This window comes from Neomonachus schauinslandi, chromosome 2 (assembly GCF_002201575.2).
Source record: "Neomonachus schauinslandi chromosome 2, ASM220157v2, whole genome shotgun sequence".
Lineage (NCBI taxonomy): Eukaryota > Metazoa > Chordata > Mammalia > Carnivora > Phocidae > Neomonachus > Neomonachus schauinslandi.
In genome coordinates, this window is record NC_058404.1 from 15,979,680 (window position 1) to 16,051,563 (window position 71,884).

Here is a 71,884-nt window from a genome sequence, read left to right on the forward strand (position 1 = left end):
ATTATTTTCTACTCCTCCTGTCCTCCAATTTGAAAAGTAACAGGTGCCAATTATAAAGAACTTCTCAATTTTGCAAAATACTTTGCCAAGCGATCTGTTATGTTGTAGGGGCCCACCACGTTCACAGTCGTTCCTGGGGGATCCCTCCCCACCTTGTGCATGCCGCGTGCGTGCCTTGTGGCCCTGCCGTTTAGCCAAGGCTGGCTAGACCAGGGTGGACACCTGCCATGAGGTTCAGCCAAACCGTGAGCTGGCCATCATCTCTGCGGTGGGTTCTTGAGAAAGTCTGACTCCAGTGATATCGTAGCTCACTGAGCCAACAAACAGATCTTCTCTCGTGGGGAACTTAAATGTGAGGCACGCAGCCTAAGGACATACAGTACAAAGGAAAGAAACAAAAGCTGGAAGATGCAGGAATCAGGCACACACAGGAGCCACAGAGGAGAACTAAGGGGAGGAGACGGAGTTCGGCTGGTGGTAGGAGAAGGGGGAAGGGACCACGTTTGTATTATACCTGGAGACCAACAGTACCTGGCATACGGAAGCTACCCTATGGGAGTGAGAAGACAGCACACTCAAGTATTTTGCAGAAGTGGGGTGAGCAGGGACTGTTGTTGCCTTTATATCTCTCCCCCCCACACACATACAGATTGGGTGACCACAGAACCAATCCACTCCCCTTCAGCTAAAGGGTCAGAAGGGGCTCCTGGGTGGCTCAGTCGGTTAAGCGTCTGCCTTCGGCTCAGGCCATGATCCCAGGGTCCTGGGACTGAGCCCAGCATGGGGCTCCCTGCTCCGCGGGGGAGTCTGCTTCTCCCTCTCCCTCTGCGGCTCCCCCTGCTCGTGTTCTCTCTCTCTCTCTCTGATAAATAAGTCAAACCTTTAAAAAAAATAGTGTCAGGAAACTCCTCGTCCACCAACTTCCATTCCTCCATCCCTAAAGCCAGAACGCAGCACCCCCAGCATCGTCCAGTTGTCGTGGGAACTGTTCTGTACATGAGTGTCCCCTCCACCAGCCACACTGAGCTGAGTTCTTGAAATGTGGCTAGTGCAAATGAGGGACTGCACTTCAAATTTTTCTTTAAATGTTCAGTCTAAAGTCGTAAGTTAAAACTTAAAACAGCCACACGAGGCTAGCGGCGAGCCTACTGGACAGCACAGCTCTAGAACAAATCTGGTGCCCGAGGACAGGAGACACAGAAGGGTCAGTAGCTTGGCGTCCCACGTCCGGTCAGGCCAGCTGTGGGGAGCACACCAGTGCTGCAGCCCAGGCTCTGCCCTCCAGTATCAGGACACGGCCCCTATGTCGGCCTTCCTGCTGCGGCACCTGCTCAAGTTCCCCTCCTGGTCCTCCGCCCTTGCCCCCACCCACCCCTCTTGCTCCCTTTAGCCCTCTGGAGACCCATCCTGTCCTTGGCCCCCTTCACAGGCTGGACACCAGTGCTCCAGACACCACATTCCACTCAGCTGGCATCGGCCTTCCCCTCCCTCCCTCCGAACCTTTCATCCCAAGCCTCAACGCTTATCTTTGAGAACTGACCTCACCCGTTGGGACTCCTCCTAAATGCCACATATGCCAGGTGTGTTGGAAAAGGCTGAGCGGACAGAGAGGAAGCATTCGGAGAAAGAGCAACTACCGATTCAACCTTCTCCATCCCAACTGAAGCCAGCTTGGCTGGTTGCTAGGAGGAAGCAAAGGGAAATACAACAGAGGGTTCTGGATGGTCTGGCTTCAAAGGTACGCCTGACTCCTCTCCAGCTGGAAGTCCCCACAAGCACCTCCCCAGCCCACTCCCAGCCTGCCTCCACACCACGGGGCCTTCGTTCCCCAGCCCCGGGGTGACACAACCACAGCCCTAGGGAGACGTTGGCAGAGGTCCCCTTTCTGGCCCATCCAAAGTCAACACCCACCTTCCAAGCTTCGGTTTCCCAGTAGAGGATGTGGGTCTTCCCAGAAAACTGGGACACATGTGGCATTCACTGGGATGTGGATATGAGTGGAGACTGTTTGCTCACACTGCCTCCAGTCTCCCACCCTGTCTCTCCAGACGTGGCGTTCCTGGTGAGCTGAGCGCTGGCAAGGATTCGGACAGGAGGCCTCTTGGTCCTTTGCGTCAAGGACATTTACGGCCTCTGAAGGGCAGGAAAGGAGATGACACGTTTGTTGTCCAGGAGCAGTCTCCCAAAATGACGAGATCTTGGCAATGATCATAGGGTTAACATAGGTCATTGCTACTATGGCTAATGAGGACAAAAAGCTGTTAGGGGAAGCCATATATTCGCAGTCCATATTTGGAACACAAGTGGTCAGGAGATACACGGCAACGTCATTGGGGGGGCGGGGGGCACTCTTGTCCGTGTTCATTGCCCCGCCGACCAGCGCGCAGCTCCCGCCCTCAGGACACCCCTGAGAGAACCACTGTGCCTCTCCTGTTGTGTCCAGAAGACTGAAGAATAATGGGGGTGGGGAGGGCAGTAGTCTGGAAATTCTAGTGCTCCATTAAAAGGGGTTTCTAAATTACAGCCACAAAAGTATTGTGTGAGTCTGTCATCTACCACCACCTTGTCCCTTGGCAACTCAGCATTTAGTGCCAGACCTCTGAAGCTAAAATGATTAGCTGAAATGTGGTTAAATATATAGGTGATACTTGTTTACATACTCTCCTGAGTCCCACTGCCGTCTGAAGACGTTTAATAATCAAACCGTATTTCTTTTGCCTGTAAAACGTGGCATCTTCTATTTGGGTACATAATATGTCATAAAACCCGACTGGAGAACAGAAGGCTCTGACTGAGTTCACAGCCCGGTTATAGGACCCATAGTGGTCATCAGACACAGGCTGTGACCAGGAAAACTGAGGCCTGGAAGGATTCTTAGAAAAGGTTACCGATCTTCCACAAGCTAGAAGGCAAGAGGTGATGGTTTTGTCAAGGTTTCCTGGGTGTTGTTCGGCCTTCCTCTGATGAGTCAGGTCTGTGACTTCCCGGGGGTGCCGCGGGGACACCCGAAGGGCATCAGTCCTGGGCTGCGAAGGCATGGGCGATTGTGCGGACCCCCCGCGGTCGGACTCTAGAAACCCTTTGCATCGATCGGTCTCTGTCCCGTGCAGGGGGAGCCTATTTTGTGCACAGTATTTGGTTCCTCGAGCTGAAAACTTGGGATTTTAGCTGAAATGTTAGAGATGAGTCAAATGGCATGTCATCAGCCCCACGAAGCAAACGGTTAACAATGAACGTGTGAGCGTTCATCGTACTTTGCCACGCTCTGCACAGAGGTGTTCAGATCTGGTGAGCAGTTCACACTTGAAATAGCTCATGTGTCTTTTAAAAGGTCTGAGAGATTTAACTGACTGGGCGCATCATGAGAGCTTCAACTAGGCTCCAGTGTCCAACAATCTCCGCATCTCTCACGGAGCCCCACTGAGCTCCGTCTCTCTGCCTCCCCAGGGCCCCGGACACCCCGCCTGTGTTGTCCACGTGCCTCTCCAGCTCACAGCCTCCCCCCGGGCCTCTTCTCTCCCCCAGAAGCCTCTGCGCCATCCCGTGAGCTGGGAAACTCAGAGTCAACCCTCTTTGCTCTCCTTCATCCCCAGCCAACTGATCCCCAAGCCCCATGGGTGCTGGGTCAGAAATACCAGTCAGGTGTTACCCCTGACCATTTCAGGCTTCCTCCTACTCACCCAGGTTCCTGCAACAATCTACCCACCAACCTCCTGCCTCCAGGCTCCACCTCTTCCGCCCTCCACTCTGCCCCAGAGTCCTCCTTGAGACCTGTTTAAAGGTTTTCAAAAGACGGAATTCAAGCTCTCCAGAGGAGGAGAGGACATCTTTGAGCATCTGGCCCCCAGGCTAACTTGGCTCCCCTTCTCCTACCAGCCCTCACGCTCTCGATGCGCCAGCCCAGCTGAGCTGTGCTTCAGGCCCCGGCCTCATGCACACTTCACCCCTAGCACTTACCCACTGCCCACCTGCTCAATTCACTCACCCCTTGAGGCCCTCCTGTAAAGCTCTCCCGACGCCCCCTAACAGCCACACCTCTCAGAGCCCTTGTATAATGTTTTGTGTACGTGTGTGTGTGTGTGTGTGTGTGTGTATGTATCTCCCACCAGACTCTGAGCTCCTGGGGGGTGGGCAGGGAGCTCATGCCCAGGGCACGCCATCGAGCATAGTGTGGAAGCCACACATGTGGCCTGGCCCGATAAATCTGTTCTGTCCGTGCGGATTTGACCAGTCGCGTTACGGTTGAGACAGGGGAGGAGAAGAGAGCCCCTGAATACAAGATGCCACTTAACTAAGCTTTTGTACCAGGAGTGAGACTCCGTGCCAGACACTTCCTATATCATCTCACTGGATCCTCACTACAAGTCTGTGAAGATAGGAGTCCTGTCACATCTTATAGGAAACCAGATCCTACAGCGTCCTGAGCCTCAGAGAAGCCAAGTCTCGTGCCCAAAGCCCAAAGCCTGGACTCTCAGCTACTGCACTGGCAAAGCAAGTGTTCTAGAATGCATCCTCTTATATCCAACGGTGGTGGTGCGGACTCGGCTCAAGGCTAAGTGTCCTTGGGGAACTTGTCATAGTTTAGAGGTATCGGGGGGGGGGTGGAGGGGGAGAAACATGCTGGCTGGGCAGGAACACTCAGGGAGTGGTCTTCACTTGAAACGGCATTCTGATTGCTTGAATGCAGTTTCTTCCCATCTAGGGTCTCATCTATTGATTACCAGGTGCCTTGTACGTGCCCACAAAGTCTACTTACGAAGCAGAGACATCTAGGACCCTGGTGATCCAGCCAACTGACCAATTCTTAAGTTTGGGTTGACAGTGGGGGTGTGCCCTGGGCTGTGGCTGCCAGAAACTTCCCTAGAGACTTGGCATTAAGTGATAAAAATGGCTTTGGATGGTTTAGGTAGGACCCATCCCAAAACACATACCATTCTGTTACTCTGCATCATCTGCAAAGGGCCCTCCCTTGATCTGGCCCAACGACGGACCCAAGTGTGGGGTTTGGGCAGCTTCTAGCTGGGTAGGCGCCAACTCGCCCTCTCTCCAGAGACCCCTCCTGCAGTTTAATCATGCTCCGGATCTATTCTGGGCCACACTCATTTCCCATGGTGGAAATTAGGTTTTGACAGTGTTCCTTTCACATGTAATCTGTACATTCTAATTACAGCCAGTTTCTTCAGCTCAGTGAGGACTCTTCCTGAATTAAACGGATGGTTCTGCCAGAACACAAGGCCCCTTCAGAAGCCTGTCCCTCACCCTCTTTTTGCACCTCCTCCTGAGGCAGGAAATCATGGGATTTGTAGCTGACCCTTGCCTTTTATCCACTGTCACTCCACAGAGGACGTGTAGGGAAGCCCCATTCTGGCTGCTATTTGCTAGCCAGGGGGACACCTTGTGGTGAAAGGGATGAAATACAACAACAAGGGGTTCAGAATATTCTTTTTTTTTTTTAAAAGCTTTATTGAAGTATGATGGATATACAACCACTTTATACGTTAAGGTATACATATACATTGTGAAACGATCACTGAATCAGGCTAATTAATATGTCCACTATCTCCACATAGCTACCTTTTCTTTTTGGGTTTCTGTGTGTGTGTGTGTGTGTGTGTGTGTGTGTGTGTGTGTGTGTGTGTGATGAGAAGACTTAATCCAAGATCCGCACTCTTAGCAAATCTCAAGTATACAAAAGAGTATTGTTAACGATAGTCACCTTGCTGTACATTAGATCCCCAGAACTATTTCATCCAGTGAAAGGAAAAATTTGTACCCTTGAGGTTAAGGATATTCTTTTGAGTCTCTCATTTGTCTTCATTTATTTTTCAAGGTTTGTAAATCATATCATTGAAGGTAGAATGCTGTATATTGGAACCTCGCTACATTTTTTAACCTGGCATTTCTAGGGGCATTGGCCTCACTCCCCCTTTCAACTGCATTGGGGCCACAAGTGTATATCTAAAAACAAAACTCTTACTTTCAAAGTTCTTTATCATCATCCCCAAAAGTAATTTCAAGCATCTCTTAATTGGAGGAGCAGGGTTAGCATTTGGCAAAATAGAGGCAAGAAGAGGTGGGGGAAAGGGCCTCAGCCAGCAGGTGTGGGACAAGATTCTGGTCCCTGCTCTGCCCCATGGACCACGTCCATCAGGCAAGTCACTGACCTCTGAGCCTCAGTCTCCTGAGCTGACCAATGAAGATGATGAACTACAGGATCTTGAAGCTGTAAAACTGTATAAATATATGAGGTGCAATGGACTATCATTTAGACCTCTTGGGGGCTCGAGAGGCTAAAGATGGAAAAAAATTAGAATCTGTCTGGGTAACCTTTCTGGTATGTGAGCACTAGTTATGTGGGGCACAGGGAAACTGGCCCAAAGGTCCTCCCATCCCATTTTGCAAGCTCATTTCTGAATTATTCATGTCTTACACGCAGCATGAAAAGGGGGAGGTGATTGCTGGTTTGACCTCTGAGAGGAGATAAGCCCGGGGAAGGAACGTTGTTTGCCAGAGAGTACAGAACATGGGCTTTTCAGACGAAAAGGGCCTTTACAGATGATCCAGTCTGCACCCACCCACTTCCAGACAAAGGAAACAGCACGTATACTGACTTCAGAGATGGTATCCAGATCACACAGCTCGCTTGTTGCAGAATCGGAACATCGCACCGCAAACAAACAAACTCGAGGTATTCATGACCCAGCCCATCCGGTGGTAGAGAGCCTGGCTTCCACATCAGTGTTCACAAAAGTCATAGACGACAACACAAAACTGTGATGAATGTTAAAAGTCATTGCTCTGCGCTCGCCCCAGTCACAAGCAGATCCCAGATGTCCTCGAGAGAGGAGAGAGAGCTGGTCCCCAGGAAAAGGAAAGGACAACTTTGGGGAGGCTATTGATTTCCCAGGTACAGAGCCTGACCAGCGACGAAGACCCCATCTTCCTGAATCTTGGGTCAAGTAATAAAACGTTCCATTTAAAAATTTTCTAATGGGGGACGCCTGGGTGCCTCAGTCGGTTAAGCGTCTGCCTTCGGCTCAGGTCATGATGCCAGGGTCCTGGGATCGAGTCCCACATCGGGCTCCCTGCTCAGCGGGGAGCCTGCTTCTCCCTCTGCCTCTGTCTCTCTCTCTCTCTCTCTCTCTGTCTCTCATGAATAAATAAATAAAATCTTGGGGAAAAAAATTTCTAATGGTGTTACTGAACACAAAGAATTACAATACCACTAAATTTTCTCCCCAAGTGTTGGCCTACTGAAGACAATTTTACCAGCTTCATATCTTTCTACTGTCCTGCTCCCTGAGCCCCCTCCAACCTCACTGCTGGTCCCCTTTCCGATCCCCGAACCTGGTGGTCCCCTTCCAGCCTCAGCACCTGCGCACGGGCAGCTCCTCAGCGCGGCATGCTTGTCTGCTGGGATCCACCTGACTCTCTCCCCCGCCTCCTTCAAGTCTGCTCAAATGTCATCTTTGCAGGAGGCCTTCCCTGACCACCCTGTAATCTAGGGGACCATCCCACTCCTGGCCCCCTCACTTGCTTGCTTTTTCAGTAGAGCTCACCACCTCCAACCCCCATACTGTCCCTGTCTCCCCTCTAGTATGCAAGCTGCGTGAGGGCAAGGACTTTGATCTGTTGTGTTCTCTGTGGGGTCCCGGGGCCCGAGTACAGTGTCTGGCCCATAGGAAGTGCTGCGTAAATACTTTCTTAGTGTGTGCAAGCTTTGACTTGCTCCCCGTTTTTTGTCTCTGCTTTCCTCTGCCTCCAAACTGTCACCTCTCTCCCAGACCTGCTCAAGCCCCACTCCCAACCAGAAGTGGTTCGTCTGCCAAGCTGACAGGATCATCTCCAGCTGTCTGCTTTTCATCTGAGGAAGCTGAAAAGTTAAGTGAATTGTCCAAAGTCAAAGAGCCAGGACTTGAACTTGGATCTTTTGTTGATTCCCCTCCCAGACTCTTCCCCATAGCCCCAAGTTTCTCGGGGGGACAGCTCCCATCCTCACCTGGATCTGGATTTCTCTGCTCGTGTGGAGCACGGCTCCCTCCAGCTCATTTGAGCAATACTGCATTCTGATTCTGCCACTAGTTAGACATGTGGCTTTGGCCAAGTTACTTGACTTCTCTCTGTCTTGGACTTCCCATTCCTTAAGGGAAATATTTGCCTTACAGGATGTTCCAAAAGATTAACCAAGATGGGAAAGCACAGACCCTCCCCTAGTGTGAGCGTAGTGCCTGGTTGTTTCCTTCCCTTTTGCTGGCTTCTGAGGAAAAAGTAATAAAAAAAAATTACATTTCTCAAAGTGTCCTTGTCTTCATCTCCACGGCTAAACTCCTAGCAGACACTAAAGAAATACTTAGGGAGTAAAAGCAAATTTAAAGCGGAGGTGAGGGGCGCCAGGGTGGCTCAGTCAGCTAAGCATCTGCCTTCAGCTCAGGTTATGAATCCTGGGGACCTGGGATTGAGGCGTCCTGGGATTGAGCCCTGAGGCCTCGGCATCAGCATCCCGCTCCCTGCTCAGCATGGAGCCCGCTTCTCCCTCTGCCCCTCCCCTCCACTCCAGCTAGCTAGAGATCCTGCTATTTCCACTCAAAGAAAGAAACCGGCATGGGTTGTAACGATTGAGGCAGACTTTCCAGAGACAAAGAATGAAAAATGCATGAGTGTGTATGTTGTAGGAGCGATGGCGACAGCACTGAGAGATGTACTCTTGCCCAAAGTGGATGAATAGTACCACCCCGCCCCCGGCCCCAGCCTTCTCCTGCCCTCACATGTTCTTGGGAATAGTTCATCACCAGCCGAGTCTGCGTCCACCACGGACCGCACACCTGGATTCACAGTGAGAGGCTAGACAATGGCCTCCAGAGATAACCCTGTTGCAATTCCCAGAACTTGTCGATGTCACTTCCTACAGCAAAGGGGACTTTGTAGGTGTTTAGGTGAAGGGTTTTGAGGTGGGGAGATTATCCTGGATTGTGGGGGGGCTACATGCAATCACAAGGATCCTTCCAAGAGGAAGACGGAGGGAAATTTGGCTCCAGAGGGGAGAAGGCTCTGTGCTAACGGAAGGTACAGGAAGAAGCCTCAAGTCACGGAGGACACGTGGCCACTAGAAGCTGGAAAAGCCAAGGAAACAGATTCTCCCTGGAGCATCCAGAAGGAACCAGGCCTGTCCGCATCTCACGTAGGCCGGGGAAACCGATTCTGGACTTCTGATCTCTAGAACTTGTGTTGTTTGAAGCCACTACATTTACGGTGATTTATTCCAGCAGCACTAAAAAATCAACACATCCACTTTGATGAGGACATCCCGGTTTGCTGTGGGAAGGCTGTGCCGCCCAGATTGAGGTGAGCGCTGAGGACGGCCCGCCGGGTGGTGTGACAGGTCAGGTGTGTGGCTCAGTCACCCCACACGGCTGGCAGCCACCCAGAGCTCTCCTCCGAGCATCGCCCCCTGACAAAGTTTCATGGTGAAGGCACTGAGCTTCCCTGTTCAGAGATAAGGACATCCTGGCCTCCTGCGGAGTCGGTAATTTGTCCCTCTTGCAAGAAGTAGCCCGTGATGGATCTGTGACACCACACCTTCCCCGTGCCACCTTCAGTGATGGTTTTCCTTGGCAGAATCACAGTTTAGCCACCGGGCAAAATTCAAGTCTAGCAAGTTAGGTCTGCCTGGAACGAGCTACACTTGCTTATGAAGTGTTTCAACATTTCCAGTCTGTATTTGCTCCCACATGCTCTGGGAACGCTTTTTGACATCCTGATCGCTCCCTCATGGCCAGCACAGGGGCTTCATCAGGGAGCAGCCCCCAGATCAAACCTGAGGCCTGGGAAGTTATCTCAGCTGGAACCATCGAAGCATGACGCGAGTCAGAACGAATTTCTTACAGGTCAAGGCCGCTGAAGCCTTAGCTGCTAGTTTGTTCACTGAAGAGCGGGTCTGGGGCAACATTTCACTAAGTGGCAGAAGTCCGCTCCGCCATACCATTGCTGTAGGCTGCTGGGCTTCACTGTGACTTCCCGAAGCGGGTGCTGGAGGGGACGGCACGGTGGCTGAGGGGACCCTCTGTGAGGCCACCCCGCTACCAAACCAACCGAGCCGCAGCTTGAGTGCTCCCGGCACCACACAAGCCCCCAGCGCTATAAACGGGTTCGAACGACATGTGAAAAGTCACCCGGACCCCCCAGCTTTAGTCCCCTCACCAGAAGGGAGACATGACAAAGGGTAAAGAATGTGGGATGGGATGCTGCCTCCATCGCCCACGGGACACCATTTCAGCCTGTTCTTTGCTCCTCTTTCAGGATGGACACATGCACAAGACCCGACAGGCTGTGCAGGGATAAGGGACCCAGCTGCCACAGTAACCGGCGCTGGGCCCCAAGGTTGCCTTGGGGCTTGTCTCCATTGGAGCCGCTCAAAGAGGGACATGGAAGGAGTAGCAGGGGCAGTTTTGTGGGCCAGGCCTACAGGTGGGACCTCTCAAGTGACCCACAGTCCTTTGGCCAGAACCCAGCCTATACAGCCACCTGCAAGGGAGGCTGGCCAGTTAACACCTAGCATTCCTTACCACCCCCCATCAAAAGACTTAATAGGGCAGGATGACATTGCCTTCAAAAAAATCGCACCTGAATTAGGTTTTGGTTTCTAGTTGAGTTTTAGTTTCTCCCTAGCCACGGCCCACTCAAAGTTCAATATATTCCAGGGATTTCTGGATATAGATATGCTCTGGGGAACGAGAATCCCCTATTTATCTCAAATTACAAATGTTCACGCTTTCTCAGGTGTCCAGGATTTTATAAACGACAAGCTGGATTTTCTCTCTTGCAATCACACATTTTAAGTTTAATCCACCACCTTTTGATATCCCCGGATTCACAGATTTGTTAAAATAGGTCATCAAATGAGTAGCTGGGTATTTTGTGCAAAATAAAAAGACTTTCAGAATCTAAAATGTGAAACACGCAAGAAATTGACATTCAGCCAGCAGGCTACATAGTGGCTGCTGTGGGACATCTACTTTTTAAATTACAGCAAAAGTTCTTAATTATCACCAGAACGATAAAACAGACTTAAAAGCTGGTAAAACTCTCAAAAGCACCACAATTCATTCTTGACTTTTCAAACCACTGTATTTTTTTGTATTTTTATTAATGCTTAAATTTTTAAAAATGCTAACGTTTTGGTTTCTAACGGAGCAATAAGGATATATAGATTTGGTCGTGGCTTGCAGAAAGCTTCCACGTGAATGGGTAAAACGTTTCAGAGTGGTAATGACCAAAGGTATTGCTACAAAAGACGGTCTGTCTGATGAATGCCTCAAATTTAATATATCCACACCATTAAGTACAAAAGTGTGAATGAAGAAGTAAAATGGTAAGATAATTTTTTTAGAAGTTGAAATATGGGTAGAATAAAAAATAAACCAAGAAGCAACAGGAAAAACTATATAATATACCAAAATTCGGCTATTACTGGCTAGAAACTAACAGTGAACTTTATAGAGTATTTAAGAAATTTGAAGAACAGCCTTAAAACTGCTTGAGAAAAGTTAGTCAAACCAAAATCTAACAGAAAAGTTTCCATATAAAACCCTGAAATCAGGGGTTCCTAGTGGTAAAATATGCTTTACCAGATCCTAAATATATTTATTCATAAGAGGGCTATAATGATCTATGATTGTTAGCTTTCTGGAAATTGAATCTTACTTCAATACTGTTAGGCTGAAAACCAGTTAACTAAATCTTTCCAGGAAACTGTTTGCTATTAAATAACAACTCTTTGCTATTAAAGTAATTCCCATTCAATACGAATGACAAATTTAGTAAATTAGCAAATGTGGTAAATTCAATGAATTCATCATTAGGCAAGTTTTATTTCCACAGAATCAAATTTTGGCAAATCAATTTTCAATGCATTTACCTAAAATCAACCAACATCTGCTCCATCCCTTCGCAAATGAAAGGTACCTGATTAGGGGGGGGGGGGGGGGGGGAGACCAGTCATATTTTGCATGAATTACCGTTGTCCCCGTTTCAGCCTTAAGCTCTGCTGCTTAGTTTACAAATGCCTCCTTTAAAGGAGGGGATGGTGGCTGAACCTACCAAAATGCAAACGGGACACTGATGCCAACGAGGTCAAAAATGAGCCCATGTGTCACCCTTATTAGAAGCAGCATGTAGCCTCAGACATTTCCTGCCTTCATTAGCTCCCAGGACTGCTGTAATGAATTACCATAACCTGGGTAAGACAACAGAAATGTGTTCTTTCATAGTTCTGGAGGCTAGAAGTCCAAAGTCAAGATGTCAGAAGGGCTGGGCTCTATAATCTGTCCTATGACTTTCTCTTGGCTTCTAGTCCTGCCGGCAGTCCTTGGCATGACTTGGCTCGAGGTTGCATAACTCCAATCTCTGCCTGTGTTACATGGTGTCCTCTCTGTGTCCTTACATCATCTTTTTTATATTATATATATATATTTTTTAGATTTATTTATATCAGAGAGAGCAGGGGGTAGCGACAGAGAGAGAATCCTCAAGCAGACTCCCAACTGAGCAGGGAGCCTGAGGAGGGGCTCAATCTCACAACCCTGAGATCATGACCTGAGCCGAAACCAAGGGTCAGATGCTTAATCAACTGAGCCACCCAGATGCCCCATCATCTTATAAGACAATAGTCATTGGATTAAGGGCCCTCATCTTAACTGATTATATCTGCAATGACCATATTTCCAAATAACGTTAGGACTTAGGGTTTAGGACTTCAACAAATCTTTTTGGAGGACACAATTCAACCCCTAACACCACCTTTGCCCTCGCTTCCCAAACACTGATGGTCAATGACCACTATTTTAAGCAATCGCTCTCATGCCCTTTGTCATTTCTCTTTTTTTAATTTGTTTGAACAATAATTTTAAATGATAAGTCATACATACCAGCACACTTGACTGATACAAAAACAGCTTTGGCTGAATTAAACTTTGTAAAATCTCTTGCCAAAACCCTGGCTAAAATAGAACATACAATTTTCTCCTTTTCTCATCTTATTTTTTCTGCAATAGCTTCACTTGACCTAGCAACTTGCAGTTCATATTTTCTAGAACAATTCCAATTTAGTGTCATTTTATCCTTTTTCGGTAAGATTAGTATCGAGATCACTTAAATGCACTATAACTGTCATGTTTCTTAAGGCTTTTTGAGCAAATAAATTCACAAGTAAAAAAATCTACGTCAAGAGTCCCGATTTGAAGATCAGAAAATCTGTCACTAACTGATGTTGATTAAAAAGTAAGAGTCTGGTAGTGACTGGGTGGCTCAGTCAGTTAAGCATCCGACTCTTGGTTTTGGCTTAGGTTGTGATCTCAGGGTCGTGAGATCAAGGTCTACGTCAGGCTCTGAGCTCAGCATCGAGTCTGCTTGGGATTCTTCCCCCTTCCCTTTGCTCCTCCTTCCCCCACTCACACGCTCTCTCTCTTAAATAAATAAATAAATAAATAAATAAATAAATAAATTATTCCAAAAAAATAAGATTCTGGTGAAACCTGGGGCAGGAGGGTATGTAGGAGGACACTGACTTCTAGAGAAAAGTCCAGGATGTGAGAGTGAAAGCCAGGATGGGCCCATGGAACATCTAACTTCTTTCCCTGTGGGTGTCATACCACTGACAGGAAGGACACCATGATTTTATAATTTAGTTCTTAGTGGAAAATGTCCCTTCTCCTATTCTTCCTGGTAATTAAGAATCTGAGGAAGGAACTTGAAACCAAGACTAGAACAGGAAATAGCACAAGAGTTAACACTGGCTAACAAAAGTCCTATCAGCTGAGAAGAAGCCAGCAAGAGGGGCAAAGCCAGGCCAGAAATTGTGCACAATCCTGGTGGCAGGTTCATCTTCTGACCCACCACAAGAGCTAGGGCCTGGCCAGAGGGCTTCAGAGTCTATTTTCACAGGACAAGCTAGGATACAGAATGAAGAAAAATTCAAGATACGCCATGAGAGAAGAGAAGCTCTCTCTCAACAGAAAGAATGGAGGAAAGAAACCTAAGTGACAAAGAAAGAAAAAGGGAGAAAAACAGATCTGTGACGTGAGACAGCCATTCTGGGTCCCTGTATTTGTAACAGAAAAAGAAGGAACAGCTACCAAGGAATTTAGGGGTCAAGATAATCCAAGCAAATATCTACTGAGCACTAGCGAGGTACCAGGAAATGTGTTGGAAACTCAGGATATGAATAGGAGCAGATGTAGTATCTGGAGTTTGTCAGACTTACAAACAAGTGATGATACTATAAGATAATTACTATATTGGAGGTATGATGAAAGGGAAGTGGGAGAGGTATGTCACATATCTCCTTGGTGTCTCTCAGGAGGCATGTCTGAGCAGTTTTTATGGAAGAAAAAGCATTTGCTAGAGGGACAGAGAAGGGAGGGGTGTTCTCAGTAGAGAGCATGACAACCAGGTCAGTGTTACTGGAGCACAGACTGCAAGATTGAGAGCAGCTCAGCAGGGCCTCTGTGAAGGCCTTGGGCACTATGGGAGGGATTTTAGGCTTTGTCCTAGAGCCAGCTGGGAGCCATCGGTAAATTCTGGTGAGGAAAGCAACATCACCTGATTTGTGGAACAGAAAGATCTTTCTGGGAAAACTTCCAAACTCATTCTCCAAGGGCAGCATTACTCTCATACCAAAACCAGACAAAGACACCACACACACACACAAAAACCCACAAAAAAACCTGCGGGCCAATATCACTGATGAATATAGATGCAAAAACCCTCAACAAATTACTAACAAACCAAATTCAGCAATACATTAAAAGGATCATTCACTAGGTACCTGGGGGGCTGTCAGTTAGGTGTCCGACTCTTGATTTCAGTTCAGGTCATGATCTCAGGGGTGTGAGATCGACTTCCATGCCAGGCTTCACACTGAGCATGGAGCCTGCTTAAGATTCTCTCTCCCTGCCCCTCTGCCCCTCATCCCTACCCACACACTTCCTCTCTATCACTGTCCCGCTCTCTAAAAAAAAAAGATCATTCACCATGATCAGGTGGGACTTATTCTAGGGATTCAAGGATGGTTCAATATTTGCAAATCAGTCAATATGATACATCACATTAGCAAGTAAAAATCATATGATCATCTCAATAGATGCAGAAAAAGCATTTGATGAAATACAACATCAATTCATGATAAACTCTCAACAAAGTGGGTTTAGAGGGAACATACCTCAACATAACAAAAAGGCCATATATGAAAAACCCACAGCTAACATCATACTCAATGGTGAAAAACTGAAAGCTTTTCCTCTAAAATCAGGAACAAGACAAAGATGTCCACTCTGACCACTTTTACTCAACATAGCACTAGAAGTCTTAGCCAGAGCAATCAGACAAGAAAAAGAAATAAAAGCCATCCAAATTGGCAAGGAAAAAGTAAAACTGTCTTTATTTGCAGATGACATGATATTACACATCTCCACCAAAAAACTATTAGAACTGATAAATGAATTCAGTAAAGTTGCAGGATACAAAATTAATACCCGGAAATTGGTAACACTTCTATATACCAATAATGAAGTAGCATAAAGACAAATTAGGAAAGTAATCCCATTTACAATTGCACCAAAAAGAATAAAATACCTAGGAATAAGTTTAGAGAAAGAGGTGAAAGACCTAGGCTCTGAAAGTTATAAAACACTGATGAAGGAAATTCAAGATGATACAAACAAATAGAAAGATATACCATGCTCATGGATTGGAAGAATTCATATTGTTAAAATATCCAAACTACCCAAAGCAATCTATAGATTCAATGCAGTTCCTATCAAAATATCAATAGCATTTTTCACAGAACTAGAAAGAATAATACTAAAATTTGTATAGAACCACAAAAGACCTCAAATAGCCAAATCTGTATGGTGACAGACGGTGACTACATTCATCAAGGTGAGCACTGAGTTATGTATAGAGTTGTCAATTCACTGTGATGTTCTTGAGAGAGAAGAACAAAGCTAGAAGTATCACAGTCCCAAATTTCAAGACATACTACAACACTGTATAATCAAAACAATATAGAACTGACACAAAAATAGATATAGCTCAAGGGATCAGGATAGAGAGCCCAGAAATAAACCTATGCATATATAGTCAATTAATCTATGAAAAAGGAGGCAAGAATATAAAATGGGGAAAATACAGTCTGTTCAATAAATGGTGCTGGGAAAACTGGACAGCTACATGCAAAAGAATGACCACTTTCTCACACCATCCACAAAAATAAACTCAAAATGGATTAAAGACCTAAATGTGAAACCTGAAACCATAAATTCCTAAAAGAAAACATAGGCAGTAATCTCTTGGACATTGGCCTTAGCAACATACTTATGGATAGGGTCTCCTTATACAAGGGAAACAAAAGCAAAAATAAACTGTTGGGACTACACCAAAATAAAAAGCTTCTGCACAGCAAAAGAAATTATCAACAAAACTGAAAGGCAGCTTACTGAATGGGAGAAGATACACACACAATGGAATATCAGTCATAAAAAATGAAGTCTTGCATTTGCAACAACCTGGATGAACCTGAAGGGTATTATGCTAAGTGAAATAAGACACTTATTGGAATCTAAAAAACAAACAAAAATAAACAGACTCTTAAATACAGAGAACAAACTGGTGGTTGCCAGAGGGGAAGCGGGTAAGAGGATGGGTGAAATAGGTGATGGAGATTAAGAGGTACAAACTTCCAGTTATAAAATAAAATCATGGAGATGAGAAGTACAGCATAGGGAATATAGTCATTAATACTATAATAACACAGTGTGGCGACAGACGGTGACTATGCTTATCGTGGTGAGCACTGAGTTATGTACAGAATTGCCAGATCACTATGTTGTACACCTGAAACTAGTATGTCATTTTATGTCAATTATACTTCAAGAATAATTTTTTTCAAAGATCTTTCTAGACCATTTTGGGGGGTTGGCATAGAGGGAGAGAGAATGGAAGCAGAAATGCTTAAAATAAGGCCATTTCATCTGAACAAGGTTTTGGCAGTGGGATGGGGGGATGCGGGGCGGAGGGGTGGTGAGGGCTGGTTAAAGGGCAGAGGTGAATAGATTTAAGAAAAATCACGAACAGTGCTTGGGAAGTGGGGAAAGGAAGCCCTGCAACAATGCTCCGAACTGTTTGGGCAGCTATGTGTGGTGACAGTTCCCTGACACAAGAAACAGAGGACAGGAATACTGGAATGCATTCATGCATGTTGAGGATGGGTCCAGTCCTGAAATGCCGAGTGTAACTGATCTGCCCAAGCGACATCTAGGTGGAGAGACACATCGGGGTACAGGAGAAAAGTCTCTAGAGAAAAGAGACAGAGATTTTAGCTTAATGAACCTGCGGGTACAGTTGAAAACATGGTTGTGAGTGAAATCACTCAAGCTGAGTAGGAAGGGTAAGGAAAAAACCTACATAGCAGGGGAGAGAATCCAGGGAACATTCATATTTAAAGGACTGGCAGAGGTAAAAAGAAAAATCCACAGAGGAGATTGAGGAGAGTTCAGAAATCATAGGAAGACCAGAGCAGTGTCACAAAAACCAAGTGAGGAAGGAGCTTCGAGAAGGAGGGTGTCACCTGCACCAAATGCCAAAAGAAGTTAAATGCCCATCGGATTTGAGCACAAAGACACATAGGACAGTCTGACTGGGGCAGTGAATAAGGAAGCTGAATTTTGGGGGATGGGGGCTGGTTGCAAGTGAAAAGGAAGAAGAGACAGTGATGAAGCCCATTCTTGTTAGATGCTTGGCTAAGAATTGGAGAGAAAGAGAGCTAGAAAGGAAAACAGAGGCAGGAGAGTTTTTATTGTTGCTGTTTGTTTCAGGACATGGACATTTTGAGTAGGTTTATATGCTAATGGGAAGGAGCTAGGAAATGGAGATGGATGACACGGAAAAAGAAGGGGTGGCCCATGGAGCAAGTTCCTAGAGGCAGGAAGTGGATGGGATCCAGAAAATAGGGGCCAGGTGAGAGGCAGGGGAGGAGAAGCTAGCCCCTGAGAGAAGGAGGGGCTCCTTCTTGCAGGGGTGGGGAGGGGTAAGAAGGAATGTAACCCAGGAGGGGTGTGGGTAGAGAGGAGGGACAGAGAGTTCACCTTAGCAGTAACTACTTTCTTTGTGAAGTAAGACACCAACACATCTCCACCTGATCTCGTCTGATCTCGGAAGCTAAGCAGGGTCGGGCCTGGTTGGTACTTGGGTGGGAGACCAAGATATCTCCAGAGAAGAGGGTTGAGCAAGTCTGGAATTATGACCCCGGAGACTAGGACATGGGTGTGAGCACAGCTAAGCAGTCCTCAGGGTGCATTTGGGGCTAGACGTCCTCAAAGTAGGGGGTGGGGGAGGACACCCATTCATGCTGCTTTGTGAGTATCCGCATTATTCAGGAGCCCAGCTTAACAGAAGAGAGATGTAAAGCTGAATTGACCCCATGCTTGTCGGTCTGCCAAAGGCAAGGGGCCAAGTGCTGGGAGAGCCGGTAAGAGAGGACTTGAATGATGTAGCATGGGAAACAAGTGGGGATAAGCAGGGGCTTGTCATGCCTGGAGAATGTAGGGGAGAACAGTGACGAGAATGGGATGGGTAGCAGGGCTTTTCTTCACAACATTTGCTGCAGTTAACAATGAAGTCCTTATTTGCTTGTTGTTCTCTTGCAGCCGGTACGGGTTCTAAGCGAGGAGGGACCATGTCTCTTTGGCCTGCCCTCCACCGCATCTCAGAGCCTTGCAGAGTCCCTAGAGCATAGCAGGTGCTGATTAAATCTTTGTGGAATGTGGAAGGAGAGAGCTGGAAGGTCTAGGAGAGACTGGATGAGGGTCAGAGAGGCACTTGGACTCTCTCGCAGGTGGAATATTCCCCAGGGATAACGGGACCCAAGGTGGAGCAGCTTCGGCTGCGGCTGAAGCAGAGTGGAGAGAGAGAACCGCGGAGGTAAAGAGGTGAACACACACACGCACTGAGCCTCTGGGTCACAGTTATGGTGGTCTGGAAGTGGAACTGTGGAGCTAAGAGAAGGTGGTCGCCTCGTGGCCCCGTGATATGGGAGTCGTGGGACAGAAGAGAATGAGCAGCTCAATAGGAGGTGGTCTCTTCAGACAAGAGCAAAAGTGTGACGTGCAGTGGAAAAGGGCAGCATGGAAAATGGTGGTGGGAAAGTCAACAGGGCCACAGTGACCTACCGGGAGGCACAGAGCAGAAGGGAGAAGGGAGAACGAAGGGGTGGAGGTGATGGGAGATGAAGGGGATGACAAGCCAAAATTAACTCGGCTCACATTGCTGACCAGAACTCTATCCAGAAGGGAGCGGAGTGTTGAGATTGACGGGGGAGGCTTGAACAGCTGCTTGCAACTGGCTCTCGTACTGGCTAAAACCAGGAGCAATCGATGGGAGTGGCCACCCAGGCCAATGGGATCACCATGAAGAGAAAGATTCTGTTCGTGGGCACATATCAATTTTGGGCAGAATTAACTGAAAATCAGTTAGGACACAACTGTTTCATCTTTTCAAAATTCCTCTGCAAATACTTTTCCTTCCACACGAGTGTTCTGCATCAGATCCACCTTTGCTATCAGCACATAAATAATCAAGGTTATGGTCTAACCAGTCCAATCACTGCAAACATCTGGGTAAAAAGGCGGGCGTCATAGCATTATTTTTATTAAGACTGTGACCCAATTGGTTGTAAGCATTTTATTCTCATGATTATTCCTTGATTCTCATTGCAGATTATTTTTATTTTTTCTAGATTGATTCTAAGGATTTGTTGTTGTTGTTTTTTTTACCAAAGAACCAAAGGTGGATTTGGCACCACCTTTTCCTGAATGAATTTCTGCTTTTTAACTGTGTTTCATTTCTTACTTCTGCTTTTCTTTGGCTTCTTTTCTTGTTCTCTACTGTTCAATTTTTTGAGATGAATATTTAATTCACTTCTTTCTCTTTTTTTGATTGATTTAGGTTCCCAGAAATTTTACAATTTTGATTTCTATATCTTCTTTATGCCAAGAACGTTTAATAAAGTACTTTTTCAATTCTTTTGTGGAAAATTCCAAACATACACAGAAGTAGAGAGAATAGTATAATGAATTCTTATGTACCCGTCACCCAGCTTCAACAATGGTCAATATCTGACCAATCTTGGCTCGTCCTAACCCCAACCCCAGACATCTTATCAACTCCTCTTTAAATATTTCAATACGTAAATAGAGAGATTTTTAATCTCCCAGTGGAAGAGACATTTTGTTTCTGACTTTATCATTAACGTCTGATTTCATTGCATGATGATCACTGAATATTTTCTGTATTGTTTAAAATCTTGGAATATCTGTAATTCACAAACATCACACAGGCACTTAGGAAGAAGGGATATTCTCTATTTCCAAGATAAGAGTTCAATCTCCAGGATAAAGAAGATGTGGTATATATATATACAATGGAATATTATGCAGCCATCAAAAAATGAAATCTTGCCATTTGCAACGACGTGGATGGAACTAGAGGGTATTATGCTAAGCGAAATAAGTCAATCAGAGAAAGACAAGTATCATGTGATCTCACTGATATGAGGAATTTGAGAAATAAGACAGGATCATAGGGGAAGGGAGGGAAAAATGAAACAAGATGAAATCAGAGAGGGAGACAAACCATAAGAGACTCTTAATCTCAGGAACAAACTGAGGGTTGCTGGAGTGGAGGGGGTGGGAGGGATGCGGTGGCTGGGTGATGGACACTGGGGAGGGTATGTGCTATGGTGAGTGCTGTGAATTGTGTAAGACTGATGAATCACAGACCTGTACCCCTGAAACAAATAATACATTATATGTTAATAAAAATTTAAATTAAATTAAATTAAATTAAAATTAAAATTAAAAAAAAGAGTTCAATCTCCATCAATCAGCTCTGCCTAACTCTATGTCATGGATTAGAAGTACTAAACGTAGACTTCTCTTGATATCACTTGTAATTCCTACTTTACAAATGGAGCTGCTAGAGTATTCAGTTTACAAATCCCCCTTGTTATTTTATCTTCTTATAATTACACCTATTAGTATGAGAAAGTGCCTTTTGGGAAGGGGGAGGGCCTGAATTCCATTCCATCTGATACTAAGACTGAGCTCTCTACTTTCTTTCTATTTGTATTTGCTTATTACATCGTAGCCTGTCCTTGGTTTTCAGTTTTGATCACACGGTTCTTCCAAACACCTTAGACCTTATCATATTAGACCTAAGCAGTCCCATCAGTCAAGGTTTTTAACTGCAAGCAACAGACTCCACTAGAGTGTTTAAACAGAAAATAAATTTGTCGGGCGCCTGGGTTTCTCAGTCGTTAAGCGGCTGCCTTCGGCTCAGGTCATGATCTCAGGGTCCTGGGATCGAGCCCCACATCGGGCTCCCTGCTCAGCGGGGAGTCTGCTTCTCCCTCTCCCACTCCCCCTGCCTGTGCTCTCTCTCTCTCAAATAAATAAATGAAGTCTTAAAAAAAAAATCTATAACCAGATATCCTCCTGATCCCACATTGGATGTAGTTGGGTTTTTTTTTTAATATTTTATTTATTTATTTGACAGAGACACAGCGAGAGAGGGAACACAAGCAGGTGCGAGGGTGCCTAATGCTCTGAGGACATGCTGCAGGTGCTTTAACACCAGATTGTAGGCTGCCTGAAATAACGCAGCAGGAGAAGACTGGTATCTTAGAGCAAGATAGGACACATTGAGGAGTTGGAATACTTTTTTTAAAGCCAATGGGAGGCAACTGAAGGCTTTTTGCATTTTAGAGAGATCGCCCTAGCAACAGTATACATAGAATGGACTGGAGGAGCTTGCTGGTGGCAAGCAGAAAGTCCGGAGGCTATCGCCAAAACCCGAGAGGGAACCCATGGGGCAGTAATGATGGTGTCTGCGGGGGTCCTGAGAGGGACAGCCAGGACAGGCGTCCAGATGGAACCAACAGAACTTAGCGGCTGTGGGAGCAAAGCTAGAGTCACAGATGTCCCCCCCCTTTTCCGTGTTCCTTGAGCGACGGAATTCTAAAGCGAGGTTATGAGAAGAGGTGCAAATTTAGGGAAAGAGGGTAGCGTGCTGTTTTGAGTATCCCAAGTTTGGGACAGCCGAGGAGTGATGGAACAAGAATCTGGAAGCTGGGAGATGCCTGATGAGCAGGACTTCTCAACCCTGGGCGCACACCACCAACACCTGGAAAGCTTTGAAAAATACTGATGCCTGGGCCCTGGGCCCAGAGCTTCTGATGTAGTAACAGCGCTGGGGCGCGATAAAGCAGCGCAGGTGATTCCGATGGGCAGCCAGGGTTGAGACCTTCTGGCACAGAGAGGAGGCTGCAGGGCCTGCAGGGTGGCCCTCCCCTCGCTACCCCTTATGAGCCAGGTGACCATGGGCAGGTCATTAGTCTTTCCCCTCCTGAGTTTCCTCCTCCAGAAAATGAAGACTGTCACACTTCCAAGAACTGAAACTATTAAATCAAATAATACGTGTAAAGTGCCTAACCCCGTTCCCGGGACATGCGACAGCCCAGACAGGGATTCACTGCAGGCCCGAGTCTGGGGAAGGGCAGAACTCTTGGCCAGTGCTCCTGAAGAGATTGGGGCTTTCTGTGTGCTGGGAAGGGAGAGGAGGAATCTCCCCAGCCTGTGACGGACGGACAGGAGGACACCCGCTGTGTGCTCACAATCTGGTGGCTCACACCACAGTCTTTGGGACTTACCGCAAGACACGGGAGGCAGCCGAAGGCCTCCCCACTCGAAGCAGGGCACCAGCAGCCAGGACCCCATTAGGGTACCACCCTGGAAGTGTGACACATCCATGCCCTCGCGTGGGCGCTGGGCAAATTTGCAGGAAGCACTGCTGTGTGCCAGGCAGGTGTTCAAGTTCATTCCGTAACCAACGTGACGGAGTCCCTACTGTGTGCCAGGGCCACGCTAAGTTCTGGGGAAATCATAAACCCGAAAGAGAGGTCTGGAGCCCTGCAGCCAACAGGCCCTTCTCGACACCTGTCTCGTCTGTCCCCGCTCCGGCATCCCCACAGCCACTGCCATCGACACCCCGTCATTTCTCTCCTGGGTTTCGGCAGGAGCCCCTCACTCTTAGGCCCATCACTGGTAGCAAGCTCCTCCAGTTCACTCGACACTCAGATTACAGGTTATTTATCAAATAATCACTCAACAACTGTTCAATAACTGTGCGATTACGTGTCACAACACGAGTACACAAGGCCGGGACGATATATTGGGGGCTTCCCTGAGGACGTGCCCTCCAAACTGAGAGAGGCGGGCCGAGGAGACCTCTCTGGCTTGCCCACCCTCCCCGGGGCTCCTCCGTGCCCTGCTTCACAGTCTCCCTCAGCCTCGACTGCCCGGTCGCCTGGGCCCCCACCTGCGCCACTCGACCCCCGCCAACCCCAACCCACGTCCTCCTCGGGGTCTCTCCTGCCCGCACCCTGCCCCCCAGCCCCCACTGTCCACCATCGCGGGGCTATCATCGGACCTCTGATTCCTCACTGCGAGGGACACTGCAGGGGGCCGAGCCTCCAGGTCTATTTCCCACTGTACCCAGCAGCTAACACGATTCTGAGAGTACGGGTCAGGGTTCAGAGAAACAGAACCAATAGGGGTGTGTGTGTGTGTGTGTGTGTGTGTGTGTGTGTGTGTGTGTGTGTACAAGGGAGGAGGAGAGACAGAGAAAGGTTTGTAAGGCTTTGGCACGTGCAATCATGGAGGCTGACAAGTCCCAGCCCAGCGAGGAGTGGAGAGCCAGAACCAGAGCCCCGGTCTCGTGGCAGGAGGGCTCTGCCAGGAGCCGTGCCCAAACACTGCAGGGAGGGCTGGCTGGGAAGTCATAAAAGGCCCCTTGCAGGACAACTTACTGCCCTGCAAGCTGCACTTCAGAGAAACCATGTCCCACTCCAGCAGGCAGAAGAAACCCCACTGATGCTGGAAGGCAAAGCATTCAGAAGGGTTCCAAGCCGCTGCTGTCAGGAGCCAGGTACTTGCTCCTCCTCCGGGCAGCGTGGGACCTACCGCAGCCGTGCCGTCACCTCTCGGTCATGTTTCCGATGGGAGCGGTGCGGTGCTAAACTCCACTTTGCAAGACTTAATCTTGACCTTCCACCTCTTGAGCAAAGAGAAGCAAGTTCACCAAGCTGCCTTTCTTCCTTTTGCCCTCCCTTCTTTCAATATTTATTTGAATACTTTCTCCATGCCAGACCTTAAGGACACAAAGACGACTAAGCCAGGGTCCCAAGCTCAGAGACCTCACATTTCAGCCTGGGGCATGGCGGGGCTGTGACAGCGTGCTCCGTGCAGGCGTACCTGCCCCCTTGCTTACACTTCACATGTGACCGGTCTCCCTGGGCAGCCCTTTGTAAGTGCAGACTGCTGTTCACTAATATCCTGTCCACCCCTTCCAATTTATACAGAAAAATACCGTAGCCAGAGATGAGGCACCCTGGGAAGACGTGGCTGGTATCCAAACAGCAAGTCCAAGGCAGACAGACAAGCCCACGTGGGTCAACACATCTGAGAAGTTGTTGCATCGTTCCAACCACTAGAGGGCACCAGCCAACCCCTGATCGGTCCAAACCTGCCCAGCCCCAGGTCATTGTGCTCCCAGATCCATAATACTAATTAATACTGTTTATCTTTTCTCAAAACGAGTCTTGCAAATCAAGCAAGCTTTAAACTGACCACACAGACTTTACTCTTGAGCCAATAAGAGGGCAAGGGGCGAGGGAATCAGCTGGCCTAAAACAAAGAAGAAAGGCCACAGATGAGGAATGGATCAGAACCAACGACAAGGCATTTTTTAAAAACCTATGCTCATTATCCCACCCATCTGCCAACAGGTAACCACAACATAACCTCACGTTACTGACAAGCCATTGTATAACAATGGTATCCAAATAAATGCCAGGTTAGGGACCACTGCATCAGAATCAAAGGTACAGATCCAAGGACCACACCATGGGAAATTTTTTTTTTTTTTTTAAGCAGGCTCACACCCACCACGGAGCCCAACACGGGGCTTGAACTCATGACCCTGAGATTAAGACTTGAGCTGAGATCGAGAATCACCCAGGCGCCCCAGATATTCCTCTTAATAAGCCTGGAATGGGACCCCCGGATGTGTATTGTCCAAAAGCCTCTGTATAAAAGAGCTTAGGAGCTATTGTTACATAACTGGAGTATTGGAAACATGGACATCAAGAGTGAGAGAGAAAACTGAATTCAAACATCTGAGGATTGTAGGTAACTTGCACCTTTGGGAGCTCTAAGAGGGAGAATAAATCTACAGGGTCACTGGGCATATTGAGAACTGCCTTCCTGCTTTGTGAAGTAGCAGCTACGTTTGGTTGTTGGAAGGTGGGTGTGAGTTATTAGCTGAGAAGTCTTCTTCCGTGACTTCTGATCTCAAAGGGATCAAGGCTACAAGCTGGAAAGGGGACTGGTGTTGGAGTTAGGTCGGCCTCATTTGTAATCAGCTCTACCATTTAATGGTTTTATGCCCTTGGGTCAAGTGTCCTTGAATTGCCCACACCTCTCGCAAAATAAACATGATACTCACCTCATTGTGGGGATTAAATGAGCAAAGATCTGTAAAGCACTTAGTGCAAGGGAAGGGAGGGCTCCTGGCTCTGTGCTGACCATTGTTATTATTAGCCCAGGAGAAAGAGCGGGACACCACCCACCACTGCCCTCTACAGGGCACCAGTGGCCTAGGCTCTGTGTAGGTCTGTGCAGCACACATACACCTCATGGCCCCGGCGGGGAGTTTACGGGGAGGAAGGTCTTTTCTGGCATGTGGTCTGAATTCATCACCTAATAGCCTCACAATGCTCCTTTTCTGAGTATCTCCTTCTGGAACCATCTGCACCCTGGCTCCTAGGAATCCTAGCAGCTTTGTGAGCTCTTCTCCTTCCCCTCCGATGACCCCCTTCCTTGTTGGTGGCCTTCTCCCTCTCTCTTTGCCCGTGGGCATCCCCCAGGATTCTGTCCTTGGCCCCCTCCCCTTCTCCTTGAAGCTCTTCTTAAGTGACTTCATCCACTGTCATGGTCGTGGGTCCCTGTACACGGACAATGACCTTTTTATCTCGGATCTGCAGTTTCATATCTTACCCGTCTTCCGGGCCCCCAGTCACAGGTGTTCATGAGCTTTAGCGTTTTCAGGCCCCAAATTAAATCAGTCATCTTCTCCTACACCTCCTGCGCCATATCCATGCCCCCCTTACATTTTCCTCTTATTGCTAATCTCAGTGGGGTCACCGTGTAGTCAATTGCCCAAACCGGAAATCCAGCAATGATCTTCCCCATTCTTCTCCTGCCACGTTGAATCCTTCCCCAGGTCCTGCTGATTTTCTCTCTCCATGATGTTCAGCCATCTCTAACTCTCATGCAGGACCTCGGCATCTTCACCTCAACCTGTGACAGAAGTTAAACTGCTTTGTGCCAAGCCTGCCCCCCGTCCATGACTCATTCCCTCCCTCCATCCTCCTCGCAATTCCTGGTCTAGTAAGACTACATTGTGGTTTCCCCAAAACCAGAAAGCCATTCCATGCCCTTGTGCCTCTCTGTGCCACCCCCTTCACTACTGAGAGCACTCCTCCCACCTGGCTTTGCTCGGCTACCTCTTACTCACTGTGGTGGGTTGAATGGTGGCTTCTCAGAAGTTATGTCCATCCAGACTTGAGGTTGTTCCATTATTTGGCAAAAGGGTCTTTGCACATGTAATTAAGTTAAGGATCTCGAGATGAGATCATCCTGGATTATCCAGGTGGGCTCTAAGTCCAATGACAAATACGACAAATGTCCTTATAATGTCACGCGGACAGCCATGTGAAGACAGAGGCAGAGACCGGAATTCTGCTGCCCCAAACAACGGACTGCCTGTGCCACACAGAGCTGGAAAAGCCAAGGAACCAAATCTCCCCCAGTCTTCAGAGGGCCCACGGCCCCGATGACACCTCCATTCTGGATTCTAGCTTCCAAAACTTAAGAAAATTCATTTCCATTGTTTGAAGTTACCACGTTTGTGGCAGCCCTAGGAAACGATACACTCAGTCACCGTTGAGAACTCAGTTCGCTCATCATCTCCTCCAGGAAGTCCTCCCTGAGCTCCTCTCACCACCTGCCTCCTGCTAGCTTGTGTCAGATTCCCTTCCCGGGTCTGCCTCGCTCAGTAAACTCCTGAAAGGCAGCGACGGGGTTCTGATCCCCATGGTCACATGAGGTGTCAGCACTGCTCCAGGAAGATAGCAGGTGCTCCCTACCAGGATTAACCCATGAGGAGGTCAGCCCCTGCACACCTCCCAGGGGCCAGGCGTTGTGGCAGGAACTTCACAAATGTGACCTCACTGAGTCATCTCGATAAGCCTAGGAAGTGGGTTATCAACTGCTTCATGGATGCAGAAATTGAGGTGCAGCGGCTTGCCCGGGACCTTCGCACAAGCAGAGTTAGGATTCACATCCAGATCTCCTTGAATCACAGGTCCTGGTGAGCGTGAGCACGGCATTGTCAAAAGACCTGTGGCCAATTAGAAGAAGGATGCTGGAGAAGGGTGGGGAAAAGAAAGACTGAGTCTTCGTTAGCTAGGTTTGAGACAGAGCCATTGCACGTGTGTGTGTGTGTGTGTGTGTGCACCATAACAAAGGCATGGGTTATAAACTAACTCACAATGCAGCATAAATATATCAGAGTATCTTTAATCCCGAGGCCTGGGAGCAAGGAGTCCTGTGATGGAAAAGGGATAAGAAAGGACGAAGAGGGAGAAGGGAAAAGGGAAGGAAGACAAGGAGGAGGGGTAGCTCTGCTAAGTTTGGAAACAGAGCATGCTTTTCTTTTCTCCACCAACCCACTCCCTCTGGCCCACCCCTTGGCCCCTTCTAGCCGCCTGGCTCTCAGGGCCTCAGTGCAGATGCTGTCTGAGCTCCCGCTATGGTACTTCACCAGGGACGGGAGGCTAAATAATGGCCCCCCAAAGACATCCATGTCCTAATTCCTGAAGCCGGTGAATGTTACAAATGTCACCCGCCTAAAAAAGGACTTTGCATATTTGATTAAGCTAAGAATCCTAAGGTAGGGAGACTGACCAGGTGGGTCTGAAATACAGCCACAAGTATCCTTCGGAGAGAGGGGCAGGTGGGGAAGAGAAGGTGGTCTGACCCTGGAGGCACAGATTGGGGTAATGCAAACACAAGCCCAGGAGTGTTGGAGCCATGAAGCTGGAAAGGCTTCTGATCCTAGAAGCAGATCCCGCTTTAGGCCCTCCAGAGGGAGCGTGGCCCTGCTGACACTGATTTCCGCCCCTGTGCTACTGATTTCAGACTTTTGGTCTCCAGGCTGCGAGAGAATAAATTTCTCTTGTTTTTTAAGTTTATGGTAATTTGTTTATGGTGATTTGTTACAGAAGCCACGGGAAGGGAATACACCAGGTCTTCCAAAATTATGCTCAATTTCAATCAAAACTTATTTTCTTGACAGCATCCTTTAATGTGGTGTTACAGAGGGCCAAAATCAAGTTGTACCAATTCACGCTAAGGAGAGTCCCTAATGCTCTAAGAGGTGATGAAATTTTTAAAGGAGGGGATTTAAAATTCCTCAAATTCTTTTTTTTTTTCTCATTAAACTTTTGTTTTAATGAGTCTCGAAATTCTGTGACAGATTTTTGGTCAAATCATTTCCATTAAAAAGGACTGATCTTTGGGGGCGCCTGGGTGGCTCAGTTGGTTAAGCGACTGCCTTCGGCTCAGGTCATGATCCTGGAGTCCCGGGATCGAGTCCCACATCGGGCTCCCTGCTCTGCAGGGAGTCTGCTACTCCCTCTGACCCTCCCCCCTCTCATGCTCTCTCTCTCACGTAAATAAATAAAATCCTAAAAAAAAAAAAAAAAAAAAGGACTGATTTTTAAAAACTAATAAAACTGCCACACACACAGAAACACAAATGGTCCACAAAACATTCTCCTTTCCTTCTGAAGGTTTTACAACGCATTGTTATCACTAACCAGTCTTTTACTATTCAACTTAAATGGCCAATGACGTTGGAGGGGCGTCTAGGTGGCTCAGTTGATGAGCGTCTGCCTTGGGCTCAGGTCATGATCCCAGGGTCCTGGGATTGAGCCTCACATCAGGTTCCCTGCTCGGCGGGAAGCCTGCTTCTCCCTCTCCCACTCCCCCTGCTTGTGTTCACTCTCTCACTGTGTCTCTCTCTGTCAAATAAATAAAATCTTAAAAAAAAAAAAAATGGCCAATTGACACAAACAGTTCTGAGACCGTTCTTCCACCACTCATTAAGAGTGGGTGGCAGGTATTGGGGCTAATATTCACTTAGCCTTCTGAGCTTTCTGGGCAGACTTGGTGACCTTGTCTGCTCCAGCTGACTTCTTGTCCACTGCTTTGACGACACCCACAGCAACCGTCTGTCTCATGTCACGAACAGCAATCCGGCCCAGAGCAGGAAAGTCAGGGAAGCTCTCAACACACACAGGCTTGCCAGGAACCACATCAATGATGGCAGCATCACCAGGTTTCAAGAACTTGGGACCATCTTGCAGCTTTTCTCCAGAATGATGATCTATCTTCTCCTTCGGCTCAGCAAACTTGCAAGCAATGTGAGCTGCATGACCATCCAGCCAAGGTGCATATCCAGCACTGATCTGGCCTGGATGGTTCAGGATAATCACCTGAGCTGGGAAGCCAGCTGCTTCCATGGGTGGGTGATTTTTGCTGTCACCAGCCACACTGCCACGACAAACATCTTTGACAGATACGTTCTTGACATTGAAGCCCACGCTGTCCCCAGGAAGAGCCTCCCTCAAAGTTTCATGGTGCATTTCCACAGACTTTACTTCAGTTGTAACATTGACTGGAGCAAAGGTGACCACCATGCCGGGTTTAAGAACACCAGTCTTCACTCGGTCCACAGGGACAGCACCAACACCACCCATTTTGTAGACGTCCTGGAGAGGCAGATGCCAGGGCTTGTCAGTTGGATGAGTTGGTGGCAGAAATGCAATCCAGAGCTTCGGGCAGTGTGGTTCCAGTGGCAACCCCATCTTTATGGGTGACTTTCCATCCCTCGAACCAAGACATGTTAGCATTTGGCTCCAGCATGTTGTCACCATTCCAATCAGAAATTGGCACAAATGCTAACTGTGTCAGGGTTGTAGCCAATTTTCTTAATGTAGGTGCTGACTTCCTTAACGATTTCCTCATGTCTCTTCTGGCTGTAGGATAACTCAGTGGAATCCCTTTTGTGAACACCAACAATTAGTTGTTTCACACCCAGTGTGGAAGCCAGAAGGGCTTGCTCACAGGTCTGCCCGTTCTTGGAGCTACCTGCTTCAAATTCACCAACACCAGCAGCAACAATCAGGACAGCACAGTCAGCCTGAGATGTGCCTGTAATCATGTTTTTGATAAAGTTTCTGTGTCCTGGGGCATCAATAATGGTCACATAGCACTTGCTGGTCTCGAACGTCCACAGGGAGATATCAATGGTGATACCACGTTCACATTCGGCCTTTAGTTTATCCGAGACCCAGGCATACTTGAAGGAGCCCTTGCCCATCTCAGCAGCCTCCTTCTCAAATTTTTCGATAGTTCTTTTGCTGATCCCACCACATTGATAGATCAGATGACCAACAGAGGTAGACTTGCCCAAATCTACGTGTCCAGTGACGACAATGTTGATGTGATTATTTTCCTTTCCCATTTTGGTTTAGGTTGAGCTATGGTTTTCATGACATCTGTGTTCTGGCTGCAAACCCACTGCGAAAAAGCTAAAATTCCTCAAATTCATGTCTCATTGGTAAGATTAATGTAAAGAAATAGAGTGGACTGAAACTGTAATCAGTGGGGTACAAACTGGGGGATGGGGGGCAACAAACAGGCAAATTATGAATGAGGGTCTGCCCTTAAGGGCTATCCCTTAGTAGGGTGCTTCTTTTAACACATGAGAACTTACAGATTCTTCAAACACCCTACATTTGTTCTCAGCGGCTGCGATGTCATCCCATCCAATGCTTGGCACACAGTGAATGCTGGATCTGGTGGTGAATGAGTGAAGGGGACAGGGAGGAAGGGGAGGAGCCGGGCTGTCACCTGCAGGCAAGGATGGGACCAGGTGACCCACCCTCAGACCTCAGGGTTACAGCCCATACAATGGAACTGTTATTAACATTCCTATAATGTACATTTCTCCCCAACCTGAATCTTTTCCCCAAGTTCTCAGTCATGTATTGTAATTTACAATAATCTTATTTTCAGTAGCATATACCTCTAGTTTTCTGTGTAAATTTACCCCATAGAGCACATGAAATCTTCATGCTATAGAAAGAGCCAACGCTATGAGCCAAAACTCTTCAGGGATAACTTCTGGATGGCCACCCAAGTTAACCAAGAGTGAAAAGCTAGGGCGCCTGGGTGGCTCAGTTGGTTAAGCGACTGCCTTCGGCTCAGGTCATGATCCTGGAGTCCCGGGATCGAGTCCCGCATCGGGCTCCCTGCTCGGCAGGGAGTCTGCTTCTCCCTCTGACCCTCCTCCCTCTCATGCTCTCTGTCTCTCATTCTCTCTCTCGCAAATAAATAAAATCTTTAAAAAAAAAAAATTAAAAAAAAAAAAAAGAGTGAAAAGCTATAATTATCAACCCAAAAGAAAGCCAGTTGCCTAGAATAATCAAAGTCCACCATTCACGGCATCTGCAACATACTTTCCTAAGCAATGTTAACATCAAAATATGGACAGCAACAGCCTCATCTCTCCTGCAATCTCCCTAAAATTACTATTTCTCAGTAGTTATATTTATACTCCCCCTAGTTCTTGGACTTCTTTTTAAAGTCCAAAAATAAATGGTAAAATAGGACAACATGGGGTCCTGTGAGAGACTGCCTATTGAATTAGCTCGAGCATGGATGCTAAAATAATCCTCAGGGCTCCACTTCCAGTTTTTGCTTCATTCAACAAAACAATGTTGAAAAACTACATTTGAGAGCATCTATTACTTTCAAGTACTACATAGACAAGTAGGAAATAAATCATTGCATATAGGAGACAGTACTTAAGGGAAGTACTGCAAATGCTCTATAGAATATTTGGACAAGCAGAGCTACAAAGCCCCCTTTGTTCGTGGGAAGCCTTTCAATCTATGCAATTAATTCGTACCACCTAGGATAGCCTGGAAGTCTCCTCTACCTTTGCTCTCCCGCTGTCGCCCGCCCGGGGTGGCCGTTCCTACCTGGGATTTGCCCATCAAATGGTGGCCTCCAACTTCAGCTAGAGCAGTGCTTCTGAACTCTGAAGGACACTGGAGTCCACAGAGGATCTTGTTCAAATGCAGATTCTGATTCAGTTAGGTCAGGGGCGGAGCCTGAGGTTCTGCATTCCTAATGAGCTCCCAGGTGGTGAGGACAGGGCCAGTCTGAGAAGTCCATTGGAGTAGCAAGGGATTAGAGCACTTTGTTTTTTCCTTAAAACAAAACAAACCAACTTCTGAAGGTGTCAGATTCTAGCAGCAGGCGTGATGTGTCAAGATTTCCATAAGGGTAGAGAAGCTGAAAAGCATTTGGATAAAGGGTGGTGCTAAGTAGCAAGTGTGGTTTCAGAGGGGCTGCCCGGTTCAGCAAAGACTGTCAGGTACTGTCCCTGCCACATACTTCTTGTTGATCCCATCACTGAGTTGAGAATACTACTGGTGATCAGAGGGGGGCGGTGAGGAATCGGGGATGCTGAGTAAGTAAGCTAAAGGCCAGAGAATTGGCCAGCCCAAGAGGATACCCAATGCACGTCTGCTAGAATAGGCATCGGGAGTGACCGTTGTGTTGAGGCTACTGGACTGGGGCCATCAATAGAATATTTTCTCCTTTCTTAGAGTACCAGCCCATGGGCCATGTCCTTTTCCGCTGGGTATTCCCAGCTTCTGGCTCCTATCAGGGCTCACAACATGCTGTCATTACAGGACTTGTGAGAAGTAGGAGCACGTAAAGGAGGCTCAAGGATGCAGCTGATGCCTCAGACAACAGTCACGCCAGCCAAAGGCAGCAGGATGTCCCCGACCAGACTCTCCTGCACAGTAACAGAGACGACACTGGAGCAGTCAGCCTGGAGGTTAGCAAATCCACCGACAGGGGAACACTTTGAGGAAGCAGCCTACCGGCAGTATCAGCTCTCCTGCTTGCCCCTCAGACTCTCCCTCAGTACAAGGGTGCGCTGGATGGGACGGTCTTTAGGCTTCTCTCACAGGAACGATCCCGCCGTCCCACATTCCGTGATGCCACTTGCTTCAGAAAGAGAGCCTAGGAATTTGACTCCCTTCAGCCCTTGTCTTGCTGGTACCTCACATTTTCTCACTTGATTAAATCCCCAGTCCCATTAATGAAACTAGAAAAACCTGCTCTGTGTATTCGAGGTGAGCGTTGGAGGGAGAGATTTGAAATCACCCAGAATACTTTGTCTTAGAGCAATTTGGCTGAAATTACCAAATACTCACTATATTTTCCTCGTTCTATTCATTTCCTCTTCCCCTTCCCAAATCCATAAATCCTCAGTTTCTAGAATTGGGGAGAAACCCAAAAGAATCCATCTTTTCAGTGTTTGGAAGCTACAGGTCAACTCTATAAAGAAAAAAAAAAGCAATATTCACAACCATAACATACATAGTCGGCTTGTGATTGCGGTATTCTCCAACAAATGTCTTCAGATACTAGGAGTCTTAAGTGCAGACTAATATTTAATTAGCATTGCCTAATTTCTAAGTAGTCTTCCTAGTTTTGCTTTGAGGCTAGTGTTTGAATCATTTGAAATGACTCTGATATAAAGAAGCTTCTGCATTTAGAGCCTTTTTCAGTCTCCCACACACAGAGAGGACCCCACTGGCCAGCAAGCCCCAGGTGATGTCACCTGCAAGAGGGGGCATCTACCGCCCCGATCATTTGTTCCAGTTTGGGTCAATTTAACAAACCTCAGGAGAAAGTACTGTGGCCTTTTCAGGAGAGGGAAGCTTTCTTAGAGATGAAAAAAAAAAAAAAAACATGAAATGAATGAAAATATCACACAAGGGTGCAGACCCCACAAAACACTACCACATGAGAGCCCCTGCAGAAGAGATTTCTGGGCAAAATGAAGCTATGAATTGAGTACTTCAATCTTATTTTAGGTGCCTTGCTTATATTTACTTAGTTCATTTCAGTGGCCACCTTGTGACCTAGTAAGTACACTCATTGTTTCCATTTTACAGAAGAGGACACTGAGGCCCAGCCCAAAGTCTGGCCCAGCTGGTGAGGGGCGGGGGGAGCTGGGATGTGAACGCCTGTTGGGCTCCAGCACCCACAGTTCATGACTCTGCTTGGTTCTGGGTGGGAACTAGGTCAAGATCAGGGAACGCTTTATCACCATCCTGCCGAGGAGGATTCAAGGGAAGATGGCCATGAGGGTCCTGGTGCCCCACTTTTGGGGATGTGCGATTGGAGCCTTCCGGCTGGGACTGAATACAGTCCTTGCCTCACTGGAACCAGGTGGGGCGTTCCCCCTCTCCCAGAAAGGGCTGCAGCCGCTGGAGGACATGGTGAGCAAGCCTGGGAGTTCATGGTGAGGAAGCAAGTGCCTGCCCCCCACCTCCACTCTCCACCCACCTACCTACTATGAACGCTGGCCAAGCCACACGTGGGTACTTACAGCCCTGGGCAGGCCCCGGAGCCCAGCTCGGGGAGCAAACACGAAAAATTCAACAGTTTGCACAGAATGAAATTTGGCCGGCGGAAGGTGCCTGCAGCTGGTGGTTAACACCAGCAGTAAGAGGATCAACGCCTAGTCCAGGGCTTAAAAGGGGAGGGTGGGGTGGGGTGAGAAGCGTGCGCACTCCCTTTTACCCATTCACGTTAGTTAATTTGGATGATAAGGGTTCGTGTTTAATCCCTTTGTGTGCGAGTGAATATACTGAAATGGACAACCCCTGAGAGGGCACCCGCGGCTGGCAGAGCGACCTGCGGGAGGGTGCAGGTCGTGTCCAATCTGGCGTGATGTAGAAAAGAAACGTCCTGACCAGACTGAAAGCAAGACGGAGAGGGACAGCCTAGGGGTGCGTGGTGCCCACCGAGCCGCACACCTCCCAGGCCACGGCGGGTGGGCTGCTCTCTTCCCCAAGGCCCAGCACCCCAGGCCCGCCTCTGCGCCCTAGGAGCCCCCTAGGTCCCACCAGCGAGCGGGGCTCCTCCTTAGCCACCTCTGCCGAGGACAAACGACACCCAAAGGGAGAGTCCGGGCCCTGCCATGGCCCATTACAGTAGAGAGAATTTAGGCGAGGTGGGGGGGGGGGCAGAAAAGGAGGGAAAGATATCTAAGGAGAGGTCTCGGTTGTTCTCAGATGGAACAGATCAGAAAAAGGTGAGAGCTCAGTGGTTCTAGAGCAGGTTGTAAAACAAAAACCATTTTTATAGTTTCCATCTGCAAGAAAGCTCACACTCCACCTATACCCCGCACGCCCGGAGCCCCCGGAGTGCGGGACCGAGGCAGCAAACGGGAGCGAGCCCTGCGGGTGGGGGAGGAGGCCCCCCGGCCGCTAGCCAGGCTGCCCGCAGGGGCGCAGGAGGCGGCGAGAGTTCCCAGCCGCCGCCGCCCCCCTCCTTCCCCTCGGGCCCGTCCAGCAAATTTCTTCCCTGGTTTCTGTTCGTGCCTTCCCTCCCTCCTCCTCCCCCGATATATTCGCTCTCTAAAACCATAAAAAAGAGATCAACTTCCCTAACTTCACGGAGCCCTTTTCAGTGACAAATATTGATGCCCAAAGTGTCTGCGCTCTCCCGCCCCCAAACGTTAAGAAAAGGCGCCCGCGAAAGGGGGACATAAAAAGTTAACAATGCTGTGAAAATATGTTTGCAGAAAATAGACAATCGTTGGATTAAACGTATTCAAGTATGAAATAATGCCTTTTTGTGTCAAAACTTGGGCGATGGGCGGGTACAAAAGTTCCCTGTGGCAGCTACTTGCTCCCTTTGTGAGCCGTGCGCTTTGGCGTCTCCACTTGGGCGCATTACTCAGAGCACTCTAAGCGCGATTGTTTCTCCCTTTCTAATGACATTTACCGGATCAAAACATGCTGTTAATTCGATCAGAAGGCTTCACCCTCCCTGACAAAGCCACAATAATTTCTCCTGAAGTTTGTTAAATTGACCAAAATTAGGCAAATGAATAGGGGTCTGTAGGCGCCCCCTCTCGCAGGTGACGTCGTATAATGCTCGCCTGGGCCAGCTGCATTCCCCCTTTTCTTCTCGGCCCACTCTTCTCCGTGTTGCCCCCCAATCCTCCCAACCCCCCCCTCTCTCTCTCTCTCTCTCTCTCTCTCACACACACACACACACACACACACACACACACACATGCCTGCCTGTCTCTCCTCCCCCACCCTCTGGCATTATTAAAATTTAGCCCAATGAAACTATTCATACTTTTCAATGGACATTTTCGTATAGGATAATAGGCTACAAATTGAGCCTCTTCCCCCCGCGAAGAGAGAGCCCGAGGGGGGAGAAAAGAAAGCAAGCGACGTGGTCAGGAGTAGGGGGGAGCGTCGCGTGCCAAAGACCGGAGGGAGGGGCGAGGCGAGGCGGGAGCCTCGTGTGCCAGCCGCAGCCCCACACCTGCCGGGATGTCCGGACAAATAAAGCGGTGTAAACAAAAAGGGGGGAGATGGACGTGTCACCAAGTCGTGTGAGAAAAGCCTGGGAACAAACGGGGCGCCTCCGTCTCCAAGAGCTCTCCCTTGAACCCGGCGGAACAGCCTATTAAAGGCTTACTTAATTACTTTAATGACTCTGGACAGGCTTTAAAACGCACTCGGCGCTGGGACTGCGGGCTTGCTGGGATTTGTAAACAGGCAATCGTGTGAGACTCAGCGGTGGGACTAAAGGAGGCGACACTGTTTTGTGAGGGTCCTCGCCCCCCGGTGCCCGCGGCCGCTGCGCCCCGGCGCTCTGCGCCTGCTGCAGGCGCTCCCTCGCCCGCCACCCCAAGTTTACCGCCTCCTTTTCCCGCCGGGTTTGTTGCCATGCAAATGTTAGTCCCCCGCCGATCACGTGTCCTTTGAAGGGCCACGTGGATTAACAAAGCTGATCTGCCCCCAGCTCGCCCCCCTCGGCTGCTAATTTTTTTTTTTCTTAACTTCTTTAAAACTGATCTTGAATGCATACATCCCCCAAACGCAGCTCCCCTAATCCTATGGAATAATTCAACTCGTGAATGCACTTGGAGCCCTAGATGACCGCTTTATAAGGCAGTCCCTCAGAGTTGGGAGGCTGCAGTCTACCTGGGACACTCGAGGAGGCACACGAGGCGGAAAGTGGACGGGTGACTCGCGCCACCTCCTCTCCCGAGGGCGCGTACTGACCAGGATGTCAGACAAGCTCAAGGAACGCAAAGTGAGTCGGCTGAGTCCAGACAGCCCTTGCGCCCTGATGGTGGGGGCGTCTGAACTCCCCGAGCCTCCACCTGGCTGGACCGACGGCAGGGACCGCGGCACACGGGACTCTCGTGCGGAGGAATCTTGAGTGGTCTGGCGGGGGGAATGAGGTTAGAGAGGGGAGACTCCTTAACTCGGGAGGAGCCCACGCCCGAGACTGGTGGCCACCTCCCCAGTGCCCTGGCGCTCAGCTTGACGGCGTGGCCGGAGCGGGTAGGGCTGCTGGAAGAGGAGCGCACCAGCCTGGGCGTGAGAGGGCAGAGCTCATTTGACTCTTGTGTGGAGGGGCAGGGGCCCCTTCCGGGGGGAGTCCCTGGGCCGCGTTGGGGGTTTGGGAAGACGGCTGACACGCAGCTACAGCCATGACTTTGACGACTCCCTGGGCAACACTACCCTAAACGTACAAACCTCTGTTCGCAGAGAACCCCCGTTTCCCACAAAGTGATAGAAAAGCGGAGGAGGGACCGGATTAACCGCTGCTTGAACGAGCTGGGCAAGACCGTGCCCATGGCCCTGGCGAAGCAGGTAACGTCAGAGGCCGAGCTTACAGAGCCGGGCGCTGGGGCTCCTCCGCTGCCACTCTCGGCAGGGATGCAGGGAGTCTGGAGACGGAGAGGGCCTTTCCCGTGGGCTCTTCTCCCTGGGGGCCCGAGCGAGCCCCAGGCGGCCCTCTGCGCAGATCCACTGCAGCGCCCTGCTCGCTGCTCCAGATAAATCCGTGCACCCAGCCTGCCGGGGTTGGCTTGCGCCCGTTGGGTCGCTGCGAGGAGCCCTTCCTCCTTTTGCAGAGTTCCGGGAAGCTGGAGAAGGCGGAGATCCTCGAGATGACCGTTCAGTATCTGAGAGCCCTGCACTCCGCTGATTTTCCCCGGGGAAGGGAAAAAGGTGGGCTTGGGTTGGGCAAAGGGGAACCTGGGCAGGGAGCATTCGCCTCATAGAGACTTGGGGGTGGGAGTAGGAGTGAAGGCCTTCACGAGAGGTCTCCACTCTGGATGCGGCCGAAGCGGGGGGAGGCGAGGTTCTACGTAAGCAAGGGGGACGGGGGACAGGTTTCTGGGGATGCTGGTTCCGTCGCCTCCTCTCAGGTGGGGGAAGGGTGGGGTCTGGCTCTTAAGGAAAAGGGGGTCGTTTGCTTGCGCTTTCCGGTCTCCAGAATGGGGTACGAGAGGACAGGCCTCGAATGGGAACTCTGGCCAGAAACATGATGGGAGGGAGGTGCCCGATACCCGCCTCGGGCTCCCGATGGGCAAGGGGCTGCTCATGGCTTTTGCTCCTTTCTGCGGGTTTACTCGCCCCTCCAGCAGAACTGCTAGCGGAGTTTGCCAACTACTTCCACTACGGCTACCACGAGTGCATGAAGAACCTGGTGCATTACCTCACCACCGTGGAGCGGATGGAGACCAAGGACACCAAGTACGCGCGCATCCTGGCCTTCTTGCAGTCCAAGGCCCGCTTGGGCGCCGAGCCCGCCTTCCAGCCGCTAGGTTCGCTCCCGGAGCCGGATTTCTCCTATCAGCTACACCCGGCGGGGCCCGAGCTCGCGGGCCACAGCCCCGGGGAGGCCTCCGTTTTCCCGCAGGGCGCTGCCCCCGGGCCCTTCCCCTGGCCGCACGGCACGGCCCGCAGCCCGGCGCTGCCCTACCTGCCCAGCGCGCCCGTGCCGCTCCCGAGCCCCGCGCAACCGCACAGCCCCTTCCTGGCGCCCGTGCAGGGGCTGGACCGGCACTACCTCAACCTGATCGGCCACGCCCACCCCAACGCTCTCAACCTGCACCCCTGCCAGCACCCCCCGGTGCTCTGACGCTGCCTCGCCCGCCAGATTTCTCCGAGCGTCGGGCGCTGCTTAGGAGAAATACTGTATGTTGTACAGGTGTAAATATTGTGCCAACAAAAAACTGGGTGGGGGGAAGGCCAAGAGCAAATTAGTCTCCTGAAGGATCTCCCCCCTGGCAATAAACGATTTCTGATAAAGACCCAAGAGATGCATTTCTTTGTTACCTCCCGCTCCTCCACAACCCCGTTTGGAGGTGCCGAGGGCGCCAGTCTGATAGGGCCAAGGTGATGATCTTCAGTACTTGGGGGCGGGGGGCGCCGCAGGGTCTGAGGAGGAGGGAGGAAAGCCTAAATGGAGCCTCGCTTCGGGGCCGGAAGTCGTGGCTCCCTCGGGGCTCCAGACCCTCACCCGACAGGTGCGCACCTTGGGCATTTGCCTCGGAGCAGGGCGCGCGCGAAGAACTGGGCCCTTGACTCTCAGAAAATGCAAATCGAGGACCCGCCCCAAACTGGCTTTAGCGGACTTTTACCAGCTCCGACCCGGGCGCCCTTCCTACTGCGACACAAGGCCGGGAATCGCGCGCGCACCACGCGCCGGCTGGCCTGGAGAGCGGCGCAACTCAGGCCAGCGAGATGCATGACTAAGTTTACAGCTTTAACACGTCTCTGGGGGAAAAAAAAAAAAAGAGAGACAGAGGAAGTAACTTCTGAGTTATGGCTCAAAAACAACATACGAGGAAGTTTGTTACTTTTGGATGACGACTACTGAGCGCCGCCGGAGGGTTCAGGGAAGCGGGCCTTGCCTTTTTGCGCACAGATCCCCTCAGCTTCAGGGACGCTAGGCAACCGGGTGAGCAGCCGGCAACGACCAGGTCAAGAGACGCGCTCCCCAGGGGACTGTTCCCTCTGCAGATCCCCACCATCCGCCACTGGCGCGGGGTCCAGACGCTGGGCCCAGACGCGGGGCAGTCTGTCCAGGTTCTCAGGCCGGTGAGAAAAAGCCTCCCTTTCCCCCTTTCCCGGAAGAGAGAGGCTGGATTTTAACCTTCTGCTCAACCCAGAACGTCGTGAGGAAAGTTTTCAGGGCCCAGGGGAGACTTGGCCAGTGATCTTTAGGAGATTAGGGTTTTCAATTCCAACTGGATCTGCACCCCACCCACAACACAGCGATACACTTAAAATAGCAAACAAAAATCATGTTTTTCTAAAGTCCCAAATAGCAAAATGAGCCTGCTATTGTTTTATGTAAACCGGTAAAATGAACAAGGTATCCAAATGGCTGATGTTGTTTGTGGTGATTTAAACTGTTTTCTTTCATTGCTTTTTTCCTTTGTTCCTATATTTCCTTTTTTGTTCCCTAGCTCTGATACCCTTTAAATAAATAATTTGAAATTATGTAGCAGGTTTTCCTGTTTCCAGAGGCCATTCAACCAAACTACAATTATTTGTCTTCTCCCAGATTAGCTGGAGGACAATAAATTAACTTATTCCATTTCTGTGGACAGGGTTTAAGGGAGCTCTGACCTAGACTATTTACTGAGGTCATGGAATAGGATGACCTGCAATTTGTAAACCATCAAACTCGATTTAATCAGAGACAGGCGAAAAAAAAAAAAGAAAAGATAAGAAAAAAATAATAATAAACCCTCTTCATTACATTGCCCATAAAGTGAAATTTAAATGTGCAAGGAGGGGGCAGGGGAAATCTATAAACTTTAGAAAAGGTCTTGCAAGTAAGGAGTTCTTGCCCTAACATATACTCCATGTCACTACAATACTTATCTATAAAATGTGACATGCAAATACCTCCTCCCCTTATGAACTGATATAGCTGGAGCCTGAAAGCAAATGTCAGGCCAGGAGGCCTTCCGGATCACAAATATACATTGCACAGTATGGAATGGAAGTGAATTATGCAGAAATGGGAGAATGCATGGTGCCTATTATTGGAACACATGTCTTACACCCATTTTCATCAGCGCTGGATACAGAATATGAAGAAGGCCTTTCAGGCTTTTTTTTCTCTGAGCATTAAGCCAATCTGAATTCCCTTTGGCAGTGAAGCATTAAAGATATAGTGTTACCCTGGAAATATAAATTATTAATATATTCAGCATTTTTGTCACTTCTCAACTGTTAACCAAATTAGACAAAACTTTCTTTTACTAAGTAGATTTTCTCTTTGGGATTAGCTTTGGGAATGCACAGGGCCACCACAGTAAAAACTGTGGTCATTTACATATAATTTTGCAAACTTCCACTGGTCCATGACAGTCTTTGTACCTCAAATGTTGGTATTCTTGATTTTTTTTTTTTCTTTCTCATTTAACTGTGGAGGATAAAACCCTGCTTTGGGTTTACAATGACTTTAGGATAAAAGTCTCCCTCCCCTTTCTCTTCCTCCCTCTTCTGTGTGTGTGTGTGTGTGTGTGTGTGTGTGTGTGTGTTGTGTCTTTTTCAGAAACCTTCATTCCAAAGTTCCAATTCTCCGGGCTTGGCCAAAAGTCAAACTTGGAATAGTCTGACTTTGCAAAAGATTAAAAATGTCACTACAAAATGGAATTGATTCAGATCAGATTGTGACTTTAAAGTGTTCTTTCCTGCACTTTCTCTGACAACACTTTCCTCCCAGCCTTGCTGTCCCAAACCCCCACCTCCTCCCTGCCTCTGTCTGAGTCTCTTAGGCCCAATCCCTCCACTCTTTCTTTTAAGTAAGTTGTATAGTAATGGTTTCCAAGAGAGGCTCAACCAAACCCAGAAATAACAAAAAACAAAACACAGTGGGTTTGGCTGGAGGTGACCCATTGTGACGCCCCTGAAAGGGGCAACCCCTTGTTTCTTGGGCTTCATCCTTGAGTGGGCAAGAATAAAAATAATCATCCCCATGAAATCAAAGGTTTTCTCCAGAGGCTTGAGGGACAAAGCTGATAGCTGGTGCTTTGGGTCGGTCCATGTAGCTCTGTAGGGCTAGAAGTAGGCGGTTCCAGGCTCTCCGGCTGCCCCTGCCGAAAGGGTGGTAATACAGAGCTCACTGGTGCTTCCAAGCGTTATTGAACAAACACAGCCCATGCATGTATCAGTGGGGGCCCTCCAGTCTGGGCTGCTACATACCAGGCAAGGAAGCTGGAGGAGCAGCTATGTAAGGGCTTCATGGACCCCACAAAAGTATGGCATTCCTAGGAACCTGGTAATGGGTATCTGCATACAGTAACACACCAAGAAAAATAAGGCAACATTTAGTAGGTGCTCAATAAATATTTGTGGAATGACTAAATGAACTGCCTAACAGTGCTGAGCCTCTTGGGATTCTGCATCTCCCCTAGACTTCTTGTTTCTGGCCCTCAGATCCCTCCTCACTTCAGCAGAGACCAAAACATACCGGTATACCCAACTTTGCCTAGAAATTCTACCTTGTGGTCTGGCAGCGGGAGACAGTGCCTGGCCTGCTGGGTGAAGGCAGTTAACTCTTGCTGAGGGCCCAGCTAAATGCAGACCCCAAGTCCAGGATTTGAATTCTGAACTCACCTGATGGAGGTTCTGCTCCTCTCACATGAGAAAGATCCAAGACTGGGCTGAGCCAGATTCTACCTTCTCTTCTGCACCACTAGTTGTTCGGAGTAGGGCTTCTGGAGCCAAACTACCTGGATTTGCATTCCAGCTCTGCTGCTTACTAGCTGTGTGCCTCTGGACAAGTTGCTAAGCCTCTCTGTGTCTGTTTCATCATCTGTAAAACAGGGATATTAAAAGTGCCTGTACCTCATGTGGGTTGCTAGGAGGATTAAGCGAATGGGTACACTCAAAGCACTCTAGACAGTGTCTGGCCCACAGTGAATGTTCAATAGATGTTAGCTATTATAATAATAATTATCTAGTACTCCCTCCTTTCTCCTAAAGAGTCAGACCCTTGCGGCCACCTCAAAGAAAAAAGTAAAATGTCAAGGCAATCATTAAAAAAAATCTGAACTTTCCCCGCCCCCCAAAACAAATCTTAAACCCCAAGGCTTGTTCTGGAACAAGGCAATATTCTCCATTTAGGGCAAGTGGGGCTAAGGAGCTCTAATTCCAGCACATGGTCAATCTGGGGGCTGTGAGCCCTTCTCCCAGTTGTGACTGATAATCCGAGCCCCCCTGATAACCTTGGAGTACCATCTCTCGCACTCTCCCCTTATGGCCTTATGTTATCCTGCAACAGCTCTTATACCTACATTCCCACATTCTCTCTCCAATTACACATCAATGCCTGTTAACATACAAATTTTGGCTGTTGCAAATTCTCTTTTGGAACATGGGGTACACGAATAAACAAATTCAATATTCCTTAAGTACACTTTCTATGGCAGCTTTATGTTCTTGTCAGCATCTCCCTCCACCCCTGCGCTTTTCCTATGCAAGCCTTTCATCTGTCCTCTTGTTCACCTGTCTGCCCCACCGCTGGCTCCAGACCCAACCCTTGATGCAGGTAAAGGCTGTGCCCTGGAGGGACCCTGTCCCAAGTGCTCACTCCCGGGCTCGCTTGGTCTTCAGTCCTCATTCTCCTCACCTGTCGGATTGCTTGGCTCCTGCTATCTGCTTCTCCATGTGTCAGGGGCCTGGCATAAGAGTGTATCTGTGTGTGTTCCCCTTGTGGAGGGGGGAATCCTGGAGGAATCCTTCTGATACTCCTGGTATCCCTTCCTGGTCTGCAGCTATCAAGGGCAGTACTCAGGAGGTGGGCCCAGGCACCCAGCTGGCCACAGAAGCCCTTTCTCTCTCTGGCTGCCAACCTGCCCACAGGAAGTGAGAAAGCATCCCTACTAGGCTGGTTGGCAGATTTCCAGTCTTCCTATACTTCTTCTGGGTAAGTTTAAGGTCAAGTGTTGCAAGCCCCCCTCTCTCCACCCACAGAAGGCGCATCCGCTGATCAGTAGCAAAATAGACATTTTTATCTCCACCTGACACCTACATCTACATCTCAGATGATTTGGAGCACAGAGAGGAGGAAAAAAAAAAGACTCACTAATCAGATAGCCTGAAACCCGAGAACCTGGGGGCCTCCGTGTGTGTAGCTAGGAAGGTAGACACACATATATGCCCAGGAGCGCCTGCGTATGTGTGCACAGGATGTGTGCTTGGGTACACAAGCGTGCACTTGGGTGGGCAAACTGCAGCCAGAGGAAAAAGAGCCACCCACTGAAGACAATGGCTAGGTTAGAACTTGAGGGACCCAGCTATTTCTGGTTGGCTTGGAAGATAAGCAGCAACCATGATGAAGGTCTGCAAATCTGTCCCATGATCATCTTGGACAAACCCTCTGTTCAGTGGGAAGAGCTGAAGCAAAGCAGCAAAGAGGCAGTAGGCGGTGTGATGCTGAGTGGGGGCCTGGGGGAGAGCTGTATTCTATCCCACCGAAGCCACAGAAAAAGGGGGGATGCGAGATGGAGCAGGAATGCTGGGCTGAGCTATAGAGCAAAAAGGACCCCAAGAGAGCTGGGACCCTGAGCACTTTTTAATCTGTCTATTCCTGACTGGCCTCATTTATAATGTGTAGCTTAGAAGCAAGAGTCAATAAAAATCCATTAGTTAAAACTTTATAAATATGATGAAACTTTTTAAATACAGTATTTCTAGGAGACCTTTTGCAAGGTTTGACAAAATGAAAGTCCATCCCCTCTATCCCTGTGTTGTTATAGGTCCATCGGTAGAGGTCTTTTTTTTTTAAGATTTTATTTTTTTATTTGAGAGAGTGAGTGAGCGAGCGAGAGAGAGCATGAGCAGGGGAAGAAGCAGAAGGAGAGGGAGAAGCAAACTCCCCGCTGAGTGGGGAGCTTGATGTAGGGCTCAATCCAGGGACCCCAGGATCACAACCTGAGCCGAAGGTGGACGCTTAACAGACTGAGCCACCCAGGCGCCCCTAGAGGTCTTCCACAATAAAAGAGTTTCATTTCTATGCACTAAACACCAGGACTTCTACATATATTTTCTACATAAACATGATTCCTATTTTATATCTATGTCAGAATATAAACCTGTGACCGAGCCCCGTTGCTCTTTCGAAATACAACCTAAAGTGTACTTAGCAGAGAAAAACAAGTGCTAGAAGGTAGCCATGGGGAGAATGCGCACAAGCCTCCGGACTATAAGGTACAACGCCGCTCTGAGCTTCTGGGATGTAGTCTATCCCACTCAGGTGGCAAAGCCATAACTGCAACCCCCTACATCCTCAGCAAACCTGGGGGAAGTCGGGGGAGCCAATTCTGGACACTTAGAGAAGTTGTTCTGGAAAAAGTCAAATTGCAGGGAGGGTCATTTGCAAATGTATATTCTGGCCACAAGCCACAAACAATAAACTTGTGAAAGCGTGAAGAGTCCCTGGTCTCACAAACCCTTCCTCCTCTAACATCCAGTAAAGAGGCAGAGATGAATACAATGGAACCTCATCTGAATTATATTACAACTCAGTCAGAAGGACCCAAGCAACATGGGTATTGTCAAATTAGAGCTGAATTATACCTGTTCTGACCCCGAGCCCCTGGCTGATGATGGCCCAAACATATGTGCTGAGGGGAGGCTCTGGGGTGGGGGTTGGGGGGAGGCATTTCATGGCTGCATCAGTAATTTCAAAGGGACAACATTGTTTCAGAGTGAAACATTTCTTAGAATGCAATTAAAAACTGAAAGAGAAATTTTAGAAATTCTAAAACTACTGAAAGTAGGATTGTGTTATCTGCTTTCTTGGTATGAAAAGAACATTTATCAGTGAGACAACATTTTCAAATCTGTTCAATTATGAATTAGAGAAAGAGAGACCAGCAAAGCTGAATATGCTTTGGAGGATGATGGATTTTAGGAAACAGTGAGTCCCAAGAAGCATCGAATGACTTCCTATGAGGACAGTCCTGTGGGTAATAACAAAGGGATGCGGAGAATGAGAATATATGATGAATTTATGTTGCACCTGATGGTGGTTTGGGAGCATGAGGTGTTTGCTGTGGTTTGCAAGCTTCTTCCAAAAAAGAGTTTGTGGTGTGTTTTTACATCTAATGTCTGGTCATACTTTGCCAAGACACGATGAACCTCATCCTCATTAAGGAGGAAGCTGCAGAGCCGAAGTACTGACCTGAATTCTGGGAGGGAAACTATCAACATCCAGCTTCTTAAAAAGCCCTCTGTAGGGTCTTCTGGTTACCCTGGAACTACAGGAGAGAAAATCATTGGACAAATAAACTCTTTCTCCCCAAATATATAAATATATCAAAACATAAATGTTTCCTCCCTTCTCTTCACCCCTTCTTTCTCTACCCACCCCTTCTTGTCCCCATCACCAACTTTTTCTCTTATTGGGTAGGACCACTTATCCTGAGGGTTTCTTTGGAGTTCCTTAATGTAGGCAGAGATATCCTACGCTACAGAAGGGAAAGTGCTTCCGTTTTCTTTTCAGATCTCCTTACCTCCAGGGAGACTCACCATCTGCCTCCCCCTGATCCACCACTGTCCCTTGGTCTGTCCCTCTCCCTTCTCCTGAACTCCACATTCAAACAGTCATCACGTCTGGTTGATTTTACCTCCCACCTCTTGAATCTGCTCACTTCTGTCTCCTCTGCCACAGCCAGAGCCCAGCCCAACAACGTCCCCCTCCAGCTTCCCGCCCCTTGTCCCAGCTTCCCTGTTTGCTTCCTCCAATTCATTGTCAACATGGCCGCCAGAGTGATTTCTTTCTAACATACAGATCCCAAACTCCCCTGTTCAGCCTTATTCGATGCCTTCCCAGGGCTCTTAGGATAAAGTCCAAGTTCCCTGTTCAGGTCTTCCTACTGTGGCCCCCACATACTTCTCGGGCCTCTCTGCTTGATACTAACCCAGACTCAACATCAGGCACGCTGACTTCCTCCATTGCTCAGGAGTACAGAGGTCTCTCTCATGCCAGGCTCTCGCAAATGCCACATTTCAGAGGCAAAGAAAAGTTCAGAGTACCTTATTCCCTAGGCGACTGGTCAGCCTGCTCAGAACTACCTACTCTTCTCTAATGGGATGTTGATCTTGACTCACCTCAGGTGAAGGGGGATGCTTACTTGCAACAACACTGTGCCCACTCACTCCTACAAATCTATCTCTGAAATGGCTTCAGAAACATTGACAAAATCATATGAAAATGATGCTCTGGTCTATATGTTTTTTCTGGACTTTTAAAATAAGTCAAATAGCATCATTATTTGAGGCATTAAATATACTCACTTAGAGGCATGGTGATTAAGAACATGGGCTCTGGAGCTGAACTGCTTGGGTTGGAGTCCTGGCTCCACCATGTCCTAGCTGTATGACCTTGAACAAATTATTTAACAGCTCTGAGCCTCAGTTCCCTAGTTAAATGGACTGATAGTACCTACCCCATAGGGAGGATGGGAGAATAGTTACCACAGCAGTGCCTGGCCAATGGTCTGTACCCAGGAACCTAGCTATTATGGCTGAAGTCTGCATGGGATTGTTATATAGACTAAAACAATTTCCTTTGAGACTGATGACCTATTAATAATATTGAATTTGGGGGGAAAAAGTTTATCCTTTCAATTCGCTGTCTCTTTTTTCTTGAACCGGTCTTAATGTTCATGTTTTCCTCTCTGCATCAGAAGACATCAAGAATGGAAGAAAGGAAGAGATCTCTTGTTAGGACTTGCTAGGTACCAGGCACAGGGGCAGCTCCAGAAGTTCTAAAGAGAGTTCAGAGAAGCTTGGAGTAGGACTAGGGGATGTGTCTTAAAACTGCGACCACACAACCACACCGTTCAGGGTGGCCTTAGCTGAGCTGATGACGATTGAGAGCTCAGTCCCCCAAAGGCACTCCTTGCTGTCTTCTCTGACCTGGCACAGTGCTGGGCGCTTTCCCAAGCTGTTGCGCTGTTGCCCCATTTCATCTCCACAGTCACCCTCAAGTTTCAGATGAGAGCTAACTCAGAGACTCTGTCCTGAGCCACCCAAAGTCTCTTTGTGGCAGAGCTGGGATTTGAACTACAATATGTTTGCTTCCCAGCCCAGCTCCTTTTCTTCCCTGCAGTGGCTGCCACCATCAGGAACATTTTCCCACTCTCTTACAAGAGTAGGGTTTGGATCTAAGCTTGAGAATACTCTTCTTGTGTAAAGTTGTGGTCCTCCAGGACTTCAGAATTGGGCAGTTGGCTGTCCCAATGTACAGTCTCTAAAATGCAGGTTTCAAAAAATAATATAACATTAAAAGACTAATTACAAAAGCAATCGATGCTCATTGCAGAAGGCTGTAAACACATTCGAAAGTATAAGGAAAATACAAAAACACCTATAATCCTACCATCCAGTTATAAGCACTAACATTTTTTATAGGTTTCCTTAAAACCTTACTGTGCACACACTAATTTTAAAATAAGTTTTAAATAACAAATACATTTATATGAAATAAAATGTTAAAAGTACAAAAGGGCAAACAGTGAAAAGTCAGTGTCCCTCCCCCCTTTGCCCCCAGCCATCCTGTGCTTCTCCTGGGAAGAGATCACTATTACCAGTTTTTAATGTATCCTTTAAAAGATAGTCCATGCATACACACAAACTGAGTCATTTTACAACTCTCTTTATTTTATAAAATGGTACGTTTAAAAATTTATTTATTTTATGAGAGAGATAGAGAGCAGGGGAGGGTCAGAGGGAGAGAAAGAGACAGAATCCTCAAGTAGACTCCCACTGAACACAGAGCCCGACATGGGGCTCAATCCCATGACCCTGGGATCATGACCTGAGATGAAATCAAGAGCTGGATGCTTAACCGACTGAGCCACCCAGGCGCCCCAAAATGGTACATTCTTTTATGAGTAAATACAAACAGTACTTCGTTCTCTAGACCTGACTCACCTTCCATCTCCTTTAGTGTCTCGTCTCCTTCCCAGCATTTCACACTCATATTCATTCAGGAGGTTGCACAAGCCAGTCAAAATCACCTTAAAATCTGCCTTCCTGGTAAATCCAGTGTGAGAGGGACCAAATTCTTGAAACTTCTTCCTGAGATCATACGGTAACTATCGCACCTAAGAGACAGGAACCAGAAACCCATCACATGGAGCATCTCTTCAGCAGGGCGCCACACAGACCAGGGTGTGTGATGTTCTATCACAGCTCTCTGAACAACGTCCTTCTCATAAATTAAGTCTTTCTGAATAGGAAGGGTCACTGGGTCTAAACAACTTGCCTGTTCTACCCGTTACAATTCTGGCTTCCAAACTTCTTGGAGCTTCCTGAACTAGTCAAGCCCTCTCCTGCCTTTGCAAATGCTCTTGGCCCTTTCGTCTAGAAAGTTGTTCCACCACCATCCCAACCTCCTCAGCTCCCTTCTTTACCTTGGGTACTCCAGCCTCCCCTTCGAGAGGGCACCACCAGCTCTTCTGGAGAGCTTTCTCTGATGTCCCACCTCCCACTGTCATTAGGCCCTTCTGTGTGTTACTCATTCCACTGCCAAAGCCCCCTCTGTGCCGGTTAAGTGCCCACGCCAAGGACTGAGGAAATGGGGAGTAAGGCAAGTGACGGCCTGAGGGCAGTTATATAGCCTAATGGGGAAGAAATTAGGTAAGCCAACTATTCAAGTGTGATAAATGCTAAAAAGGAACATTTAGGGTTGCTGGGGTGGTGGTGGGGGGCAGTGTCCAGAGCAAAAGCTCCCAACTGGTCCAAATGGAACAGAGAAAGGGACATACCAGCTGATGCCTGAAGGAAGTATAAGAAGTGACTTGGGGAAGTAAAGGAAGAGGGTTTCAGGTAGAAAGAACATCTTGTGTGAAAGCTCAGAAGCGTGAAAGAGGAACTTCTAAGGAGTTCACGGTTGCCCATATGGCTAGTGAATTGTCTTAAGATTTTACCGGATATGCCTTTTAAAAAGACCACTCTACAACCTGGTGGTTGCCAGAAAGGAGAGGGGTGGGGGAAGGGCAAAATGGGTGGAGGGGGAAGGGAGGTACAGGCTTCCGGTTATGGAATGAATATAGAATGAGCGGCACCGCATAGAGAATGTATGGTGACGGATGGGAGCTACACTTTTGGTGAGCACAGAGCATAACGCACAGAGTTGTTGAATCACCATGCTGTACACCTGAAACTAATCTAACGCTGGGTGTCAACTATACTTCAATAAAAAGAATCTTTTAAATAAATAAAAAGATCACTCTGATTTCTGTGTGGACTGAGTCTCTCGTGCAAAAATGGAGATGGAGGGGCCAGTGTTTGTGGCATTGACACAGGATTTCTCTCTACAGAGTTGAAGCCCAGTATCAGTTTATTCAAGTTTATAATTCTGCATAAATTTTGATGATTGATTGTTTCTGAACCTTTTAAAAGGGCACTAGATTAAATAATAAATAAATAAAAGGGCAAAAGATTATATTCCTCTCTTTAGCACCAGAATCTAGCAGAGGTTAGCACAGAGTAAGGGCTCAAGAAAGGTCTATAAAGGACAGATGGCAGTCCCTCCTCAGAGTAACTGAAGCTTGAAGATTAGGCTCATTTCTTGATTAAATTGAAAAGAGCAAGAATGCAACACAACATGGAGTCTCCTACTATTCCTATTAAAATATACTATCAAATTAAAACAATATTGTCTTTATTAAGCTAACCCCAATTTCCAAACTAGACAACAAGTGACAAGCAATACCTAGAGTCGTGGATGCAACCCAAAGGTCGAACCACAAGCAAGCCACCAAAATAGATCCTTATGAAGGCGACACAGAAACGAGTAACAGTGGTTTCGGGAACGTGAATTACCTGCGCAAAGAATAAAACTCCAAGGGAAACATGGCCGAATCGCACTGTGGTGATGGTGAGAGCATCATGAATGTTAGGGAAGAGACAAAAGATAATAAAATGCCTAATAAGAGCTAAACACCTTTTAATCTTTTTTATTGCAAAATTAAATAAAGATGCAGAAAACCACATAAAACAATGATTGGTTGAATGGTGTATTTTAAGGTGGATACACTTAACCACCACGCAGGTCAAAAAACAGAACTCTGCCATCCCCATGTCACCCAGTTCCAAGCCCTCGCTCCCCAACGACGTACCCGCTGTTCTGACTTTTGCAGCAATCACTTGCTTGGATGTTTCAAGATTTTATTTATTTGAGAAAGAGACAGAGCGAGAGAGAGCATGAGCAGGGAGGAGAGGGAGAGGCAGGCTCCACGCTGAGCAGGGAGTCCAACCGGGGGCTCCATCCCAGGACCCTGAGATCATGACCTGAGTCGAAGGCAGATGCTTAACCGACTGAGCCACCCAGGCGCCCCTACTTGGATGTTTAAAAATAGCTTTATCACCCAAATGTGCATCCCTGGACAATAATACAGTTTAGTTCCTATCTTGCTCATCTGAAAATCTTTGATATGCCTTTTAAATCTCTTTTAATCTATAGAACCTCCCCTCCACCCCGTTCAATTGCTTACAATTTCTCTGTTGGAAAGCCCAAACCATTTGTCCTGCAGGGTGTCTCCGAGGCTGGATTTTGCTGGTGATCAACTCAGGGGCAGCTCCCCACGTTCCTCTTTCATTTCCTGCCGCTGGATCCAGAGGCTGGAACAGACTCAGGGTTGAGTCCTTTGCCAAAACGAAGCACTTCATTTTTGCTACACTGGAACGAGCCATTAGTAAGCCTCGCATTTCCCCTGGGGCTCCTTCGGTGTTACTCCCGCTCGGGCCTGCTCTGCCCTCTGCCGCATCCTGCTCTCGGCTGGCTCTCGGCCATGGAGGTGCCCGCCGTGTCCGTGCACAACCCCCTTTGGGCCCTGAGAGTTCGCTGCCCTGATCACTCTTCTGACACGGAGGAAAGCACAGTCTCTCACTGCTTTAGGTAGACGCTGGCCTGGCCCACCGAGTTTATTCACTGACACCACACCTACGAAGCTCCACGGAATGGACACCTTCTCTCCTCTTCCACTCGAATACACTGGCCTCCTCCCTGCTTGAGTTCCCAGATACTACTTACAGTCATATTGAAGGGGGAAAAAAAGGGGGCTTTAAAGCTTCAAACTGCTCTAGTGACCTCACTGAAAATTCTGCAATGTAGCTTTACGTCACCTTTTATCTTCTGAATGCACTTTTGGCCCAGCAGCGTTTAAAAGAGCACAGGCAGTTACCCATCACTGTCCTCATCATTTCCTAGCATCCAGTTAGTCAGAAATTAGGCTTGATCTTGGTAATGGATGGCTCAGAACAGGCATGCTAATAACCAAAATGTACGGAGCGCTGTTCTCTGAAGAATTAAAAGTACCTTAGCAGTTCATTTTTCCTGAGGAAGAATAAATAGGGCCTATTTTTCCAATCAGGCTGAGTCACGCGCCACTGAAGCCTCCCACGGCAAGGACAGGCCGTTTAACCAGGGAGTCGTCCTCGGCAACCCCCCCACCTGTGCGTACAGTCCTTCACCTCATCTTACCCCTCTGCGCGCGCACAGGTCCTCCCGAGCTGGCAGAGCCCCAGCCACACGCTGCACAGCCTCCCGGGACTCGCAGGCCACGCTTCCGGCTCCTCAAAATCTGCTCTCCACGCAGCCCTCGGAGCGGCCTGTTTACGTGGAGTTTGGATCCTATTTTCCTCTCCTCCCCCACTAATGACTTCAGTAACACCTCGCCGCTGCAGTTCCCGCGGCCTGCCCCACGCCCCAGCCCATCACCGCTGTTCTCCCCACAGGTCTCCCTGTGGCGCCCACCTGCCCGCTCTTCCCTGCCCCTCCGCCTGGGGCCTTCGCACCTTCTCCCTCTCTCCCACTCTCCCTTTCCCTGCCCATGTCAGCAAGGCTTCCTGGACCATCTACTAAATCTAACTGCCCCTCACTTGGCCACTAAAAATCCAGTAGGAGAAACCTGTTGCTTTTTTCCCTTCAAATTACTTATCATGATTCTTTTAAACTGTGGTCAATAGACATAACAGAAAATTTGCCACTTTAACCATTTCTACGTGTACAGTTCCGTGGCATTCGGTACATTCACACGGCTGGGCAGCTATCACCAACCGTCCATCCGCAGAACCGTTTCGGCTTCCCTTACTGAAACTCCCTATCCCTCAAACCACCACTCCCCCATTCCTCCCTCCCCTACTGCCTGGCAACCACCGTTCTCCTGTCTCTGAATGTGGCTATTCGTATCTCACCTAAGTGGAATCAGTCAACATTTGTCCTTTGGGGTCTGCCTTATTTCACTTGACCAATAACGTCTTCAAGGTTCATCTATGTTCTCACATGTGTCAGAATCGCCTTCCTCTTTAAGGCTGAATACTATTCCCGTCTACGTACAGACCACATTCTGTGTGTCCATTCATCTGTCCACGGACCCTTGGGTTGCTCCCACCTGTTGGCGACTGTGAATAATGCTGCTGTGGACGTGGGGGTACAAATATCTCTTCGAGCCCTGCTTTCAGTTCTTCCGGGTATATACCCAGAAGGGGAATTGCTGGATCATAGGGTCATTCTATTTTTAATTTTATAAGGAACCACATACTGTCTTCCACAGCAACTGAACCACAGGCAGTGCGCAGAGTTGCCAATTTCTCCACATCCTTAGCAACATTTGTTATTTTCTGGTTTGTTTTTATACTTGCCATCCTAAAGGGGGTGAAGTGGCATTTCATTGTGGTTTTGATGTGCATTTCTCTAATGATAAATGTCCAGCGTCTTTTCATATGTTTATTGTCCATTTGCATATCTTTGGAAAAAATGTCTATTCAAGTTCTTTGCGTATTTTTTTTAAAGATTTTATTTATTTATTTGACAGAGAGACACAGCAAGAGAGGGAACACAAGCAGGAGGAGTGGGAGAAGGAGAAGCAGGCTTCCCACCAAGCAGGGAGCCCCAATGCGGGCCTCGATCCCAGGACCCTGGGATCATGACCTGAGCCGAAGGCAGACGCTTAACGACTGAGCCACCCAGGCACCCCAAGTTCTTTGCCTATTTTTAAATTGGGTTGGTTTTTTGCTGTGAGTTGTAGGAGTTATTTATGTATTCTGGATATTAACCTTTTATCAATATATCATTTGCAAGTATATTCTCCCATTCTTGGGTTGTCTTTTCATTCTGTTGATAGTGTCCCTTCAGGCACAAAAGTTTTAAATTTTGATAAAGCCCAAATTACCTATTTTTTCATCTTGTTGCTTTGCTTTGGGTGTCATATCCAACAGATCACTCATAATTTTTAATTGTGTTTTATCTGAATTTTTATTTCATGAATGCCTACCCCAATAGACTATGCATTATACAAAGGCAGAAACCTGTTTCGCTCACCATCCTATTGATGACTAGCAGGCGTTCCAATATATGTATTTGTAATCTGATGAATGCGTATCTTCTGATGTTTTTAATTTGTAATATAGCATGGTACCCTATTAGCTTGCACATTTATAAGAAAAATATTGACAAATGTGATTTGTGTGCTATTTAATTATCTTTAGCTTGAAAAGTCACACTAGGTGCATACATTTAAATCAAACCACAAGTTTCAAGAAGTGTTGGGGAAAAAATTAAGCACAACAGAAATCATATCAGAGGCTTATTTTAAAAACATTTTCCCCCAAACCTTTATAGATCAAATAGGAAATGACTAAAAACACATCTCCCGGGTGTAGCCCATCCATTTCAGACATGAGGTGACCTAATTATGTATTTCTTCATTCTTCGTTGGCAGTTTTTCAAAAGTGGTGTAGACCTGCCTCCTAGCTTCAGAGACAGCCCGGAATAAAGTGTTAAAAGAGCCTCCCTTTCCTTTCTGATTTGGTAAGCTTTCAGGAGAAAGTTAAAAAGCATTTTCTGCCTCTTGGATCAAGCAAACCCAGAAAGGGTTCTCCAATTCTTTGACTTATTTGCCTCCGGGATTTAAAACTGAATGGGGCTTGTATTGTCAGCTGCGAAACAGCAGGGGGAGCTCATGAGGTTTTTAAGTCAACTATTACCAGCCACTGCCCCCCCTCCAAAAAAACATCATCACAGTAAGTATAAACTGAACAGTACCAAGGTCAAACCCAAAGGAGAAAAGGAAGCAACAAAAATAAAAGTCTCCTAATGAGAGGTGAAAATGGCCCAAATCAATTTCATAATAAAAGACTGATACAAACCAACACTTAATCCAGGCCCACAAATCCAACTATCCTTACTTAACCATAATAAGCCAATGTACCCCTAGTGCCCAAGACTCCATCACTGCCCCAAACCCTTAATCATCTTTCTCATGTGTCAAAATTAAGTGGCTAGGCAGCCGGCTTAAAAACGATTATGCTTAAATTGTCTAAATATGTTTTTTAAATATTCAGTGAATTTCTCTTTTGGGGAGCAGCTTCTATTGTGTAAAAAAAAAAAAAAGAAAAAGAAAAAGTGGGTTGTAAACAACAGAACTGTGAAAGACTATATGAAATACAGCCCGTATTCACTGTAAAGAGTGAGGGGAACCAGAAGCTACATAGTGAGCTTTAGAGTTGGGATTAGAGTCACTCCCTGTGAGGACAGGAATGGTGTTGACAGATATGAACAGTGGAGCATTTGTTATTTGAGGAGAAATCCTAACAAGTGACACTGGTACTCGCTGCCATGCTGTCCTTTGAACCTCAGCCTGGGAGACCAGAATCAATGGTTAGTCATGAGCAGCTTTCATCCTGAGGCCTAACAGCAAATGGAGCTGGGAAGCCTGGACAAGAGTAGACAGAGGCTCAGGCCACTCACAGGCCTCACCAGGACTAGGTAGGGATGTGATGTCTACTTTTGCTCGTACTCTATTGACAAGTATGTCTGCATCACAGCTGAGTATCTTGGAACACATCTTAAGTAGCTGTCACCTCTTCTAGGGGGGCTAATTTTGGCACTGGGAAAATGGACAGATCTTGGTGAGTGACCAGAATGTCTTACAAACTCCATGAAGTTCAGAGTCTTGTCTTGGTTTGTGATCAGTGTTTCCCAAAGAGTACAGATCTCTCCTCGTGTTACTTCAGGATGCATATCAAACCTTTAAATAAAATGCTGTGAGTTGTAATTGTACTGGGACAATGAGAGATCTAATTTTGAAATCAACTAGGATAAATGTATGTGTAGAAATATAGCCCAGCTCAGTTTTAGGCTACTGAGGGTTTACAGAAAAGCAAGCTGTTTATAATAAAGTTGATGCTTTCAATAAACTCCATCAAATGAAAGCATGCACGAATCATGCATAATTATGAATTATGACAATTTAATTTTCTTAAAAAGATCATTAACCGTTCTCCAAAACTAGATTAGAATTTATTCTTGGGTGAAAATATACATTCAGAAAGGAAATGAAACCATAGGGAAAAAGGTAAGTGCAACAGTGTGACCTTAAAAAAGAGCCTCTTTAAACAATATGATAAAGCTTCTTACCTCTTTAAAATAATGTATGTGTTTTCCTGCACGAGGCACCCGAGGTTTGCTTCATCTAAATCTTCAAATCCTTCTTCTATGATAGTGTTTGGAAACCCAGTTTTTAATTATCTTAAATAACTTTTGGAAGAAAAAAGAAAAGAATAAAGGAAGCTTTGTTTTCTAAATACTAATTTAATTCAACTGCCACAAGAGGAAACTCAGAACTAAAGAACTAAATTCCAATTTTTATTTAGGTTACATAAAACATTAAAATCCACCCGAAACTTCCAATTATAGTTATCTTGAGGAATCACACAGAAACACCACAAAAAGTCCCTTGGTGACAGAAATTCACTTCACAGCAGCATATACAAGATCAATAAAACAAGTAGTAAACTCATAAGAAGGAAAAGCAGTCCTTGAATTTACAAGTTTAATGAGCCCCACACTTACCAGGTAGACCGCTGTCTCCTGCCATACAGCTCAGTGACTGGCAATGTATCTGATCAAGACGGCCTCTGGCAGGCTTTTCTCGTATGCTAAGTACTGACTATTCCAACCACCTGTTGAATAACAAACCCAATGGTTATCCCAGTTATTGTTTCCCTCATTTCTGACCACCCTACACATAGATGAGAAGGCTATACAGAGTGATCCCTCCACTGGTCAGGCAGGACAGGTCCATGGACATGCGTACCACTCCCTTGTCACTAGGGAAATGAGATCCAGAAGAGGACCTCTACGTTCAGATGAGAATGGAGGTGAAGCTGGCCTCCAGAAGGAGCTTAGGATCTTTCCCACTCATCCCCTGCTTTGTTCCACAGTAGGGATGGGTCAGGACATTGCCTTTCACTCCTCCTCACAAGGCCAAGAACATTTTATTGTTTGCTTTAAGAGTGAATGAGATATCCATAAAAGAGTGAATGAGATATTCCTTCTGTTGAGTTCCTTCTGTAAGTTTTGTCTGAATGGGTGTTCACTGACTATGACAGATGTTGAGGTGTTGGGATCTGACTAAGGAATGCTATGAGAAAATAAGAATATCCTAACCCTGCTTCAGACCACCCATTTTCAAGGGATTCTGAGGGAGCAGTAGACAAAGATGATGAGACACGGCAAATAAACACTTCTAACAAGCAAAAAATTCTACCCTCACCACTAAACAGAGCTTGAGTGAGCAAGACTGAACTTGAAGAATTTCCTACCCCGGGTTTGATCAGTATAAACAGCAGAACCAAAGTAGGTTGTAAAAACAGTCCAACCTGCTTTCGTTGGGGCTCATACCCAAGTGCCACATCTATATTCTGGAGTACGAAGCCAGAACACATGGGGCCATTTCCAAAGAAGCAGAGTAAAGAGGGAATGACACTGAAGAAGTATAAAAGAGGCTGGACTGGAGGTGCCTGGGTGGCTGAGTCTGTCAAGCATCTGCCTTCGGCTCAGGTCATGATCCCAGGGTCCTGAGATCAAGCTCCGCATCAGGCTCTCCACTCAGCGGGGAGTCTGCTTCTCTCCCTGTGCATGTGCTCTCTCTCTCCACCTTATTCCATAAATTAGAAATGTTCATCACTTTCCAAATAAGAAAGAACTCCAGCTGCTGTTATGGCTTAGTGTGTGATGTGTTTGTAGCAGTTCTGCCGTTCCAGAGGCATCTGTCCACTGCAGTCTTCTTTCTGGGAGTGAGAACTCTTCTGGTTTTATCGTAAATTGCTCTTCACAAAGCTCAGAAACATCCACTGGAGATTTCTCATCGAAATGACTGGATATCCCTCCCCTGAAAAAAAAAGATACAACCCTTTCTCCTTAGTAATATACAATGCTGATTGCCCCAATGTTCCCAGCATTAACTGTGGGAAAACAATAAACATTGAACACCAACTCATGATGCAATCATTTTGAAGGTATATTTTCTCTTCGCTGTTAACATCCCCAGATATGGATCTTTTAGAGGATGAAATTTTTTAAAAACAGTTTCAGAGATGACACAGACTGATTCATGACTTCAGTGCCCGCTGCTTTGAAGGTTTATATGAGCTGGAAAACTGTCACTGCACAAAATGTCACTGTGGTCAGTGTTCATCCTCCTGTGCGTTACGCACACCAGTGTGCTCTTCCAGAGCTTTCTGAGCTCAGGGGTTTCACTGAAAAGGTATCCTGACTTCATCTGGAGCCAAGATTATTTACCTTTTTAGGATTCAGATGATGGAACTGAATTCTTGAAGGGCTCTAACAGTTCAGCCTAGGTAATCTGCCCTTCTGGAAGATTGAGAAATGCACCCAAATATATCAAAATCCATTCTTAAAACTGTACCACATAAAAGGAAATATATAAGGAGATTATAAAACTTGTGCAGATTTCCACATGAGCTGTGGAGGCTACATTTTCAAATTTTCATACAGTGGTACAATTTTCATTAACATCTTCCTTAAGTACTCAAGAGACTCACTGTCACTAAAAAGTAACAACTGTAAGACCCCACATAACATAGCAAGGTTTATTCCATGGTCCAGGAGAAAGGAGAAGAAAAATTACAAAGAAGGGCGCCTGGCTGGTTCAGTTGGTAGAGTATGTGACTTTTGATCTTAGGGTTGTGAGTTCGAGCCCCACGCTGGGTATAGAGATTACTTAATAGAAAATCTTTAAAAAAAAAATTACAATGAAAATCTTGAAAATCCCCAGGTCTTGACACTTAAAAATCATGGAAAGCTTTTTCAGAAATGTTGAAGGACACTGAACAATTGATTTAAAGAGTCTGAATTTTTCAATAAATCAAAATTTGGTCCCCATTAATTAAAGGCTATTATTTGCCCCCTCGGGAGGGGAGAGAATGACCGGTGAGTGGGCAGTGGTGACCCCAGGTGAGGGGGCCTCAGTTACAGGCAGTTAAGGCCCAGCCCAGACATGGCGCTCACAGAGACTTGTGAATTAGACAGGACTCCTGCCTCTGGGCCCACAGCCTAAACGGAATGTGCAGCCTGAATATGAGGAACTGGCCGCAACCTTCTGGCCATTGAAAAAGAAAAGAAAGGGCACCTGGGTGGCTCAGTCATTAAGCGTCTGCCTTTGGCTCAGGTCATGATCCCAGGGTCCTGGGATCGAGCCCCACATCAGGCTCCCTGCTAGGCGGGAAGCCTGCTTCTCCCTCTCCTGCTCCCCTTGCTTGTGTTCCTGCTCTCGTTATGTCTCTCTCTGTAAAATAAATAAATAAAATATTTAAAAAAGAGAAAAAGCAGCCCCCCTCCCAATCCCCACCTCCCTGGTGAAGGCCAGCATGTTTCCCAAAAGACCCTGTAACAAACAGCCTGGGCATCGGAGTGGGTGGGCGCCGAGGCCCGGTGCTCTCTCTGACGGGGCGCCTAGCGGGGCTAAGGGGCCTGGGAGACCAGACATACGCACACCCAAGTGCATGGGTAGAGAAGCCACGAAAACACAGTACCCCCTAACGAGCGGCTTTTGCACGTGGGTGAAGGAAGCTAGCGACAGAAATCTTCCAGGCTTTTGTGTGGGGAAAGGGCAGGCACTGTCCATCCTTTTTTGGGGGGTGCTACAAAGAAGGACTTTCGGAGTCTTCACGAGAGACGTGGATTTTAAGGGCAACCTTGGGTCATACAGAACTAATCAAGCGAAAACAATAAGAAAATGAGCCTGACGGTCAGCAAGTATCTGAGGACTTTATCAAAAAGAATTAGAAATGGACAGATTCACTGGGAGCTGCAAAGGATCAAATCTGCAAGGTGGCATTGTGTGGTCTGGATTAAATTATGTATTCATTGTTAATTTATTTATTTATGTATGTGCAAATGATCTTGCTGCTGCAGGTGCTAAGGGGCCTCTGAAAAGGCTGGGTTTTTCGATCCAGGCCTAGAATATTGGTCCATTTAACTCATTCTTTCCTTAAGGCGATCAGCACTGACTTTTATCTAAGGAGATAGAGGAGGAAAAACCATATGTGTGCAGGGAATGATGCAGGACTTGAGCAGCCCTGAGGACCCAAGAATTTCAGCTCCATTCAAGATTCTGGGGAAGGCTCCATGCAGTTTAATGTCCGAGAGATTAGCAAATGAATGCTTATGTCAATATGCGAAAAATCCCTGTTAGTTTAAACAGATAAAAAGCCTGTGGGGAAACCCCAGAAAATGCAGGCTCTTTTTCTTTCCCTTTTAGTTAATTTAATTTTTAAAAGAGGGCACAGCACTTCTGGAGTTCTATGGAAACCCACAGAAGTCACAAAAAATAAAAAAGGTCTAGTGGATGCTTGATCTTGTACATGCTTGAAATAGTCTGCGTGCCTACTGGAAGAAACAAGGAGATTCTATCAGCCATTCTTTGTACCGCGTTCATTATTCAGTAATGTCCTGCCCAAACTGAAAAGCAGAGAATCCATCTTTACCTCTTACACATGCCTCCAGAACGAAAACAAGTAATTACTCTGTAGGTATAGCGACAGTTTATAGGGGAACCGGAGGGTGTAATCAATAGGGACATTACTTTCTCTAAGTTTAGGCAAATAATGATGAAAAAAAAATGGTCACCCTGTGTTCCTGCTGACCCAGCACAGTGGGGACACTGTGTGGACATGACCTTTGGAGGAAGAGCATACAGGAGCTCAGCGTGGGGGACTCAGACAAGAAGCCGGACCTACTGAAGCCAGCGACCTCATGCCAGTGAGTCCTCCTTAGGGAGAAAAGCCCGCTTACTTTGTGAAAGAGATCTATGACAGCCAAAGATCCCTGAGGGAGAATCCTTGTACTAGGTCAGCAAGGGATGCTAACCAAATGATGGGACTCGGGAAACACTGCCTTTCAGAATATATAGCTGTCTCTCGAGGTGAATTAGAAACCTCTCTTGAGCTATAAAGAGGAGGCCGGGGGTGGGGGGGGGCGGGGGGGAGGGGGGTTGGAAGAAAAGCAGAAAAAAAAAGAAAAACCAAAGGAAATCTCTTTATTTATTTTTTTTAAAAGATTTATTCAAGAGAGAGCTAGCAAGCATAGGAGCACAAGGGTTGGGGGGGAGAGGCAGAGGGAGAAGCAGACTCCCACTGAGCAGGGAGCCCTATGCGGGCACCATCCCAAGGGTCCTGGGATCATGACCTGAGCCGAAGGCAGACACTTAACCAACTGAGCCACCCAGGTGCCCCGGAAATACCTTTAAATACAGATTTTGTTTTACATATTCAGTCGTTCTTGGTCCCTAAAATATAACAGGTTAGTACCCAACAAACTATTAAGTTCTAAAGGAGAAAAGGAACATTACAGAGGACTTTTCCACATTGCAAGTTAATTTATTCTCCACTATTTTGCAAGTTATAGGTATTTTAATGCTAAATGCCAAACTGCCTCAAGAATAAAAACTTCAAAATAATTTCTCCCCTCATAAACTTCTTAGACTTACCAGACAATAAAGGGATAGTCAGCCTAAAACCAATAATGGTTATAATTCAAAGCCTCACAAAACTATGAATTCCTTAGATATATTTTCAACTTCCGAATATCATAATTCATTTTTTTTTTAAGATTGTATTTATTTGACAGAAAGAGAGAGAGCACAAGTAGGCAGAGTGGCAGGCAGAGGGAGAGGGAGAAGCAGACTCACCGCTGAGCAGGGAGCCCGATGTGGGGCTCGATCCCAGGACCCCAGCAGAAGGCAGACGCTTAACTGACTGAGCCACCCAGGTGGCCCCCATAATTCATTTTCATATGTTAAAGTTCTAATTGGTTTGTGGCACATCACAATTTAATATATGCCTGTTCTGAACAGGAATTTTAAAAGCTTTATTTCTAGGTAGGTTTTCATTTGTCATATGGATAGTGAGGTATCCGAAGTAATGAAGCAGCACATTACAATTTTTCCCCATAATGAATAGATGAGCCTTCTTTCCCATTCCCCAAATTAAGGAGGATTTTTATTTTATTTTATTTTTTGGATTTTTATTTTAATAACAATAAAAAGAGTAAAAGTGAAGATCCATTCCAAGGTAGTTTATAAAAACAACTAACTACAAAAAAAAGCAGTTCCTCATTCCTAGAAGAAGACAGAACATGTCATTTAAAAAAAAAAAAACGGGCACCTGGGTGGCTCAGTAGGTTAAGCGACCGACTCTTGATTTCAGCTCAGGTCAGGATCTCAGGGTTGTGAGATTAAGCCCCACTTTGGGCTCCACGCTGGGCATGGAGCCTGCTTAAGATTCTCTCTCTCTTTCTCTCTCTGCCCCTCCACTCCCCCACTTGCACTCTCTCTCAAAAGAAAAACCATTTAAAAACTGTAAAAAAACAACCCTGACATTCATTTATTAATTTATGCTCTGTAAGTGATTTACAATTGAGTAGTAACTTTTGAAGAGTTAAGAGTTGCAATCTTTCAATAATGAAATGTTTTGTGGAGGGGAGAAGAGGAGAATCTCCATCTTTTTTTTTTTTACTTTCTTTTTATCTGTGAAGTTTGATTTTTTAGAAACTATCAGGGCAGAAATTGTCAGGTATCACCAAAATAGACTCATTTTAAAAACCAGCACCGTTAAGATTGCTCAGGGAGTAGACTGTGCTCAGAAAAGAGTTAGCTGAAAAAAAAAATCATAAAATTTTTAAGTACCAATTTTTCCAATTAATTCTCTTCAGCAATATCCAGTTCGCCAAATGTTGTTTGTAAGCTTGAAATGTCAAAATAATCATTCAGAAATAAACACAGATTGAGTACTGAACTTATTACAATATTTTGCTTTTTCATTGAAGTACTTGGAGATCTTTTTGTTGGTAACTGCTCATGCAGAACATGAGCAGATGCTCTGGGTTGGTGAGGGCATCACAGGATGCTGCTCCCTAGGATGATTCGGAATTGGCCAAGAAATTCAAAAATTGTCCTTTTTAAACCCTGAAGTCATACAGAGCAATTAAAGCAAAAAAAAAAGAAGAAAAAATCAATATTTAATATTTTACTGTGCTCTTTTCAAGTCATACATAGATATTCATTCTCTTTTTATTTTTATTTTTTTTAAAGATTTTATTTATTCATTCGACAGAGAGACACAGAGAGAGAGGGAACACAAGCGGGGAAGCAGGAGAGGGAGAAGCAGGCTTCCCACAGAGCAGGGAGCCCGATGCAGGGCTCAATCCCAGGACCCTGGGATCATGACCTGAGCCGAAGGCAGATGCTTAACCGACTGAGCCACTCAGGCGCCCCATCATTCTCTCTTTTTATAACAGCAATAAGCAACAGCAACATGGGCTGGTTAGATGCTGTAGAATGTTCTAGGCATTGTGCTAAGCAATTACCATAGATGATTTCATTTCAGACTCAAAATAACCCATGAGGTAGGTATTATTATTTCCATTTTTCCTCTATTTTCCATTATTTCCATTCATCAACAAGGTTAAGTAACTTGTCCCAGGTCAGACAATAGTAAATGGCAGAGCTGGACTGGAACTTGCGCCAGTCTGATTTCAGAGCCTGAGCTTTTAGATACAATGTTTCTGCCTCTTTTAAGCATCTTTTGCTTTTTCAGTTGGTTTTTTTTTTTTTCTTTACATGACTAAAAGTTATCACTGATTTTCATTAAAAATTTTGCCTTGTATTTATCATTAAACAGGCCATAACAGTGTGCTTTCTTCAGTGTCATTTAATTTGTCCCTGAAAACAGACAGCACTCTGGGAGGGCGCTGGTGGCTGTTTGCTGCCCTTTCTCCAGGGCCTCTGGCTCTTCTCTGATGTCAGTGATGCTGCTCACCAGCCCTCCTGCTCCCTGTCTCCTGGCTGCCCTCATGAGAACCACCATTCTCTTCTCTATGCATTTTTTGCTCTCTTATCTCCTTTCTAGTCATCTAGTACTTAATAGTGCCTGATAATAACAACACACATTTATATGTAGCACTACTATGTGTGAGGCACTGATCTAAACATTTTACATATACTAAGAGTTATATCCTCATAACAACACTACTAGGCAAGTATAATCATTAATCCCCATTTATAGATACGGAACAGAGTCACAGGTCAAGTAACTTAACAAAGATCACACTAGGAAATGGTACAGTTCATGATCTAGCCAATTCAACTATATTGTGTGATAGCACCTTGAATTATTTACTTACATCTTTATTGTCTGCCTCCTACTTCTACTATGAAAGAGGAGAAGAATTTCTGTTTTACCCATCACTGGATCTAGAGCACTTAGAACAGTGCCCAGCATTCAGTAGGTGCTCAATAAATATGTTGGCTGACTGAACAGCCACCTTTCAGCTTTCAAGGGCATTTCCCTGACCCTATAGATATTGCCAGATAACACAAGCACCTCTTTAATTTCATATGACATACTGGTCATTCATAGAATATCAGGTGCAATCTTTGGGTCTTTTGTTCTTTTCAATTTTTTTGGGGGGGGAAAGCAGAATTGGGCTATCTGCTATGAAAATCAAGGGCATCATAGCCTCAAAGCTTGCAGGTCTCTGAGATGGAAGAAAGAGACCACAGAGACACACTTCTCTGTCTTGCTCTGTGCCCTAGGAAGTTGCCCTCTCCCTACAAGCTGCTTTACTTCACTCCTTGTGCTGACTGGGTTTGTCCAGAGAGAGACAGCTCAGGGGATGGAAGGCGGGAGGAAGTTCTCTCCCTGCTGCTTCTCTGCCTTGGTGCCAGGGACCTGCCAGTGGCTCTATGGCTGTCAGCTGGCTGTCAGCTCCTACTGGGTGGTCCCCTTTGGAGTGGCTGATGACTCCTCTTCCCCAGCTCCCCGGGGCACCCTCTGACAGCACTTCCCTTGGCTACTTCCAGCCCGATGGGAAGGCCTTCCCACTGTGCTGGTTCTTGGGTGCCTCAACATCCTTTGCGGACTCCCTCAATCTTGCACACACCTCTGAAAATGGTTCCTTCATGAAATACTCTTCGAAATGCCAGCTGAAAGCTCCTCCTTCTTCCGGCTGGAATGCTAATACAGAGACCCCTGGCCCAAGGTCCCATCTACTGCAACATTCCCCTCCACAAAATCCCTAGCTTCTATTTGCCCATTTCCAGCATTCGAAGGAGTCTCCTTCATTTTTAGACTGCCCTATTTATTAAAAATGTTATTCCTTTTCCAGAGGCAGGAAAGATCTGCTTCCCCTGAAATCCTATTTCTGTCTTCTGGAGCACACAGAATAAGCCTTCTCCTTCCTCCCCCTATAGCCCTGTAATAAACACAGCTGGCGTGGCCTCCCCCAAATCTTCTCTTCCCCAGGCTAAAGGCATTCAATTTATTTTCCATCTTTATCTCTCCATGCCCCATCTTAGCACCTGAAAACAAGGGAGTGAAGAAATAGGAGAATAAATTCATAATAATTGATAGGTGTGAGTGCTAAGATCAGAGAACCAGGAAGGAAGCAGAATCTGTCTACTTCTGACCTTACCCCTGGGGCTGATGTGTCAACTTCTTGTCATACATTTTTTATTATTACCACTTAAACTTATATATCACTTCATCCATTCCCTTTTTCTGCATTTTTTATATTGGTAAAACATTCATAATATGAAATTTAACATTTTAACCATTTTTAAGTATATGGTTCAGTGTCATTATGGCTATTGTGCAACCACGTGGCTATTGTGCAACCATCACCACAATCCATTTCCAAAACTTTTACATCACCCAAATCTGTACCCATTAAACATTAACTCCCCATCCCTTTCTCCCCCTGTCCTTAGTAACCTCTACTCTATTTTCTATCTCTGTGATTCACCTATTCTAGGTAACTCATGTAAGTAGAATCACACACAATTTGTCCTTTTGTGTGTAGTTTATTTCATGGAGCATAATGTCTTTTGGATTCGTCCATGCTGTAGTATGTGCCAGAACTTCATTCCTTTCCCAGGCTGAATGAGATTCCACTGTAGGGACAGACCACATTCTGTGTATCCATTCATCTGTTGATGGACACCTGGGCTGTTTCCACCTTCTGGCTTTTGTGAATAATGCTGCTGTGAACACTGGTGTATATATATCTGTTTGAGTGCCTGCTTTCAATTCCTTGGATATATACCTAGGAGTAGAACTGTTGGATCGCATGGTAATTCCATGTTTAACTTTTTGAGGAACCTCCGAACTTTTTTAAAGTGGCTATGCCTGTTTACATTCCCATCAGCAATGCACCATTGCCCCATCCTTGCCAACACTTGTCATTTTCTGGTTTTTTTTATAACAGCCATCCTAGTGGCTTTTTTTAACCAAGCGTCATTGATATAATTGATATACAATAAATAGTACATATTTAAAGCGTATAATCTAAGTTTTGACATATGTATACACTTGTGAAACAATCACCGTGCTCAAGATTATTATTTTTTTTTAAAGATTTTATTTATTTGAGAGAGAGAGAATGAGAGACAGAGAGCATGAGAGGGGGGAGGGTCAGAGGGAGAAGCAGACTCCCCGCCGAGCAGGGAGCCCGATGCGGGACTCGATCCCGGGACTCCAGGATCATGACCTGAGCGGAAGGCAGTCGCTTAACCAACTGAGCCACCCAGGCGCCCCGTGCTCAAGATTATTGCCATATCTGTTATTTCAAAAGTTTCCTCAGGCCTCTTTATAATCCCTCCCTTCCACTCCTCCCCCTTCGCAGGAAACTTTATCCATTTTTTTAACCCTACGTATTTTGGTTCCCCTATCCTGCTTATTCCCTTCCATCAGTGAAGCTGATCTCTTGGATCAGAAAATGAAAGCAAAATTGCTTAGCAGAGGGGCACCCAAGTGGCTCAGTCGGGTTGAGCATCTGCCTTCGGCTCGGGTCAGATCGTGCCCCACATCGGGGGGGGGGGGTCCCTGCTCAGCATGGAGTCTGCTTCTCCCTCTGTCTGCCCCTCCCCCCGTTCATGCTCTCTCTCTCCCTCTCTCAAAATAAATAAAATCTTTTTTAAAAATTGCTTAACAGATATATTCAATAGCTTTTACACATACCAAGTCCACCCCTCCCAGAAAGCCAGAACAAAAACAAGTGTCAAGAACAGAATTTCTTGGGACTTGCAGTCTCTGCTTATACGTCCCTCTTTCCCAAACAGATACAGCGAAATCAGATTTAAATTAGAGTTGCCTTTGACGTAAGAATTATTACTCCAATTTTATAGACAAAAGAACGGAGGCTTGCTCAAAGTCCCATGACTCAACACCAAAAGCATAAACCATAGAAGAAAAACTAGTAAGTTGCACTACATCAAAATTTAGAACTTCTGCACTTTAAAAGATACCATTAAAAAAATAAAAACACAAGTCACAGGCTAGGACAAATTATGTACAAATCATATATCTGATAGAAGGCTTGCATCAGAATATATAGAAAGCACTGGGGGCAGAGGGCAAAAAAAAAAAAAGAAGATATAGAGAGCATTTATAATGACTAATTATATAGAGAGTGCTTGAAAACTGACCAAATTTTTTAAATGGGCAAAAGATTTGAATATACATTTTTCCAAAGAAGATATACTTATGTCTAAGAAGCACATGAAAAGAATGGCCAAAATCATTAGTCACTAGGGAAATGCAAATTAAAACCACAAGGAGATACCACTGGAAACCCACCAGGATGGTTATAATTAAAAAGGCAGGCAATAACAAGTGCTTCTGAGGAAATGGAGAAACTGAAACCCTCATGTTAGTGGGAATATAAAATAGTACAACCACTTTGGAATATAGTTTGTCAGTTTCTTAAAAAGTTACACATAAACTTATAAGACAATCCAGCCATCCCACTCCTAGGAATCTATCAGAGAAAACACGTGTCCACACAGATACGTATGTACACAGATGTTCATGGCACGAATATTCATAAAGTCAAAAACTAGAAACATTCTAAATGTCCATCAACAATGAATGGGTAAACAAAATGTGGTATATCCATACAATGGAATACTCTCTGGCAACTGGAAGGAACGAATTCCCGACACATGCTACAACACAGATAAACCTTGATGACATCATGCTAACTGAAAGCCAGACACAAAATACATATTGCATGATTCCATTTCTAAAAAATGTCTAGAAAAAAACAAATGTATAGAGACAGAAAGCAGATGGAAATGTTCTAAAACTGGCTAATGGTGATAGTTCCACAACACTATAAATTTACATGGATCATTGAGTTGTATACTTACAGTGGGTAAATCTTATGGGATGTAAATTATACCCCAATATACCGGTTTTTAAAAATCACACAAATGGTAAATGGTAGTACAAAATATCAAGGGAAGTTATCTCGAAGGATTTATGATTAAGGAATCTATGCAAAGAAAGGGGCAGGAAATAGAATATTAAGTTTCCTCAGCCTCCCTAAAAATTCACAAAAGCTTATTTAGGGGGTATAGGAAGCAACCATACTGTAAATGATTCTTTCATAAGAAACCATTAATTATTTTTACAGCCTTTTACTGTGTTTTGGATGTCTCGCAGTTTTTCTTCAGTCATATTCCCCAAGAATCTGTTAAATTCTATATGGGGTGAGTAAGTTTTTGTGATTTTATTTTAAACTTTGTTTCAGTTGAATTCCTGTAACTGAAAGCATTCTAGTAAAGAGCAAATAGTTACTGTGAATGTACTCCTCTGGCCTAAAAACAATCCCTGAGCTTCTCTGAGGACATCTAAAACTGCTTTATACTAAGCTAACTGTGCCAACCATGTACCCACAGTTATTATTTCTGTAAAACAGTGGCCATTACTTATGAGCAGTTAAGGCTTCATGGATATAGACAGAATATTCCACCAAAATTATCTGTGGCAGAAACTTAGTTATCTGCCGTAACACCCAGCTGCCCTCCCTTCCCCCCTCTCCCTTCCTAGCTGGGCACATTGCTACTCAATATAAAAGACTACATTTCCCAGCCACCCTTGCAGCTGGATTTATCCATATGCCTAAATTCTGGGCCACATGTTATAGGCAGAAGTATTGTGTGAGATTTCTGGAAATGGTGCTTAAAGTGAACAGACTCAGCTGAAAGAAACCCCCTTTTTGCCCTCCTGCCTTGTCCCCTTCTTCAGGCCTGCCACTGGAGCCTGAAGGGCAGAACTTCAACAGTCATTAGGATGAGGAGGTGACCTTTAAAGGATGAACAACAAGCTTTGGGATGGTAGGGCAGCCTGGGTCCCTGATAATACCCTGGAGCTAACAGATAATATCCGTTCTGGGCTGCCTGCCTCCATTCTTCTTTTAGGGGATGGGAAAATACCTCTATTTTGTTTAACAGACAGGAGCCACATTTCTTTTACTCACACAGAACCTCCTCCTAACTGACACACTGTCTAACAGAAAAAGAATCCACTGGGGTTATTTCTGTAAGGAATGAGAGAGAGGAGAGCAAGAAGTCAAGTCCGAATGCTGCCAGCAGTGTGTTTGGGAGGCCTCAGCAGAGGGCATACAGTGATACTCAGTAGCCATGGTTACAACGACCACAGCTGCTATACTGGAAGTCATCTCAATAATAGGATTTATAGAACGATAATGATGGCTGCCCAGTGAGGCAGCAAATGGTAAACACTCACACATATCACATTTTCATTTCCTAAATCTGGTTTATCTTTTCCAAAGATTGGAGAATTATCATAAGGTGAAAGCAAAGTCCACCACCAGGAGTCCCTAAAATGCTGATCTAATCAGAACATTCCCTCAAAACACAGAAGTCTCCAACTATTTGCAGTTTCTTAAAATTCTTTTTTTTCTTTAAGATTTTATTTATTTATTTGAGAGAGAGAACAAGCAGGGGTGGAAGGGTAGAGGGGGAGAGAGAGAGAGAGAAGCAGACTCCCTGCTGAGCAGGGAACCTGACGTGGGACTTGATCCCAGGACCCTGGGATCATGACCTGAGCTGAAGGCAGACGCTTAACCGACTGAGCCACCCAGGTGCCCTTCTTAAAATTCTTAAGAATACAGTACTTGTTGACCGGATAAAAGGTGAATATATTATCTAGTGGTCTTCTATGTGCATTTATTAGGCACATAAATCACGTACATTCAGACTTAGTGTGGCCAGGTGTGGAGTCCCACTGTACTTGGCACTCTCAAGCGTTCTTTAATGACCATAATATGATGGCTATCTTTGTGCTTTGTGCAGATAAATGTTTAATGAGTATTTCAGATGAGACCAAATTTCATGATTTTTATACCCACAACAGTGGTGAGATAATGTGCATGCCAAAGTCCTCACTGAAGAACTGTTAAGAAATAGAGGTTTTAATGACTGGTGGAATAAATGTAGGTTGGTAGTTCCAGCTCTGGTACAGATGTCTGTGTTACTAATTTAGGCTTAGAAATATTAAATGACTAAGAAAAGTACTTAGACACACATAAAAATTAATTTCTGAAATTAATCTTTCCTCCAGAGGCCTCAGGAAGTCATCTTTTTGAGTCTCAGATTCCTTCCCTGTACCAGAAATAAGATGGACAGTATGACCTCTAAGCTTCTTTTAAGGGCTAGCTTCCTACGAACATGAATTTTCTCCTGGAAGTAGCACAAAACAAAAACATAAAGAAGTAAATAACTGAGTAAATTGCATTGTTTTCTGATTTGCTGACAGGAAAATTTTCTGGGAATAAACCAACCCACATCCCAATGTAGTTAAGTGTAAATGATTTGGATACTGTGACAAATGACCTTTCTTTTAACATTTCAAGTTACTAGTTATTTTAGACTATTAAAGTTTACACAGTAGTATGTTAAAACTAAAAATACATGGTACTGGGGCGCCTGGGTGGCTCAGTCGTTAAGTGTCTGCCTTCGGCTCGGGTCATGATCCCAGGGTCCTGGGATCGAGCCCCGCATCGGGCTCCCTGCTCGGCGGGAAGCCTGCTTCTCCCTCTCCCACTCCCCCTGCTTGTGTTCCCTCTCTCACTGTGTCTCTCTCTGTCAAATAAATAAAATCTTTAAAAAAAAAAAAAGAAAATGTGGCTGAGAAGCCATTGGGCTGACAAGTCAAAGGAGAGCTCTATTTACTTTGATGTTTGGAGAACCTAAAGTCCTCTCACAAGACATATTGTGTGGCACCTGAGCACTTTGGCTCAGGTCATGATCTTGGGGTTCTAGGATCAAGTCCCGTGTCAAGGAGTCTGCTTGTCCCTCTACCCCTCCCCCTGCTCGTGCTCTAATAAACAAATAAAACCTTTAAAAAAAAAAAAAAGGACATATTTTAAGTTGTGGGAATTTTAAATCTCTCTGAAGTCCCTTCAGTTCATCAGTAAGAGCTAACCGGGCAGACGTTAACAAAAGTTGCATAGTTAGAAGCGACTCCCACCAAACAGCCTGCGACTGCTCCCCCTTTAATTAATCATTCCATATTAATCTGTACACTAAG

At 46.5% G+C, this 71,884-nt stretch overlaps 1 protein-coding gene, 1 non-coding gene and 1 pseudogene across 2 annotated transcripts; 2 read left to right on the forward strand and 1 right to left on the reverse strand.

The window, feature by feature from the left end:
• Nucleotides 1-29,293: 29,293 nt before the first annotated feature.
• Nucleotides 29,294-30,756, reverse strand: LOC110584177 (annotated as a pseudogene).
• Nucleotides 30,757-37,421: 6,665 nt separating this feature from the next.
• HELT (helt bHLH transcription factor) lies at nt 37,422-39,290 on the forward strand. Its single transcript, XM_021694272.1, has 4 exons — nt 37,422-37,448; nt 37,910-38,014; nt 38,278-38,374; nt 38,791-39,290. Exons 1-4 carry the CDS (start codon nt 37,422-37,424, stop codon nt 39,288-39,290), a joined length of 729 nt encoding a protein of 242 aa, XP_021549947.1.
• Nucleotides 39,291-59,131: 19,841 nt separating this feature from the next.
• TRNAK-UUU lies at nt 59,132-59,204 on the forward strand. Its single transcript has one exon. It is a non-coding gene; the product is annotated as a tRNA-Lys (tRNA).
• Nucleotides 59,205-71,884: the final 12,680 nt, after the last annotated feature.

Excerpts from the sequence above, each read along its gene's own strand:
- HELT (XM_021694272.1), top strand. The coding sequence starts at position 37,422 with ATGTCAGACAAGCTCAAGGAACGCAAA. Across the intron at positions 37,449-37,909 it reads ACAAGCTCAAGGAACGCAAA|AGAACCCCCGTTTCCCACAA; the intron begins GTGAGTCGGCTG and ends CTCTGTTCGCAG. Across the intron at positions 38,375-38,790 it reads TCCCCGGGGAAGGGAAAAAG|CAGAACTGCTAGCGGAGTTT; the intron begins GTGGGCTTGGGT and ends TCGCCCCTCCAG.